This window comes from Elaeis guineensis, chromosome 10, assembly GCF_000442705.2.
Source record: "Elaeis guineensis isolate ETL-2024a chromosome 10, EG11, whole genome shotgun sequence".
Classification (NCBI taxonomy): domain Eukaryota; kingdom Viridiplantae; phylum Streptophyta; class Magnoliopsida; order Arecales; family Arecaceae; genus Elaeis; species Elaeis guineensis.
The window spans coordinates 7627597-7699685 of NC_026002.2; the positions used below are offsets into that span (position 1 = coordinate 7627597).

Consider the following 72089-nt stretch of genomic DNA (forward strand, 5'->3'; position numbering starts at 1 on the left):
GAAGGAGGCGCATTTCCGGGGGGTGAGGAAGCGGCCGTGGGGGAGGTTCGCGGCGGAGATTAGGGACCCATGGAAAAAGACGAGGAAATGGCTGGGGACCTTCGACACGGCGGAGGAGGCGGCCCGGGCCTACGACGAGGCCGCCCGCAACCTCCGCGGTCCCAAGGCCAAGACCAACTTCGGCTACTCCGCCGACGCCAGCGACATCCCGTCCTCCAGCGCCGTCACCGTCGCCGCCGCCGCCTACCCGGCGGCTAGCTGGGACCTCCAGCAGTGGCGATCGGCCTACCCAGGGCCGCCGGACGGGCGGGATCTGTTCCTGGGGCCCCCGGCGGCGGGCGGATCCGATTTCTCCGGGTACCGGTTCGAGGCGGTGGAGGTGGTGGTGAGGGGCGAGCAGGAGAAGAAGATGATGGCGGCGATGGCCAGGAAGGAGGAGGTGACCAAGAAGAAGCCGTTGAGCTTCGATCTCAACCTCCCCGCCCCGCTCTTCTAAGATAGATCCGGCGGTCCGGATGCCTCCTCCGGCTTTCGTTTTTCCGCTTCTGGTTTTGTTTATTTCTTTCGTCCTTTTTCCGCCCGACGGATTTATCTGCCTTCTTTGGCTTCGTGTACAGTTTAATTAAGCGCTATTTAGCGAGTTTTTATCTTATAAAAATTGCGAAATGTTCGTAAGACTGCGAGTTTGTACAGTACTGAATCGTTACAATCCGCTGTTTAAATCGTAGGTTCGGATGTACGTCGCCTTTTTATCTTCGTAATAATCTGAATGCCGACAGCTCCTTTCGAAATTAAAAAGGCCAAAATGCCACTGGAATCTTTTGATTACTACCATCGACAGGTGCCGGTTTAGCGTTTATGCGCCGTGCGCCCGTGCAGTCGGCGGAGGGCATTATCGTCATTACAGTCCGTCCCAGATCGGCGACAACTGTTCGTTGATGAGTTGACGGAGTCCCATCGTACCCGCTACTACAATTACCTAAATAACCTCGTAACTGAGTTTTGTTTCAGGATTATTTTAGGGCATTTTGGTCACAGGAAAATTTAGGGGCCCGGGACGGCGTCGTCGCCAGGGGAAAGCGAGAGGGATGAAATAATTTAATATTCTAAAATTAAAGCGGCCGCCGGATGCGCCGTATAAAGCCGAGGGCAGGTGGCAGCGGGGGTCGCAAACGGAGAAACGCTGGTGGGTTGCGGGTCCCACTCGGGTGGCCAACAGGACACGTGTCGGAAGATCCGTCATTAGGGCTGGGAGTCCTCGCTGCGTCACAGCGGATGTGCGGCGCCCACCAGCCGTCCGGCCCGGGTCAAAGCGGGCGTGCGTTGATGGGGCCCACCGCACCTCTCGCACGTGCGAGGCACCATGGCTGGCTGGGCTTCGGTGCGGGGGACTCGCCCCGCTGGAGCGTCTCTATCATGTCCACGTGATGCAATAAAAAGGCAAAGCGAGGGAGTAACTCGCCGGGGAATCCCCGACAGTGTGAGAGAGCGAATCTGGGCCGTGGAATTTAAGGTTGACGGGTGGGATGCGGTGGCAGGCGTACGATTACGAGAACGGACGGGGAACTCTGGAAGGAAAGGTGGTATCCTGGAACAAGGAAATCACGTGCAGGCTGGGGCGAAGCGGGGCCCAACGCTAATGGGATGATGGGAGCGGCGGACACCATCGATGCATGGTTGATGGTGCGGACGGCGTGGATGGGCATGCATGTGGATATGTCTCCGCTGCGCATCATCTGTGCGTTTTCGACAGCTGAGCGGTGCAAACAGCAGTCAGGTTTTTCCTCCAGCCGACACACGACACGGTTTTTTTTCTTTCCGTCGCCCTGACCCATATTATGGTAGCACAATTTGTGGATTATCGTAACTCCCATGTAACACTTATAAAAATAAAAATAAATAAAATTTGAAAAAAAAAAAGACACAAATATATCTAGCCTAGTAGCTGTTGGGGCGATTCAGCCGACTATCCGATTTCAACTTTCGATCAACTTGATAAGCACAAACTCCTGACTATCAATCAGCTTGCCGACCGACAGTCGGCTATCCTCAGCCATCAACAAACTCCAACTATAACAATCCGACTGATTTCAAACCGATGACCATCGACATATCAGAATTACCGATCGATGGTCATTCGAACTTCCATAACTGCCGACATACGATCGACATACGACATGATTACCGACATATAGTTGGCTTATCAAAAACTGCCAGCGCAAAAAATTCATAATGGCCAGAACATAATCAATAACGGGTATGACCACCCATCCCACGATCACATAATACCAAAATAAGTGGGACTCAAGTATCTAACCGTTACGGATGGTTACCAACTACTCGTCTATAAAAGGAAATAAATGAACAGCATTTGATAAGATCTCTTGAAAACTGAAACTCTACCTATTTAAATATTCATCTATTATTCACCACTCCTCACTGACTTAAGCATCGGAGGGTCCCCGCTGGACACAATTTCGATCAGTGTGGACTTCATTTTGCAGGTGCCCTTCACCAGTAACAGGTGCAATAGGGGATTGGCCGCAATAGATTAGCACGCCAGGAAGGGGAGAAAATACGAGCGATCATGGCAAAGACTAGAGCTTAAAATTCTACAGGATTCGCAAGGCAATCTTTCCACCAGGAAGATCCCTCTCCTCCTCCATTGGCAGAGCCCAGTTCTTCGCATCCTGTAGTCACTACGGATGCACAAATTGCCGCTCTAATGCAACAAATGAAGGTATTGACAGAGGCGGTGCACAACCTCCAATAACAATAGACACAGCAACAGTAGCAACCATCAGTAGAGGAGCCGATGGCTCACTCAGTGCCATCCAGACATAGTCGTTATCTTCCACGATGCTCACTCTCGTCATCTCCAAAATGATGACTGTCTCGATGCTCTCACCGAGTCGAGCAACTGCATTCTCGGCATTTCCATCATGTCGCTCATCCTTCACGGTGATCTCCCTCTCCTTCCCATGTACATAGTATCAAGAAGGAGAAGAGGCCGCGTGTACCTTTTGCTTCTCCATTCTTGAGTTCTTCAGGGGATTCTACCACTGAATTTTTTCAGCAACGGTGGCTTGACAACTACGAGCGTAAGTTCAAGGAGATCGACCGTCAACTTGTCCGATTTCAAGTGGAAGGTTAGAAGTCCTCCAACGACTACGACTTCCATACTGTCCAACCTCTCTCTCAGCGTATCCTGGATGAGCTGATTTCGTCTCGGTTCAAGATACCGTAGATAGAGTCATATGTGTTGGGAATAGTGTTCCAAAGTCAATCGTCAGCCTGTTGACGGTTGTGCTCCTTTTGTATTAGTACATGAATTATAAATAAATAAAAATTATTTTGGTATTTTTTTTCATCACAAATGTTTCATCTTCTAATGAACTCCTGTGTTGTGGTGAAGTCCTTAGGACTATTTAGACTCGACAAAGGAGGATTTGTCGCTTAGTCCTTGAACCTGTTCGCGATCAAATGATACGTTGTTATCAAGGACGACAACGTTTATCGAGCATAGGTCGTTGTGTGCCATATGGGTTGGTTATCCTCATAACCAAGGAGTGTGGAAACACTGGTATGGCATACAGGTGAGATGTAATGGTACATCTGCACTGAACGTGACCGACTCCGGAGCTATTTCTGCTGTCAAGATTTGCTCCGATGGAATATGGGTATAAATGTCCCTCCGACCTGAAAACACCACGATGACTTGCAAGCAACTCACTGCACTTAGGCACTGGACTATCTGAATTTCTAATTCAATGACGGAAGGCTGCTGGGTGTAGTCAAGTACTTGACTTGTCGGTGCGTGTGTCAAGATGAGATTGACCACTTCAGCTTAGGAGCTGTGTACAGTCGTGTTTCAATTTAGCAAAATCTTGGCCAGGATAGTCCTAGTGAGGAGTCACAGGACTAATTGAGTTGAGCACGATTCGGATGATCTCATCAGGGTTGACAGTTTAACCCTGAGTCATCCTAAACACAGGGGTCAAAAGGGATGAATTATACGGTAACCATATTCACGTAGGTTCTGAATGTTGCGATTGCGACTATTCGACCTATTCGATCGTCGGGTACTATTGCTAGATGGTCACTTCAATTAGTACAGAAATTGGTTCCTGTGCTACCGGCTTAGGTTCGAACCTGCGGGGTCACACACATTAGAGGTTCCTTTCTGATCTGATGGCTGATTATGAGTCTTATGTGTCTGGGACTCTATGATTGAGAATTAGGATTCTCTGATTATGAGTTTCACATATTTTGGGTACCGGGGTCAAAATTTTGAATTTCAAATTTTGAATTTGAAATTTGAACTCTTTGATCAGGGTTTCATATCGATGGTCTCTGATGCTTAATTGCCCATCGAATTTGGACTCAATATTTATGAGAGATTTAATTAATGATTTAATCACTAATTAACTCAATTTGATTGAGTAATTATTTTTAGATCAAGTCCAATTGAATTGGATTCAGTTTGGATTGACCCGATTAGGTTAAGTGTTGATCTAATCGCTAAAGTGGTTTAGTCCCTGATTTGATCAGGGGTAGGCTTAGTTAATTCTTGATTTGATTAGAATTTTATTGAGCCTAATTAAGCCTAATTATATTGAGTTTAATCTGGTCTAATTGTGCTTAACCTATTTTAATTAGGTTGGCTCAATTTGAATCAAACCACCTTGTTTTAAATTTTCTGCGCCACCCAACTTCCTTGCGCCCATTTGAATTCACGAGAAGAAATTTTCTCGTGAATTTTCTCCTACGCAAAGCTCTCTCACATTCATGTTTCTGTGCATCAATTATTTGGATTAACTTGGTTTGTTACCCATCCAAATTCAAAGGGGTTTTGAATTTGAATGGATAACCAAATAACCATACGCCAGCTTATCCTCTTTTGTGCGCCCCATATTCCACATGAGAAATAGTTTCTCGTGAAAGTCTCCACGCACAAAAAAAAAATGCCACGTCATCTCTTCTTTCTCGCACAAATGGATGAGGATAAGATTGGTTGACACTTGAATTCAAATTTGATTTGAATTTAAGTGAGCAACCACCTCTTCTTATCCACTCACACGCTTTCAACATCTCTTGCGATGTTTTATAAAATGAGAAAGGGAGGGGGCATGAGAAAAAAAAAGAAAGAAGAGATAAGGGGCATGGGGAGGTTCTGAAAAAATTTTGAAGTGTTCAAAATTTATCGAGAGGAGAGAAAAAGGAGAGAGAAGTGGGCGCAGAGTTTTTGGTGTGTATCCTAGGGTTTCTACCTAGGGTTCGGGAAGTAAGATTGGTGTGCCACGAGTGTCGTGAGTCCATCAAATTTCAGAGAGAGATCCATCAGCCTCTCAATCAATCGTGCAGACGATCCAGAGTGTCCGAGGAGTTGGCACACATCGATCGAAGGAGTTCGATCAACATCAACCATCAAAAGGGTGAAATCACGAACTAGCATTCGTGAGGAGCCGATCAGACGGGAGCTTCGTGTGGATGTTTCGCAGAGGCCAGACACTAGTGTGGCTACAACGTGATGATCAGAGCCCTCCAACGGTGATCAGATTGCGGTGATCGACTATCTGCAAAAGGTGATGTGTTCTGAACACAGTACAGTAAAAAGTTTACTGTTTCAAACTTGAATTTCAAATTTAAATGCATGCTGTTGTATCATATTTAGATCTTAGTGTAGGGTTAATTAGTATTAATTAATGAGATTAATTAATAATTCTACTATAAAATAGTAATTTTGAAAAAATTTTAAAATTATCATTTTGCCCCTACACTGAATTTTCGCTAAAAATGGTATCAGAGCATGGTTTTAGAATATGATATACATATGCATGCGTAGATTAAGGTGTAATCTATAAGTTTAAATTTGAAATTCAAATTTTAAAATTTAAAATTTGTTAGAAGTTTCAAATTTGAAATTCAAAATTTGAAATTTGAATTTTGAAATTTGAAATTTGAAATTTGTTTGAAATTTTAAATTTAAAATTTAAAATTCAAAATTTTAAATTTGAAATTCAAAATTCAAAATTTAAAATTCAAAGATTGGAAATTTGAAATTTGAAATTTGGTTGAAATTTCAAATTTGAAATTTAAAATTTGAAATTTGAAATTCAAAATTTAAATTTTAAAATTGATATATTTAGATATACTTGATCCAAGTAGCAAGTAATCTAATTGGGTTGGTTGCCATGGCCGTCCGGTCATAGGAGAAAAGTAGGGTTTAAAGGCTCTCTCTTCCCATTCGAAGGGGTCTCCTATGGCGGTAGGGGTGTCGATGTAATTATATCCCATATCGATGAACCAGCGAAAGTACTTAATTATAAAATTTATCATAAATGTGTTAGATTAGATCTAAAAAAAATTTATGATTTATTTTGAGTTATTTTCTGTTATGAAATAAGCAATAGGATTGCTGTTTATGAATTATGCTGATCCGTTTATGAAATGAGTCAACACATTTGGTGAACAGAAAATAAAATCTTTCAAAATTTAAAAATTATTTTTGAAATGCCAAACCCTGACCCATCAGCCCAAGTACTTAATTAAAAGAATTAAGTATTGTTTAGTAGGTCTAGAATTGTGAATTAAGACCTAAGACAATTGCATAAACTTGTGGGTCAAAGGATTAGATAAATTAAGTCCATAATTGGGTTAGACCTAAGGTTAGCTTAAAAAATGGACTAAATGGAGTAATTGGTCAAATCTAATCAAAAGTTGAATTAGATTAGGTCAAGGATACTCTAGACTGAACTTCAATAGTTGTAGTTGAATGGGTCCATGTCTTTAACTAGACCAAGATGGACTTAATTCATGGCGACGCGGTGGAGCCCTATTTACTAAGTTGATCAAAATTAAAACTAATGAACCGGTTGGTGTCTAAGGTAAGTTCGGCAGTTTTGATCAGTGGTTCTTAAGCGGGAGCTACTCGCATTGATTCGATCATTGACGAGTTAATGGCAAATCTCCACCACTGATCTCACTTACCTGGCCAATCTGGTAAGTTAGATTTTGATTAGATCACTTGGTGATTAGAGCTCACCCATGTCATTAGGTAAATCAGTGTGACTGATTTAGGTGCTCCTAATGCCAGCTTTAATTAAATCCTTTTTAATCTGACTTGGTGAAGTCAGTGGGAGGATTGAAATTGGCTGGATGATTTCTTCTCTACTATCCTTTAATAAAATTTTCAAAAATTATTAGGTTCCTAAAATGATTAAGTTATAATGATAACTAAGTCAATGCCTCCCATTAAGTGAGTGATAATGAGTCCATTAGTTCAATGATCATTGGAGGTCCAAAGGTCTGGTGCTCATTGGCTAATGGAATTATCATTCATAATATGATAATTTGGTTGAGTCTTTCTGATGGTGGTTAGGTTGGCCGGCCAAAATCGGGCCTGATCATTTATTGGTCTGATTCACCAAATTAAGTCATGTTAATGGTTGGACCTAACCAGATCTTTTCAGTGGAGGCCAAAGCCTACTGATTAGGTTCTGGGGCAAATCAATTACTAGAAGTTGTTTAGAGAAACAACTGGTTAAGAACCTACCCATAGATGCACATGGGTTGACCAACCAAAGTTGGGCTCGTGTGTAGTCTGTGTGGATTTTAATACCCATTAAGGAATTAAAGTAATTCTTCGAATTGGAGGTTGAGGCTACCAGTTCGTAAAAATATTGAAAAAATCTTTAGACTAAAGTCCAAGTCTTTAGTATTAATTTATGTACTAATAGAGGTCTGATTTTTCTTTATACAGCTATGGCCACTACCCTGTCGCTCCGATCATTATTAGATAATGACAAGCTCATGGGATCTAATTTCGATAGCTGGTATCAAAAATTGAAAATCGTCCTTGAGCATGAGCGGATCCTTTATATAGTAACGGATCCAGCACCTCAGAAGCCAGCTCCGAACGCTAGTAAGGCAATCCGAGACACTTACCAGAACTGGCTCAATGACCGCACCACCGTCCGATGTATTATGCTGGCAGCAATGAATGACGAGTTCAGCCACAGGTTTGAGAACGCCCAGCCACAAGAGATGCTTCAAATGTTGAACGACTCCTTTGGCACGCCTGACGACGTTGAAAGGCACAAAACTAGTTATGTCATTTTCAATGCTCGGATAAGACGATACAACAAGACAAAACTGATAATCAGCCAGATGAAATTCGAAGCCAGCTGAGCAGGATAAAGATAGTAATAATCAAGAAAATTTTGGACAAACTTCAGAATCGAAAATCGAAGATTGATCCGAAAGTCCTCGACATAAAAAGCAACCTGACTTGGAGGAGGAGAGTTCACCCGACCATCTGGATCAGAGACAGAGAGCTAATATTGCTCCGAAATATAGTATTGTTCTCAGAGCCATTCGACATTGGGCCCAGACAAAGAAGATACTTCCGTCTCCAGATCCAAAAGAGAATCGTCAGTCAGATTCTCCGACTGACTATCTCGAGAAGTTGAGGTCTTCGTCTTCTTACCCTTACTTGCCATTGAAAATGAAAGAACCTAGAAGAAGAGAAGAAAAAAAAAACTAGAAGAGAGAAATGAGAACTCGACTTGGAGAACTAGGAAATGATGCGAACGGGGAAAGCTCTCAGCACCTGAGGACAGAACCTTCTGTTGCAAAGAAAAAGAACGAATGCAGAAGTGAAAAGTCTAAATGAAAAGGACACTATATATATAGGATCCCTTAACAATTCGGATGAAGTTATTCAAGTCAAAGCTCCTTCAAAATTTGACACGTGGCTACATCAAAACCGACCACTAATCCGACGGTTCGACGCACCTACTCTTAGATCATGCCATCTCACCATTATCTGCGTGAATTGCACAGAGCCAACGACATCTGGACATGTGATCGAAATCGACTAGTTAGAATCGAATCATCCAGATTCGTCGAACATCAGACTATCTTCTCGAAGCAACACCTTAATGATGATTTCGTACTTATCGAAATGACAAAACGGCTAGAGACCTTTCGTATTTCAAAAAATCATTAATGTCTGCAGTCGAATCGGGGCTCGAGATAACACGTGGCAACTCCCTTTGTCCAATGTGACAGACCACGTGACAACATGCATGTCAGACTACCTTGGAGTCTTGGACTTGGGAGTGGAGGGCAACTGTTGGGGTGATTCAGCCGACTCCCCGATTTCGATTTTCAATCGACTTAATAAGCACAAACTCCCGACTATCAATCGGCTTGCCGACCGAAAGTCGGCTATCCTTAGCCATCAACAAACTCCAACTATAACAATCCGACTGTTTTCAGATTGATGACCATCGGCATATCAGAATTGCCGATCGATGGTCATTCGGACTTCCACAACCACCGACATATGATCAACATATGACATGATTACCGATATATAATCGGCTTATCAGAAACTGCTAGTGTAGAAAGCGCATAATGGTCAGAACATTATTAGTGACGGGTATAACCACCCATCCCATGATCATACAATACCGAAATAAGTGGGACCCACGTGTCTAACATTTACGGACGGTTACCAACTACTCGTCTATAAAAGAAAGTAAATGAACAGCATTTGGTAAGGTCTCTTGAGAGCTGAAACTCTGTCTTTTTGAATATTCATCTGTTGTTCACCACTTTCAACTGACTTAAGCATCGGAGGGTCCCTGCTGGATACAATTTTGATCAGTGTGGACTTCATTTTACAGATGCTCTTTACCGACAATAGACGCAACAAGGGATTGGCCATAACAAACTGTCATGGGCAAAATATTAATAAAATATAAAAATAAATATAATATAATATAATATAAAATTTTAAAAAAAAGTTTAAAGAATACAACAGTCCATTTGCTATATGGTCGATGCAATTTCCTCAGCTTTGCGCTTGTGCGCATGATTCTGACCCTTCTTTGCTTCATTTTTCTTAGACTGATTTGTTTATAATCATAAAATCAAAACCATCCTGGCTGACAGGCTATATCTCATAAAATATAAATTTTTTCTAATTTCAAGAATGCAGAATAACCGAAAGATGTATATCACCATAGATCAATAAATGAATCATATTAAATCAACTAAAAATTAATAGATTGGAAAAAAGAAGAAAAGAGAATTAAATTAAATAAAAAATAATGAGGGCTTCAAATGTTAAGGATAAAATGTAGAAGAAAGAATAAAATAAATTCATCAATAACCCTTTTACGATGAATCCATTTCATGCCCCTTAGCTTCTTTGCAACCCCAAGTTAGGGATGTCACCGACCTCTGGTTGATTTGGAGGCAACCACCATCTTACACATGCTGATTTTTCTTCGGCCGCTGAAAGGCTAAAAGTGACGAAAGAGAAGTTCTTCCTATAAAGAAGCCCGAGCACAATGCGTACCAACTCCAATCTCCACACAATAGGCAGGTTGAAGCTTTTTTTTTTTTTTTTTTTTTTTTTTTGTGTGTACCAACTCCAATCTCCACACAATAGGCAGGTTGAAGCTTTTTTTTTTTTTTTTTTTTTTGTGTGTGTGTGTGTTAGCATTCTTTTTAGGACATGATTAACAAAGGGAAAAGGGTGAGGCGATGCTTCTCAACGTCCCAAAGGTGTAGGTGTGGGTAGTCATCCAACGTAACAAAAAGGATAAAAATCGAAAAGTAGCAAAAAGCAGCATTTTTGGTGTACCAATGAAGATTGATTTTTAAAAATCACATAATAATTATATCTTATAATAAAATAAAAAATTAAATAGAAGAAAATAAGTACTTATCTTTATTAGTAAATAAAAAAATATAAGATATAGAGCATGCTCATTTTTTAATTAATTAGAATACCATTTTAATGACATTTATTTAGAAAAAAGGTTTCTTTGGAAATTCTAATGATTGCTCAGAGAAAAATGTTCATAGATGGAAATGCTTCAGATCCGGAATATAACATACATGCGCTTTGAAATTTAGAAGGATTTTTGCACATACATGTGCTTTTAGACTTTCTTACCTATTACATCTAATATTTTATCAATATTATATATAAAATTTTTCTTTATCACTATTTACAAGTTGATCAAAAAAATCAAATTTAAATTGCATATAATTCTTTTTTGAGAGCTTTACATTGTCCTAATGCAGCAAATCCCATGTTATGACAAGGGGTTGGTTTTTTTTTGGGTAATATGATAAGGGGTGTTTGGCAAGTTACATGTTGATGTGTATTACAAGTCCAATTTTAAGATGGACTAACACGCATATATATTTGGAGGCTTGCAACTGGATTGCAGGCAGCAAGTTAAGCTACAAGAGCCGTGCACCTTACGCTCGACCTATGATAGGTTGACCTCCTAAAATAAGCATCCAAAACCTAAGCCTGTCTCTACAATCCCAATGCCTTTACACTTCCCTCTCTATGCACCCGTTCAAGCACACACCTCCTTATCGTGCTCCAACTCTAGGCTCCCACCTCCCGTACACCTCCTCACTGATGCCAAAGACTTCACCATTATATCACATCCATACCAATGGTTATGATACAAAGATTAATCAATAACAGACTTTAAAAGGCCATCCAATATAAATTGGGTAATAGTAGATCTTCAAAAAGAATATCTTTTACAGGCTAAATTAAAGATTTTAGAAGGATGTTAAATTTTGATCGAATACTAAGGTACATTAAACTGAGAACATAATCAGTAGGGTAAGCTATTTGGTCCATATGTAGAAATATATGACTAGTAGACTAAGTTATGTCCAGTTAGCAAGCTGAAATATTTGGACAATAGGTTGAAATATACAGTTACTAGGTTAGTCACTATTAGAAATATCAACTTCAGACCAAGTATCAGAAAAGCAAATCGACATATCAAGAATATAGACTGATATACCAATAATACAGATCGATATGCCTATTCGCCTGAGTGTAGATTGATACGCCAAAGGTGTATAGACTAATAAGCTAAGAGTACAAGTTGATATGCCAAGTGTGTAAGCTGAAATGTCAAGGATACAAGCCGATACGCCAAATGTACAGGTAGATCTTCAAAAAGAATATCTTTTGCAGGCTGAATTAAAGATTTTGGAAGGATGTTAAATTTTGATCAAATACTAAGGTACATTAAACTGAGAACATAATCAGTAGGTTAAACTATTTGGTCCGTATGTAGAAATATATGGCTAGTAGACTAAGTTATGTCCAGTTAGCAAGCTGAAATATTTGGACAATAGGTTGAAATATACAGTTACTAGGTTAGTCACTATTAGAAATATCAACTTCAAACCAAGTATCAGAAAAGCAAATCGACATATCAAGAATATAGACCGATATACCAAGAATATAGATCGATATGCCTATTCGCCTGGGTGTAGATTGATACGCCAAAGATGTATAGACTAATAAGCTAAGAGTACAAGTTGATATGCCAAGTGTGTAAGCTGAAATGTCAAGGATACAGGCCGATACGCCAAATGTACAAGCCAAGTAACTAGGATGTATACTCAAAGAATAAGAGTTATTCGTTTAGGATGAGGTCTTAATGGAGCAGAATCTTAAGATGGTGGCTTGCCAATTATTACTATACTACTCATGACATATGAGAAGTAGTCATATTCTGTAACGTGGATGAAAATAGTGGTCTATATAGCAAGTATTAAAAAAATAAATGTCCAAAAAATATAGTGGTATCCATCTCTCCACTATTTATGATGTGATAGAAAGGTAATACTATCCATAAAGTATGATAGTAGTGGCCTATGTGGCACTACCATAACAAAGATAAATATCCAAAATGAGTAATGATTTACATCTTAATTTTCTTCACCCACGATGTGAGAAGAAAGAAAGCACTACTTTGGCAATAGTAGCCCATATGATATATAATAGTGAGGATAAATATCCAAAGCCAAGTAATAGCATCCATCCTATATTTTTATAAATATCAAGTTGTAGCCACGGGAGAGGACCTTTCTTAGAACAATGAAATAGCTCTTATATTATCTTTCTCTTTACTTTGCTCTAGTTTTTACAGTAGATTTGCAACAGAATTAAGTAGCATTTTGTGATCTCAAAAGTATTTGAAGGTTCAAGGCAACTGATATCAATCTTATCTTCTTTAAGTTCCAACTACAGATCGGTGGCATGCTATGCAAATTTTCTTACAATGCCATTTATTTGGTATCCCATTTTTAGCCAAAAAATAGGAAAAATGCTCACCACTAGCTATTAGGTGTCTAGAACATCTAGATTGGCCCACCTTGCTACCTCAACCACTCCCCAGGTTGCCACTGCCCCCTTCTCTCCTGCATCTTCCACATTAGACCCCCTCCCTTAATGCCACCTCTACTCGAATGCCTCCATATCCCTGGCTCCTTTGCACTCCCTTCTCTAAGTATCTCTCCTTCTCCATAAGGCATTTCCTTCCTATCATGCTTCTCTTGTCATCCTCATCGCAAGTGCTGAGGCCTTGCCGAGGATCGTGGACTTGCAAGATAATAGACTTTAGCAAACTGGAGTGGAGAACTAGTGGCGATGAGGCAGGAGCAAGTTTTGCCACAAAAGAGGATGGAGAGTCGGTGAATAATGTGTTGGAAGTGCAATGGAGGACCGCACTAGTGGTGAGTCGCAAGTAATGAGGGATTGAGGAAGACTTGAGGCGGCAAGGGTCATGGTCATCATCATTGGAGGAGAGAGAGCAATAGAGTGGCGGGAGGAGAGAACTCACTGGAGGATAGGGATGCAAAGGAGTCAAGCGAAGCAAGTAGCTAGAGGCTTAAACTCAGCTTAATTCAAAATACTCAAATCAAGATCAATCGTACTTTAATATTTAAATTCAAACTCGAATCAATAAAAAAAAATAATAGTTGAGATTGACTCGACTTGCTCAAATATCAACTGTGGCATGCTCCAACTCAAGTTGGAGCTCAAATTAGAGCCTTGGTTATAATTAAAAAAATAATTAAAAGTAATTAAGAGTTATGTCGGATTTAAAAATATAAGTATTATATATTAAAATATTAAATTAATAATATATATCATAAATGAATTATATGTATTTGACTAAGCTCATGAGCCTTTAGACCCATTATTTTACTGTCGGATCTCGACTTAAAAAATTGTTCGAGCTACTTGAGCTTAACTTGAGCTTGGTAATAGTTGAGTTGAGTTTGGATCCAAGTTGAGCTTGAGTAACTTGTCAACTATTTGGCTCATTTGCACCCTAGTGGAGGAGCTATGGAGCTCCTTAGAGCTATTAGAGGAAGGCCTTCTTGATCTCCTCTATTTTTGGTCCATGTTGAAGGTCATGTCAGTCGCCACCGCTACCAAAGAAGACCTCCTCCAAAACCCCTCTAACACATCTTCCTAGACTTCTCTTCCTCTACTTCCTCTCCACAACTATACCCCCTCTTCTCTCCTTCTTTCTTATTCCACCCTTTTTTATCTCAATCTCTCCTCTAAGCACAAGAATTGATCTTTCTTATAAGTTAATTATTGTAGCTTAAGTAGTAATGCAACTTGAACTATGGTACAACTTCAACTTCATGCACCAAACAACCTCTAAAGTCAAACAAAGATAGTAAATGACTATTATACCTTTAGTTTCTCCCTCTCAAATAAGGTCCATGAGCACTAAAACAAACCCTTCCCCTTCTCACACAAACTAAACCCCTTTCCAATATCTAGGTTTGCCATTGCCCTTCTTTCCTACAGCCCTCACCATCTTCATTGGTACCCCTACTACTTGCCAACAATGCCAACCGCTTTGATGCCACAACGGCCTATCAATGGCACGAATTACTCTTTCACTGGTGTTGCCCACAAGCAGTCCTAATAAGCTTACTCCATTCATTTAGCACCTTGAATCCGAATCTATGCTCCAATCTCATATACTTCTGGTTCCTCTTTGCTCCATTCTTGACATCAATCACAACCCTTCCATTGTTAGCGTGAAATTAGGTTTACATTCTCCTCTGATAAGCTCCAAGAGCTGGATTTTAGGCTCCAGAGAGTTGTCATGGAGGGAGAAAATAGTAGGATTACAAGCAAAGAGTCCTCAAAGTTATAAAGGAAGCCAAGCTCCTTCCATACACGTAAAATGACATTGATGAGTGGGGGGCATGGGGAGGTGGGAGAGACTGTCAATAGTTGTGATGGCTATGGTGAAGGACCATGAGTAGCAATCTAGATAGGATGGGGGTGAGGAAGAAGGGCTTGGGAGGAGGGGCCATACTAGTGGGACAAGATTTGGAAAATGGCATAGAGAAAAGCATATAGGGTGCTATAGTGCAGGCAGTGTTTGAGGGCAACGATAGAGAGAGAAGGGAGAGTGAGATGTTAGGGATGTTAGTATGAGGTTCTAAACAATGAGCACCTTAAGAATCTAGGATTCAATAGAGTGAAAACACAGAATGACCAAGTGTATAAAGTGAGCTGTCATACTCCTATTAAAAATCTACTGAGTGATCAAGTTGCTTTGTAACTTGAGTCTTGGTTGATATGGTTCTTTTTGGTAGAATAATTCATATATTTTTTGACACCTACTAGTTAGATTGCTCAAATTGGTTACACAAGCTATGAAGGACAAGGATAGTTTTGTCTCTTATAATAATCCCATCAAATATTTGAAGAAAAAAATCACTTATTAATTTATCAGAATAAATCTAATCCAAGCAATTTTTAAAACTGGCAACTTGCTTGCTTAGTGCATCCTTCTTTTATACATAATTTGCCATTTGAGATAAAGATAGTATAAATTCAGTCAATTGTTGTTTCACAAAAAAAAAAAAGCATAAAAATCTACTTAATTATTGATTTTGTAAGAAAATCCTATCGGTTCCCATTCCTAGCCATTATAATAGTGGGAGAAGTTGTGGGGAAAGGCATAGAGAAAAGCATAGGATGCTATAGTCGAGACAGGCTTCGAGGGCGCCAACAAAGAGAGAAGGGGGAGTGAGATGTTAGGGATTCAGTACGAGGTTCTAGACAAGAAGCACCTTAAGAATCTGATTACATTTAATTTCACAAAAAAAATTGCATAAAAATCCACTTAATGACTGATTCTGCAAGAAAAAAGTGTATTACTTTTCTTTTAATACAAAATGATATGCATTTAGAATTCTGATTACATTTATCCCTATATCTAAATATTTAGAGACATGGCAGCCTAAACAAATATATATATTGAATTTTCAAAATATGTGTACTAGATATTTAATAGATACATTAAGAAATCAGTAAACATGTGTAACGCCCATCTTGTACTTAGAAATTAATTTGTCCAAAGCCCCTAATATGTATCCTTCTAAAAATCTAATTTTTATAAAATTAATAACTGAGTGGATATTTTAAGAATAATGAAGAATATATAGACATCATAGATTCTGTCAAGGTAATCATAAGCAACAGCAAATGGGAGAATATCATCGCAAAAATGGGTGATAAACATGTCATTTAATATAGAAAATTGGCAAACTCCAAAATCAACATATAAAGGAAATACTAAGATCTTTATCTTCATCCTTATAACTTTTGATTACCATTTTTTTTTTTTTTTGGTTGGTAACAGATTAGCAATCTTTCACACATACAGAGGATTATAATAATCTCCAATCAATGCTGGCAGGCAAATGGGTTGTCTTTTTGCATCACTTTCATGGCCCCTCCACTCTCAGAATAAAGTCTCCATGCTCTTGCTCATCATCAACATTGTTATCATCATAACTTGACAACAACTCGGTGATGACTCGGTCCAACTCATTGGTGACTTAGGCTAACCCAGTCAAGTTAAAGTCATGCATAAACAAAATCTAAAAACATGTCTCAGTTGATTTTTTAACACCAACACAACCAAGTCATGAAAGACTCAATAAGACTTGTTACCAAAAAAAAAAAAAAAGACTCAATAAGACTCTGAACGAATTTTACTCATTTTTTAATACCAACCAAGTCATCTTGACTTTCGACTTGGTAGCTTTAGTTTTCTTTCACATGACTTGGTCTAGTCCCTGGTTGACCTGCCAAGTTGTCAACCATGAAACAGGAGTTTGTCACAACCTTTGTGAAGGATATTGTTTACAAATTTACATTACTTAGGTTTTTTTTGGAGCTCCCTGTTTATAGTTTCGCTTCTCAAACTCGGATTCCTATAAAATATTGTGGGACAATCACAAAAAAAAAAAAAAAAAAAGCTTCGAAATTATGGTGCTGAAGGTGCTTATAAACTGCCATTGTTCCAAAAATACTGAGTCAGCTTAAATTATATGGTTTTAATATATTTATTGGCTATAAAGAGGAATATCATATAGTTGACAAATTTTTCTGCATGTGTCATCAATGATCAAGCAACGGTTTTACTGCTCCCACTTCAATTTTTATGGAAAAGAAACTATACATATTTATGTGTCAACATTGGAATGATCCGATTTACCTCTGCCTCAAAATACAGTGGAATAAAAATTATATTGAGGCTTGGGGAATCTTCAGTATAGCGTTGTTTAAATGGTTTAAAATATCAGAACCAATAGGAAAAGCTTTACTGCTTGCAGTCCCTCAGCAACCAGTCGTCTCAGGCTTCCTTTCACAACACAGGAACAGAAATCTTGAATAGGAAGTCTAATATGATAGCCTTTTGTGGTGGCATGTAGTCATCCACAACAAACCCAGCTTTCCCTCTGAAGCTAACCTTCGCTTTTGGGTATTGTTGTTTCAATAATTTCAATTGGTTTCACCTAAAGATTACCAGTTTGTGTGGTTTCAATTAATTTTGAGTGAATTGAACAAAACTTATCATAAATGCTTTTTAAAAATTTTATGCAATACTTGTTGTCAGGTTAAGATTTTATTATTCATTATTAAGTCATAGACTATGAGGCATCAATTTTTATTATTTTTTCTTGACTTAGAATAGAAGATATCTTGCTAGATCCAACACATAACCATAATTACAACTTAATAGATCCAAGAAAATCTGAAACCGAGTTTCCAAATGTAGCTTTCGAATGATGGACTCAGGAATTGCCTCAACGATATAATAAAATAATCTATTCTAAATCATTTCCAAATCTGGCTTTCAAATGATCGATGGACTTAGGAATTGGGCGTGATTTCATTCAATGCAACCTCCTCATCTTCTTCTGTCTCTCTAGTTGTATTTCTTGTCTCATTTATGAATAATTGGATGGCTAACCATGGTTTTGTTAAAAGAGAAAAGTCCAAAAAAGAGTCCTCAGCGGATGAGAACAATTTTTTGCACTCTAGAGGCTTTTACCAATTAGATAGAAAGATGTCATCTCCCAGAAAAGATTATGTAGATGTTAATAAAGTTGGTTGAAACGAGTTTTTTTTTTTTTTTTTTTTTTTTTTAATATTTTTCCACATGACTATATCATTATATATTTACAAATAAATTCAAGAACATCCATATTTCATTTTTGATTGTTCATGTATATAGATAGATAGAAAAAAGAGAGAGAGGGATCGATGTAATTGTTTCTCCTATGTATCTCTTTTATTATTATTATATTATATTTTGTCATCGTCAAAGCGTTACATGGTTATCTCATGGGCAAGCACTTGGATCATGGCAACAACAACATCGCACCGTTCCAGGCTTGCCAGTTTTGAAGCAATGGGACTTCGCATACGTTGGTCCACAAGAGCGTTCGCAGCCACCTGGCTCGCAGTATGGCCCGCTAAAATCTTGGCAGAGGGGTTGCTCAGCATCAACAGCTGTAGAATGTACAAAAATAACAATACAAATTAAAAAGTCATAAATTCAGGGGAGAGAAAAAAAAAAAACATCACTGAGCCTTCTTCATGTATTTTGCAGGGAAACCATTAGAGCTAAGTGGATAACAATAGAGAAAAATTACTAGAAATAAACATGTTTATGATCCAACCTGTCATATAAATATAAATTAATAGGACCTAAATGGAAATTGGACCTGATTTTATTAATCAAGAAAAGATAGCCGACTTGATCAACCAAATGGAGTGACCGATTTGAATCCATCTCAAAATCCTAGACCCAAGTCCGAATCCAATTAAAAATGGATTAGCTAGATAAACATAACATGCAATTTTGTTTGGCGATAAGGAGAAGAATATACGAGCCCCAAGAAGAATTCTTAAATGGGATTGGAATTGTAAGCCATCCATCAACATTAACATACGTGAGCAATGTAACATCTTCATTTGGCTCCATCATTTCATGTGGAAACCAAATTGTGAATCACACATAGATAAATTATCTAGATTTGTGGAAGAAAAAAGAAATATTCTAGGTAAAAGAACATAAACTATTGACATCCATGATGATATATATATATGATGCTTAGATCACGACAAACCATTTGTGATGCCCCATAATGCTATACATATTGCTACATGGCTGCATTTGAATGCATACATCAACATGACATATAGAGAGAGAGAGGAAAGAAACAGAGGGAGAGAGAGAGACAGATACCGTTTTGAGAAGCAAGGAGAAGAGCCAAAAGACAGGCTGCAGGAAGATATTTGTTCAAGATTGAGAAAGCCATTTTGCTGTGCTTAGATCATTCATCAACAAAAACCTTAAAATGGATGGGAGGTGTAAGGATGGTAAGTTGCCCTACATGGTATCCAACCAAACTTTTATCCTAATACGTGGGTTTTAGGTGACTCAATTAGTCAGATTATCATCACTAAATCTTTTGTGATTGTGATTGCATCCACAAACTATATTTGAAATGAAGTTTATCATCAACAAATCAATTGCAATTATGGATAGGATCCACTAACTATAATTCGCATTAGGTACAGCCTCAGCAAATTTATTGTGATTATAGATTAGATCCACTAACTATACTATTCTTTAAAATTTTGTGTGCTCGTTTTGGTATAGAAAATGCTATGGCTCCATTCAGTAAAACTCGCCCGTGGTATTAAAAAATTCGGCAATAATTCTAAATAAATAGGAAAAACAAGGAAACAATCCCAATTAGATTGATCAAAAGGGTTGATATATAGAAGATGGATGATATCTTTCTTTAAATATCCATCAATCATTTTTTACTTGCATGTCACCACAAATCAAGTGTAATCATGGAAAGTTTTCTCTCTTTCTCTCTCTCTTTCGTAGCCTTCTTCCATTCATTCTCCAAAATCCAACCCAGAGAATTCCCAATATATTTCTTAGTTCTTTTGAGAATGTTGGTGCAGAATTTTGCCGACATCGGAAAAGCTGGAGTAGTGAGGATCGCGGCCGCCGTCGGGATCTACAAGGAAAGTTTAAATCGGAGTTGGGAGTGCTCCGGCAAAATCCTCTGACGCTCAAGTCAGTACTCTGCCTCAACAAAAATGGAGCACTCGAATAGAATTTTAGCAGAGTTTTGAGATAGAGTTTAGAGCTTAGAGAAGAACGTATCTGGAGGTTCCTTTTATAGACGGGAGAGCGTAACTGATTGATAGCGACGTCCGTAACTACCTGGTAGTGGGCCGTTCGGGGCCACGCGGGGTTTGTTATGGAGAGTGGAGTGGTGTCTGTTATCGCGACTTGCCATAGAGTGGTGGGGCCATGTGGAATCTGTTATAGAGAGTGAAGTGATATCCGTTGTCGTGACTTGCCGGAGAATTCGGACTGGACGGCTGAAGCTCGGCTGGGACGTCTGGTGGAGCGGAACGGCTCTCTGTCTCAGCAATCTAAGAGAAGCTCGGATGTTTTCGAGATTGCTGACGAGTCCACAGTTGTGGAGTGCCTGAGGCGCTGATGCTGTAGGCGGAAGTCATCTGCTGTAGAAGCTCGGATGAAAACTTTCTGTTGGAGAAGTCCGGTAGGAGTCCAGTTGCTAAAAAATTCTATCTGAAATTTGCCAGATGTGGAAGCTCGTCTGAAGATTATCCACCGGAGAGGTCCAGTTTCATGAGGAATCTGGCAGAGGGTCGACTGACAATGAAGTTCGGATGGCGCTGTGGAGGTTCGTCCGCTGGAGGAGTCTTGAGGACACTGTAGAAGGTCGAACGTTGGAAGAGTCCGGGATTCAATTCCGTTGTAGAAGTTCGGACGGAGTCCGGCTCTTGTAGGAGTCTGAAAGGAGGCCGCTTACTATAGAAGCTCGGACGAAAATCGGTTGCCATGAAAGTTCGGATGGAGACTTCTTATTGTAGAAGTCTCGCTGCTGGAGAAGCTCGATCATTGACGAAGTCCGAAAAAAGTTTGGAGTAGAGATCCGACTGGTGGAGCCCATCCGTTGTAGAAGTTCGGATGGAGTCTGGCTCTTATAGGAGCTTGGATGAAGTCCGCTTGCAATAGAAGTTCGGAGTAGAGTCGATCGTGGCTGGAAGAAGTCCGGAAGAGATTCGGAGAATAGTCGATCACTGTAGAAAATCGACTGATAGTGAAGCTCAGAGAGCGTTTGGAGCAGTCCGGTAGATGAATGGAGGATCTCATTATTGGAGAAGTCCGGATGGTATTATGGAAGCTCGAACAGTCAGGGGAGTTTAGAAAGACGTCGCACAAGGTCGGAAGCCGGAAGAGCCCTGGGAGGGTCGGCCTTTTACGAACTTCGACTGGGATTATTTTATACCTAACACCACTCCCCCTACTTTCGAGTTTGGATTTCGAATGAAAGAAGTACAGAGAAATTTTCACAATCGAAGTTGCCTCCCTCGATTTTCATACTCAGTTGTTTCCAGATATTTTGGCGTTTGGTGCACTGGTGCTGGAGTCTTTTCAAATCGAGGTGATCCGAAAAAAAATTTTCGAAATTCTCGCTGGAGCGTTACTCTAGGTACGGTGCAATAATGATTCTGTCAATTGTCAGCCACCTTCAGCCACCTGCCACGATGAGTGGGCCACGCGGTGGTTATAGATCGGCCAAAGGAGATCTGCAATCATTATTGCACTGGGTCCTGTTGTCTATTTAAACCCGCCCCCCTCCTTCAAGGGTTTCACCTTGCTTGAGAATTCTGTCGGAGCCCTTCTTCTTCCCCGAGAACTTCATCTTCCTCCAGTGTGTCCCTCTCAATTTTAGGTGCTTTTCGGGTCGATCCTCATCACCCTTGCTGTCTTCCTGCATCTTTTGGACCAGCTTAGGTTAGTTCTGGAACCCCTCTCTTTCTTGTTCTTCTTTCATTTTTTATCCTTCGCGTTATGCCCGTTCGGTTTCTCTGCGAGCGCTTTGTTTCTTATTTTTCTCAATTTTTTCGAGATTTTTTAGGATTTTTTCTTGATTCAAAACGTCCTCCAACACTTCCTCTTCTAGCAGTTCTAGGAGTTCATCCGTTCCAGCCCCTCAAAATCTTAGTCCTGTAAATGAATCTCATTTGATCTTTGTACAAGACACCATCCCCAGCTCTCTGACTCTGGAGGAACTCTCACTGATTAGGATTCAGTACGGGATTCCTTCGAAGTATGAGCTGGAGCTTCCCGGGCCAACTGGCAGGACTAGCATCCCTTCTCCCGGCTGCTTCTGTTTATACCAAGAAGCTTTCCACGTCGGGCTTCAACTTCCACTTCCTTCTTTTTTCGTGGCTCTATTTCTAAGCTGTGTCAATCTTCTTTCATTGCAGATATGGACGCAGATGCGGCTCGGATGTTAGCCAAGAGTCTCAAGGCCCACAAGAGGAAAGGCGCCGCAACTTCTGGGTCGATGAAGAAGGCAAGGGTAGAAGAGACAGACCCGACCGTGCTTCGCCTTGATCGTCCAGAGCCCACGCTTGTGGTACATCTTCGACCGTGAGTACTTTTCGATCCCACGGATGAGCTCGAGATTTCGGCTCGGAGCCCTCGGTTTCCTTGGCGCCATGGAGAGCGAAGGAAGAGAGGAGGGGAAGAAACCCTAGAAATGGAGGAAGGACGGAGGTCGGAGAAGTAAAATCCTTTAAGGGGGGACTAGAAGAAAAAGTTGAGAACTTAAAGCAATCCTTGATGATGGCTGGAACCGAGAGTTCGAAGTCGGAAGAAGCCGAGCTCCCTTAGGGCTTTTTTTTTTTTACCCTCTGTTCCATGTATTCTTTTCTTTTCTTGTCGTTTCTTCTTTTTTTTTGGCCTTCAAAAGCTTTTCTTTACTAACAAAATAAAATAAAATTTTTTCATTATCTTGTATACTATTGCTCTGAGTTGTCGCTTATCGAACTTCTCCTATCCTTTGTCTTGTTTGATGTCGACGTTGTTTGAAGGTTCCTAATCATCGCTGTGTTAACTCGCCCTTTTTGTTCATGATTGAAGGTCTTTTCGAGGCCATTTGAGTTTGACGCTCTCTCCCGATGTTCGAGCTTGGGGTCCAAACTTCTCGTTACTTTGAGAAAGTCTATTCTCTCCTGCCAGTGTTGGGCTTCCCCTTAGAGACTGAAGATTTTTGACAAGGGTTTTCTTCCTCATTGAGATGAGGTTCCTTGAGTCTTGGATGTAGTTCATTTTTTTTTTCTTATCTCTGGTGTAGCTCATCGCTTTTTCTTTTTTTTTTCCTCTCCCTTTCTTTATGTTTGGGCGAGGGTTTTTCCTCTGCTCCTAACAGGATTGTAGGGGTGTAGAAGAGCTGCTGAGGGGCTTTTCTCCTAATCCGATCTCAAATGATCAGATCTTCATTTGTGTCAGGATGAGATTCTCCCCCTATTTCCGACACGATCAATTTCAGCTCATGTTAGGATGAGGTTCTCCTCCTGTTCCTATCATGGCTGTGGGGGCGCATAAGGACCGTTGCAAGGGCCTCTCCCCCATCCGATCTCTAAATAATTGAGCCTTCGACCTTGCTCATGTTAGGACGAGATTCTCCTCCTGTTCCTATCATGGCTGTGGGGGGCGCATAAGGGCCGTTGCAAGGGCCTCTCCCTCCATCCGGTCTCTAAATAATCGGACCTTCGACTTTACTCATGTTAGGACGAGGTTCTCCTCCTATTCCTAACATGACTGTGGGGGTGCATAAGGGCCGTTGCAAGGGTCTCTCTCCGCATCCGATCTCTAAATAATCGGACCTTCGACTTTGCTCATGTTAGGATGAGGTTCTTCTCCTATTCCTAACATGGCTGTGGGGGCGCATTAGGACCGTTGCAAGGGCCTCTCCCCCCATCCGATCTCTAAATAATTGGACCTTCGACTTTGCTCATGTTAGGACGAGGTTCTCCTCCTGTTCCTAACATGGCTATGGGGGCACATTAGGGCCATTGCAAGGGCTTCTCCCCCCATCCGGTCTCTAAATAACCGGGTCTTCGACTTATATATATATATATATATATATATGTATGTATATATATATATATATATGTATGTATATATATATATATATGTATGTATATATATATATATGTATGTATATATATATATATATGTATGTATATATATATATATATGTATGTATATATATATGTATGTATATATATATATATATACATATATATACATATGTATACATATATACATATGTATATATATATATACATATACATATATATATACATATATATATATATATATATATATAGATGTATATATATGTATATATATATGTGTGTGTGTGTGTGTGTGTGTGTATACATACATAGATTACTTCTTTTGATTGTTTACTGGGCTCGATTTTCTAAACTTTCTGGTTTATGTTTACTGTGTCATGAGGTACAAAAGCAAGAAGACTTCTTAAATTCCAACTTTGTTTTGTTGACTTTAATAAATTTCAGAACATGCTCTAATGTGCACAGATGTTGTATCATCCACAGTATATGCAGTATCATCCACAGTATATGCAGTCTCATTTTTAATCATGTACAAGTATTCTCCTTGTATGATATTTTAAATTGGGACAGTTATATCATTATATAAAATTTATATTTTTTTTTTTACTTTTCTTCTTTTGTGTGAACTTCTGAAATTTTAACGCTTCTCAAAAACCGCTTGTTTCCTTCTGTTATCCAATACAATTAATTATTAGAAGCTACAGTTGGAGGAAAAAAAAGAAAAAGACTTTTCTTGATTGTCATCCAACATTAATATTTACTGATGGTAGATTTCAAATAAATTAAACCCATATCCCGATCTGATCCGAACCGGATCCATATTTCATAGATTGAGGTCGAATTATATATGGATCCGATTCAATCCGTATGATCCAATGGATCAATAAATTCAACTATGGACTCGACCCGGTCTAATTTTTTATCGGAATGGATATGGATCCAGTATCAAAATCCGATCAAGAGATCGAATCAAGTCGGGATCACTCAAGATCCGATCCGACCCAACTCAATTGCAGACCTAACCAAATTAGACCATCCATTTCAAAAATGACAATAAATATTTATTGGATACATCGATGAAAAATATCTACCTCCGAACAATAATAATCCCCTCAATCAGATCTTGAGATTCTACAGCATAAAACAATAATAATCCCCTCAATTAGACCTTGAGATTCTACAGCATAAAACCCTCAGTTCACTGAAGAACGACAGTGGGCACAGGCCTAACTAGAACCATAGAGTCTCGTCCCAACAAGCACACACAAATCGAGGATACATAATTGCATGATTATTCTATATGTCGATTGAAAAGAAGGCTTATCAGCACCTCAGACGACGTTCCAGAAGGGCACCTTCATTGGAGATCGAGACTAAGCAAAGCATGAAAGAGTTGATGCTTTTTTAAGTCTTAACCTGATGGTGCCAATGCTTACGTCATGTGAAATCAAGTTTCGATTAGCTGCTGAAAAGTATAGTCTCCGTCCAATAATCCGTCACTTCTTCGTATACAAGTACCATATAAAGTTAAATATCCCAAGTCTATCTGCATTTTGTCTGGATATATATTTGTGGGTTCCCAGGCGCACATTCGAAGTCATACCCACACCCACAACCACAATCGTGAAGAAAGTGGATGAAATAAAGAGATGAAGATACTGAATATATAACCTTTACCATATTCTCGAAGAATGCTGAAAATACGACGCTTTAACTTATCGAAAGGAAATTGATGCTTTAACATCTAGCACAGATAAAATAACCATAAATACCCTGCTTGCGATCACCACTGTCTCATATTGGTGACGATAAGGAGTGATGGATGAAGATGTGTTCCAATGATTAAAAATGATAATTTGGAAACGTACATACATCGACGTACAAACACAAAATGTAATTAACCAAAGGCCTACACACCTCAGCACTTGGCACAGGCTAACCATCTATGAGAGCTCAAGGGCCCAATTGCAAGTGACACTTTGCAGTTATTGGAGATTTGAAAGAATGAGCACAATCAAGAGGCTGGAGCTCTGTGGCGATAAACTAGCACCATGACAAGGTCCTTGCCCGAAGAGCCCGTCAGTGTCTGGATTTTGTGTGATGATCCAGCTTGGAACCACAGATCAACTAAGTTTTGCAGGGTCATTATTGGGCTCACTGCTTGGCCCCGGCACATGATCTCCACCTATTACGACGATCAGCCAATCAGACAGGAACATCACAGGGAGCACAATTAGGCAGAATTACATAGATGTACTAATTGGGAATTTAAAGCAGCTAAAATCTGATGCGCGGAATATAGTATACTATGTTGTTCACAAAAGCTAAGAGTATCAAACTTCATGGATCTCTTGACAAACATTACACTAATATCACACAAAATGATGCAAGGTTTGTGCAGACAAGTTTTACATATTGGTTAGCACGTTGCATATTTAGTTTTTCAATTGAGACTAGGTGAAAAATACACGTGATACAAAGATGAAAACTAAGTTTATAATTATAAATGAGATACAAGTGAAATCTGAAGGTGCAACTATATAATATTAAGTGATGAAGAACAATTGTGACCGAAAAAGTATTAAATAAAAGGGTTTCTTGGAAGCATGATTGCAGAGTACAGTTTGGAATGATTGAGGACCATTTTTTGGGGTTGTCAGGTACTTAGAGTTGAATCTGAGGAAATTGTAGGGAGGTATGATTCCGAGTTTTAAAATTGAATTTTCATAAGGTTAGACTGAAGCCAGATTCCTGGTTAGCTAACAATGAAGAAGGAACATAGAGTTAAATCAGATTCTTTTATCTGATTTCAGATATTTTTAAACAAAAAATAATAATGAATGAAGAAAAGAACAAAAGGAAGAGAACAACCAATCAAAGAATAAGGTAAAGGGAGAAACAAGATCATAGGTTACTATATGACAAGGTTATGGTAACTGCCAAAAATAATGAATAAAAAAAGAGAACAACTGTTAAAAATAAACAAAAAAGGAAGACTGAAGGTTAATAGAGAAAATGGAAGGACAACTAAAATTGAGGAGGGCAAGAGGATGACTAGAAGGGGCCAAATGCAAGAACATTTTCATCATGCATGCATGCCTTCTATATTTAAGCAAGCATTTCATGTGTAAATGAAAGCAAAGCAACCCTAAATTCAAAGAACTCAATGATCATTTAAGAACACAACAATGAGCAACTAATATTTATAATATAAGTACCAGCAATCAGACTAAGCATCACCTGCTGCCTTAGGAAGAAAATTGAGAACTCACCTCATATTCATTTGCAATATCAAGCTTCTTGGCAAGATACTTTTGAACAAAAGAAACAGGAAGGCTACCATCTCTACAAAAGAAAACGATAAGGGGAGAGTTATGCATTACAAAAGTCATTGACATGTCTTCATATAACTGCACTAAATAGGTATGAACCAGGTATCTCAGGTTAAAATATGATTATGAAATCAAACAAAAGTCCTAGCAAACAGTAAAAAATGATATTAAAAAATAAATAAACAACATCATTGCCTACAAATGGACAATGGCATCTTCCAGAATAGCATATAGGATCTCCATGGCTGCAGAATCTTGCTTCCATGAACACATTTGTCCAGACAATCTTCCTGCTCGTGCATGATGCGATGCCTAAGAAATTGTGAAAGATGAGTTTCAGAGGCAGCACATGTCTGATTCGACGATCACGAAGAAATTTCCATGAACGCCAGAATGAGCAAATGGAAGTGCCTGATGCAGGAGCATAATGAGACAGCAGAAAATATCATGATAACGTCAAATGCATCCAAGAAGTTCCCACTTGAGTCCATTTTGCTATCCAGAACATGAGTGTAAAGTCTAAAATAATTTAGAGGGATGTTTTAGTAACATCATTTTTGTCACTAAATGTAGGTTTTAGGAAAAAAAAACCTAAAATATAATCCATCCAACAACAAGGTTTCATCAGGATTCAGGAAGGCTCTTTTGTCTTTTTAGAGGCAGAGATGTCAGGCATACCAAGTACCATTGATGTCTCTATGTGTAGAAATATCTGGAAGGAAATATCACCTGTTGGATCTGAATCAAGCAGACATATTTTTCATTTATTTTTCTCTCTTATCCTTCCTATTGATGACTGTGTCACAGAAGGTGGTTAGGCTTCCTTTCTTGTATCCATCATCACAACATAAAACCCGTTGAGGGTAGTGGATTCCTATAAACTCTGGGTGCACTTTACTGCAGAGGTCATCTTTCCAACAAAACTATAGGTGTCATATAACAACATAAATTTAAGCCTAAACAAATAAAAGGAGATGCAGAAAATAATTGAATACATTTTGCCTCATTTTAATGTGTCATGGACCAAAATAAGTCGTTGCTTCTTCTGCAAAACACAGCTCCTGATGTGCGTGAAACCATTTGAATTTCATCCCAATTTATGGTTATGCTTGGTAAACATGATTTGTACTTAATGCTCACGGATACAAAGTACTGCTAGTTATTTAGCAGGCTACAAATTGACAATTAGTTTACAAAACTGAGCCCTGCTTGGTCACAAATTATTTAATTCTAAAGATCTCTTCAAAGTCTTACACAACTTTATTTTCCATTTATACAATTTTTTTTCATTTTTATTAATTATCATCTTTATAAAATTATCATGCCAAACCAAAATAATTCGAAATACACAAAATGCTGATACATATAAATTAGGGTTTTTATATATTAACAAGGATAAAAAAGCTACTTATGAGACCAATCTTTAGCATCAGTTTTAGATCATTAATAAACAATATCTATGTAGAGGCTCAATAATGGATGCTACTTAAATCTATGTTGTGACAGGTGATGAGTCTTAGGTGCCAGTGAACATTAAATGGACAAATCAAAGTTCCACAAATACAGTTAAGGAAAAGAAAGCCCAATTCATAATATACAACCTTGTAAATTTGTTTGGTAATTAAATATCAAATTAGGATTCATTTATTTGTAATAATAATATAAACTACTACGATATATATGACAGATTGGGCTCAAAAGAAGGTGAAATGAAATTAATAAATAAGCCAAAACATGGTACTTTATGCTAAATTGAAGGTCCAAGTAACATACTATGTAATGCAGTTCTAGTGAAAATAGGAATTCAAATGAGAACCCGATTATGGATGAACAAGAAAAACAAAAAGGGTCCACTTTCATTACTAGGATCTATTATACAAAAGTATGATGATACAAATTGAAACCTATGTAATGGAGTGAGAGCTTGATAGGTGAAGTGGATAATACGTCTTGCAATATGCAACAAACATATATCTTAGCAACTATAATGAAAAACCTATAAAATAGTAGTAAAGCCCCCAATGTTGTATGGCACAGAATGGAGGGCAATTAAGATAGTAAGTAGTAACATTATGAAAGTTGAGATTGGTGTGTGGCATAGAGTTACTCCAATCTTCATTAGATGATTCAAGAAGAAAAGAAGACCTACGCTAACAGAAGAGTGGTGAAAAATGGACTTGCGATAACATCAAAAGTAGCAATAACTAGAATAATTGGTAATGAAAATTCATAAAGCCAAACCTGAATAGTTACGACAGTTGCTGATGGTTTTGTTATAACAATTATACAAAACAGATTTCTGAAGTTGATTTACTCTCATTACATTTACATTATCACACTAAAAGATCGAGATTACATGATCCTGAAAGTACCTAGCATGCTAACAAAATGGGAAGCTCTTCTGAGGCATTGAGTTTCTTAATACAAGGATTAACAATGAGTAATGTTACTGACTTTAATATAAGGAAAATAATGTGGGCAGTCAAAGAGCAACTTTAATGCGGTGTATGTAATGGGTGGTAAGGAAGAAATGCCAGAAATTGCTGAATGATCGATAAATTCCAGCTTTGGGGAACAATTTAGCTAGGGGCAAAGATTTGAAATTCCAAAGGCAGGTGGAGAATTTGTCAACATTTTTGAAAGAACTCAAAAAATAGAAAAATTTCAAAAAAATTTAAGTTTCAAAAACAAGCAGGAAAGGCTAAAACAACAAGCACAGGTAACAGGCAGCAAAAAAAAAAAAAAAAAGATACATACATTAATTTGTAATCCATAGCTGCTTCTTGCATAAGTTTTAAATAGTTCATGAATAAATTGTAAAATTTGTGATTGATTGGGCAATGATTGGTTAATCAGTTAATGCAAGAATATTCAAAGAAATGAAAAAGTCATTAAGGCAAGGAGAAATCGAGAATAACTCGAATTTTATAACTTTGGAGAACATTGTTAATTTTTTACTATGCAATATAGAGCAGTTTTACATAAAGAATACACAGTGTTGACCACTTGCAATGGCTTAGACATTTCAAATGTCAGAAAGAATAGACCTAAGCAAAAAGGATTCTTGAATCTAGTTTGTGGGGTTAAAAAAGCGGTAGGATAGAAGATCGCTTGGGTGCTTGTTACCAAAAGAGATTTTATATAGATCCTCATGTTCAAGAATATAGCATTAGGTAGGCAGATCTCAAAGTACTATCTCGAAAGATGTAATTAGGTTTGTTAATTAGAGCCAGGCTAGAATCAGGTCAATCGAATTTAGACTCAAATCTGATCATGTCAAAACTCTATAATAGAGGTCCTACATCAATGATTCAAGCTGTTGGATGTGATCTACTATCTCAAAACTGCTGGCACGCAAAAAATCATATGATTTGAAAACTCTAATCTATGCATCAAGTAATCAAAAATTAGACTACCTAAATAAAATTGAATTAGATGTATTTTGATCATTGATGCATGACTAGGATTTCAAATCATATAATTTTTAGTGTACAAGTAATTTTAAAATAGTAGATCACATCCAACAGCTTGGATCATCGATGTAGGACTCTCATTGTCCAGTTTTGACCTGACGGATCTGAGCCCAAATTCGGTTGACCTTATCCAAATCTACCCCTTGTTAATTACATTATCTTCTATAACTAGATATGCCACCGCACAGTAAATAAACAAGTCAATGGGAAAGTCTACAGCAGTCAGGCAACAGATAATTATCTGACTATCAAAAGAAAAAATAATCAGTAAAAATAATAGTCAAGGACCCAAAAGTGTTATTGCACGCATATGCTCTTGACTGCATAACTAGAGAGTGTACTCACTTAATCCTCAAGTATCTCGCACGTAACTGATGCAGCGGGGCACTTCCTTCCCTAACCATTTTGAACATGTCAGAAAAATACTAGAGATACAGGGTCATAAAATACAATCTCCATAGAGCTCATTACCATTAAAAAAGTAACAGTATCTCACTGGTCAGCTGCAGCAACTAATGAAAACCAAAACTGTTGTATTTTCCTTTCACGTTTACAACCTACAGCATCGAGCTGTGCTTGAGCTGATGTTCCCCTCTCCCTCCTCCTCCGGCTGACTCCATGTAATCTTCTAGCTTTGGCCAACAATGGAGAAATGGGAATTCCATTCTTGTCATTTTGAACTTTGGATTTATGTGGGTGCTCCCTTAAGTTGGTTCTGGAATTAGGCACTTCACTGTCAAGGCCACTGACTTGATCTGCTTTAACAACAGGACTTTGCTGGCTTGAACAAAGAGCTTTCGTTCTTTTTGCAGCTTCAAACAGACAATCTAAAGGCTCCCATAGTTCAGTCTTATCCACATATTCTTTATCATTCTGTTTATCTTTATTAGATGCAAGAACGGATGGTACAGCATCAGAATCATTCTGTACCAAAAATGGGTCAGTGTACAGAATCATAGCAAAGAGCGAAATAGCTACTAATTAAAACCAAGGCATCCAGAAGGCCTAGTATGCAAATAAAGAGTATCTACAGATTTACAAATTGCTTGTTGCAACAAACTCATGATTTGTTTTTGTTTACCTGCCTTCTGTTTTTAATTGTCTTGAGTGTCTCAAATGAATTTGAATTCTTGGCTTGGACTCCACCATCATCCTCCTTTCTAACGGATTCATTAATAGTGGGACTGAGACCACTTAAGGCAGCAGCCCTTCTAGAAGCTTTAGTTCTCCTTCCTGTTAAGCCAGTCTGACTTGCTACTCGAGGAGTGTTCACTACCAATGAAGAAAGTGATCTCTCCTTTATTCTGACAGGCAATAGAACAGAAGGCACTTCAAGATTATTAACTTTTCCTTCCTAAATGGAAATATTTTTGCCCTTATATCCTGTAGATTGTGATCAGGCCTGCATATGATCAAGTAGTAAATCCTGAGCTTAAACTTATATATCAGCACAAATTTAGACAACATAGATGAAGTTCTGTAAATTGCACCACACAGCAGTGCTGAACAAAATACTGTCACCACAAATTTTGAATGCATAGCCTAGTGATGCTTGAATACATCATACATGTTAAGTGGTTAATGATAACAACAAGGGTTCATTCCATCCCACATTTCTCTGAGGAAAAAAAAAAAGATTTTTTCCTTTTAAGAAAACAAACATGAGAATAGAATGATCAAATGGCTTCACTGTTTACCAGTGCAATAAACAAGCCGAAAAAGGACACTTGCCTATTTTGGACATAAGAATAAAACCAGAGAAAGGTTCTCTAAGAAGCAACATACTATTTACAAAGGAGAAACTATGCAGAACTTAAATTAGTAATTTTTAGGTCTGGAAAAAAAACCATAGCACCTAATCAGTACATATTTGATTCCTACAGGTCAACATTTCCAAGCCATGGCAACTGAACAAGATTATTTTGTGTTATTCTATACCTAGAAAACCAAAAAACAGAAAAATTAAAAAAATGAATTTTTACAAAGCAGATTTGGATCCAAGTGGTTTGTAGTACCAAAGTCCCTTTTTCAATCATAATGTCATGCACCATATTGAACTCATCTGAAACATGTTCCACAAACTATTATTATCAACCATGGGTCTTCACCAGCAACAAACGATGCTGATTAAAAGTTTATCCAAAAGATGTTTGGAACTACCATGCAAAATTTATAAATATAGTACTAAAAGTTGGAACAATTTTGTTTCAAATAAGGCAACTAGGAATTGCCCTAATTCAAATAAAATTTGTCTGCTTTTATTTTAGCAACCTAGTCACTAAAAGCCATGAAAATGACCTAGATTTTTTTCACCAGCATTCTCCCTCCCTGACATAATTAAAATTTCTACATTCTCATAATTAAAATTCATGATTGTTGACTATTAGTAGACTGACAGGATTATACCCTCCCTTCGACCAAAAGAAAGAAGATAGATATCAGCACCATAACAATTGTAAGTTTTACAGCAATACCTATTATTTAATAAAATATAAAACTTATATCGGTACTTTGTCCAGATTGTCCAAATGTAGAAATTTCTTTTTTTCGTTTTTTTCAGATAGGGGAGAGAAGTCTAAAAGGAGGATGTACCTGGTCCTGTCCAAGATAACAGACCACAAACTCAGGATTTTTACTTTGGAATCCCTGGTGGGCCAATACTCAATACTCAAACCCCAGACCCCTTGCTTCCAAGCAAGGGGACCTGACCACTGAGCTAATCCAAAGCTATGCAACCTTGCATTGGTTGCATCATTGGACCATCTAAGATTTCTTACATGTTGAGATATTCCAAGCACAATTGTAAAAACTAGAAGGAAAATAATGACAATAATAGCAACTGCCCAAATGATGATGCTTACATTTTTTAGCTTATATGTCTCATTTAAAATACAAAGATATTATTATTTTCATGTACCCATCATTTGACTTTCCCCTTAGATATGAGTGTGATGGTGTCTTCTATCAGTCAATTGATTTTCCATTTTCTCTCTATTTATATTACCTAACCATCAGAAAAATTAACAAGCAAATTCAAGTTTCAATGCATTAAATTTACCCAGTAACCTATATAGCACATAGTCAAACTCTCGCCCAACCTGCAGAAATAACACCAAACATTAAATAAATAGATAAATAAATAATCCTAACATAAAAAAGGGCTGCCTAGTGCATGAGGCTCCCACCTTGCAGGATCTAGGGAGGTTCAAATGTAAGCAGCCTTACTCCCACATAAGGAAAGGCTGTTTCCATGTTTCGAATCTATGACCTTCAGGCTATAATGAAACAAACTTACCATTGTGCCAAGGCTCATTCTCAATCCAAACATAAATTCCCTAAGGCTTATTCATTCACTCACATTCCAGCTTTCGCACATATAAATAATCTTAGTTTACAAAAAGTGATATAAAGCATGCTCAAACTGTACTGAAGACTATACATCTTGCCCATAACTCAAATATTTGTATTATCCCTCCATAATAGAGTTCTTTGTCACAATTTAAATGTATCTCATTAGATTATTAGACTGATAGTTATGGATCCTCTACCAAAACTGATAGGAAAGGCAAATCTCGACTATATGTAGACCTTTTGTTGCTCGTCTCTAACCCTCAAAACTTTGCTAAATCATAATTTTTTCGTATCTTTTCAAAAGTTTGATTATAAAATAGGTAAAATAATATTTTTCCCTCGATAGGCTTAGCAAATTAGGATTGACACTCATGCACCTCTATTCAATGTTCAACCTATGCAAATAAGCTCTTTCAGCCACAAAATGCACCAGGGAAAAACTCCAGCCATCCACATTAATATGATACATTGTAGGGTGACAGTAAAGCACTCAAAGTATTGATTATGAATGCCATAAATGACAATATGGCATATATAGTTTAGTATATGTACATATTAAAAACTCAAAGTCAAGTTTACAAAAAAAGAATGAGAGCACTTGTAATTAAAAAAAAAAGCTATGGTTTTAAAAAAATGCTATGCTCTTGTATTCCACTCAAGCAAAAAATTAGCGATCTTGTTTTCTAGAAAAGGAAAGCAAACTAGTCAAAAGCCGTTTTTCTTGCTTATGCAATTTATAAATTACAGTTCTCAAAAAATATATCTAAGATAATAAATATATTGCTTGAGAAATCATAAAATATTACAAAGTGAAATAGTTGCAACATATGACTTTATGAATCTGAGGACTTTCATTCCTGCAGCATCTAATCTACTACTGGAAAATATTTGATGAAGGAGAAAAGCCAGTAATCATTATTAATGGTCATTCTAACATTTCATAGATAGAATCTTCTACTTAGGTTAACACACCCACTTCGAAATCTTCTTGGACTCTTGAACACATACTGACTTCCTAAGCTCTTCCTTCATAAAAGTTGTTATTCTAAAATATCTGCTTCCAAGAACCCCCACCCGGACTCTCTTCCTACAATAACCCACCTCAGATAACTTGTGCCTGGTCCACTTGACCCGGCCCAGTGACAAATCATGCCACAAAAGGGTTGTACTATTTTTAAAGCACAAAAAAAAAGGGGAAGCAAAAAAAGAAAGGAAGGAAACAGTCTTCTTCTCCAAAATAAAAGATTTTGAAGATGGATTCTAGGGCTTCTCCCTATAAGAATAGACCTCCTCTCCTCCACGATCATCCACTGCCGAGATCCCTCTCTCTGTAGCCGTCTTTCTCTCTCTATTTTTCCTCTTATTTCCAAACGACCCTCATCATGTTCGTTGAAAATCGTTGCCAAAAATCCACTGAAGACAACGTATATCTCTGAATCATCTTCCTCCCAATCTCTTTTAGTTCCTAAAGTTTGGATTTAGCCAAGTATTGCCAAAGTTTTTTCTTTAAAAAAAATCAGATTTTAAATCCCCTATTTTTTTCTTCTATGTTTCCCTTGATTCCGATGAAATTCATCACCATTGATCGTTGGACCGTGGACCCTCAGCTGCATTGCCATGGACCGCATCCTTGCCCACCATCTCCCGATGAGACTCCTCTGGTTTCGGAAAGAAGTGGATTCAACAGAATCCCCTGTTCGCCCAAACAAAGGAAGAAAAGAAGAAGAGAGAGAAAAGTAAAGAAAAGGAAAAGAAAAAAAAAGATTCGCTCTTCTCTTTCTCTCTCCTTCCCTCTCTCCTCTCTCGTCTCTCTTTCTCTCTCTACTTTCTCTCTACAACTTTCTCTCTCTAGATTGTTTCTCACTCTATTGGTAGATCTAGTAAAGGACTTTCTCTAAATGATTTTGATGGATCTCGATGAAAGAATCTTGACCTATAACCACTAAACAGCATGCCGACACCCATTCTGGCCAGACCGTATACTACTAGATTTGATCATCTATGATTCTATTAAACCATATATACACTAGTTCAGTCTTGATTTGACGCAATCACCTTGATCGACCGATCATGATGCAGGACAATGTCACCTGATCACTTTGTTCCACTCTCTTAGTTTTTCTTTTTTCTCCACTATGATTTGTGAATCCAACGAAGAGTCCTGAGCCCTGTTGCTTTGAATCCGAGTTAATCCTGTTAGTCAGGTAGCATGTCTGCAACACTCGAGCCTTTGTTAAGTATCGTGAGATCTAATCTTTATTGATTTCTATTGAATCTTTGTATGGTATTATGACCTTACCACAACTAAAAAATATGGTCATAGCTCATAGCTGACGAGATAAAATTGGATTTGCGAAAGAAATTTGTACTTTGAAAAAAAATGAATTTGGCATGAATAATGTTTTGATAATGCTGCATAGTAAGATTTGGTTTCGAACTGATGAATTCTATATACTTATTTTTTATAAATATTATTTATTTTATTGCTTGATTAATCTAGTTGAAGTGTTCATTACTTACTGGACTATCTAGCTCATTATCAAATTTCTTATTTTTTTATAGAGTCAGAAAATTAGATTGATATGGGGTTTCAATATGGGAGTGCGACTAGAGATGGAATGTAGCATATTTTTATTTGATTAGGGTTTATCAAAATTGATGCAAGACTTTATCGTATTGTTGGTTTTGTGAAACATTTAGTTTTTATTTCGTTGATATAGAGTTTTGATTTGGTAATTTAATTGAAGTTTGAACATTAATTATTTAAATTTTATTCCATGCTTATTTATGATATGATGATAAGAAGCCTTGCATGCTTGTGAGAAGAGTTTTCTATGAGTATGCGGCAGTTGTCATGAGCCCTGGCTTGCAATCTTAGATCAAGAGCATGATATTGTCTCCTTTACAAGCATTATATCTTGTTTGGAATTCAAAATTTTTAATGGTATTAGATTCTCCATTTCTCCTTCCCACCCCCTATCATAGGGGTGCAAGCCAGTTGAGCTGAGCTAAGTATCAAGCTACTCGGGCTCACTAAGTCCATACCGGAGTTTCTCAAGACCACGAAAATCTTAAGTTATTCAACCTCAGTTCACAAAAGCTCTAAACCGAGCTTTTATTGAGACAAGGCAAGCTTTCCTATACTTTTGCAAGCAACTCATGTTGAGGTAAACAAGACAAGCTCTTAGAACTGTTTGAGCTTGGCCCGTTTTCCAACTGAGCTGAGCCAGAATAAGAGGATTTTGAGCTGCTTTTGAGAGCAGCTCATATTGTTTACAGCTCTTCTTTGCCTCATTCATAGAAGTTGAAAAATTATACAAAGCAACCTCAGAGCAACAGCAATAAGATTACAAATGAAGTTTGACCTCTAAAGCACATGATCCAATGCTCATATAATCAGATAATTAAGATATCCAGAACTTAATGGGAAGCAATTACATTAAATATACTCTGCAGAGCATGACGTCAACAGTAATCATTTAGTTCATTACATAATGCAAAAGAAGAAAGGGAAAATAGCAAAAGAATGTTACTGCACCAGTTAATATTAAAAGGACAAAATACTTGCAAGTACACCATCAAGCCAATAGATGAAAGATTTACCTAAGCTTTTCCGCCGGTGTACAACCCAAATCAATATTACATGTTGGGCAGCAATCTAGCTCCTCATCAGCAAGTTTGTCAAAAATACACTTTCTGCAAACTGCTTGAAGGACAGAAATGCAAAGAGCTGTATAATAACTGTTGGTCTTATGTGATCACCAATCAAAAGCACTGTATTCTTGTAATATAAAAGTTATATTAACTTGTTCTGGGCAGCTTACCAATAGCCAAATTGTCAAGCACACGTGCACGCATGCACGCGCGCACACAGATACACACACAAATATATATATATATATATAACATATGTATGCATATATGCATGCGTGCATGTATATTTGTGCGTGTGTAATTCACATGTACGTACATACATACATATATTTCAAGTACATTTTTCTGTTAATATGTAATACAAAAAATTCTTAAGGATGGCATGAAAAAGGAAACGGAAAACAGAGAGAGAAAGAAAGAGGGGATATAACTTTTGGCAATTTATACCAGGAATGAACAGAGAAAAACAAAGAAATTACAAAACCAAATGTGATACTTGGTCTAACATTCCATAGAAGAATTTCAAGAATTTCTTGAGATGGAACAGAAATAGAAATTCATTGGCCATTAACAAAACTCAATGAGAAGATAAAACTGAAGTTTAAATATTGATATTGGCATCTGATTTCATGTAAACTAATAAATTTTAACACAAAAAGTGAATTGTAACAAAATGCATGGTAAGACAGCTTTGTAAACGAATAAATAATTCAAGATCTGCAAATGTTCCAAAATCACTTAGAAAATCAGCACGTACTGAATCTCAACTAAAATTCATCAGGAAAGACACCAGTAGAGAGGTTGTTTATAAAATTAAATGAGTAAATAAAAGGTTTAAATAGGGTTCACATATGGATAGTCCACCAAGTATCAGTCTTTAGATAAACAGTAAAACACCTAAATCAGAAGTCATGTTATGTGGCTAGAATATTTCCAAATAAGAACAAAACTAATATATGCCACCACTACAGCGCCTGCTCCCAATTGCATTAATATTTAGGATGGCAAAGGGTCCTAAGCTTAAGATATCATAAAACATAATTAAATCACTGGTCTATATTCGTTACAGGAAAATGAAGGCTGGTTAATTCAAATCCAGTATTAAGCTGAAAATTATCCACCGCATATATGGAACTTCTTTTTCCCTTTGCTACAGAAAACTCACGATAAATCTCAAAACCCATGAAAGACACCACCTTTCTCTAAACCCAGCTTCCCGCTGAGTTCCTGCCTCAATGCGGCAACTTGATAGAACAAATACAACACGAGTGAAGAATAGAAACAGCAGCTTATACATGTAAATGCATAGTCTTATGCAGAAGGGATACGGAATGATAATATAATCAAAAAAAATATTTTTTATCCAATTCTGAACGAAAAAACGAAGCCCTGAATCCAATAAAAACGAAGAAAATCCAGATCATAGAACCCACGGATAAGAGAAACCGAGACCGACGAACCGAACCACGGGAATACCACGTCCTGAAACCCTAAAAACACGGGCCAACAAGATCAAGAAAAGAAAAAAAATATCGGGAAAAAGAAACGGGCCCCAGATCAGAGAAGCAGGGAAGAGGGGCGCGGGGCATACAAGTATGGAGGCACTCGGATATGGTGGTTGCCTCCCGGAGAAGCTTGTGGCACAGGGGGCACGTCAGGCGCACTTCCAGAAAGTCCCGCTTGACCTTCACGAACGCCGGCTGTGGCGGCGAGGACCTCGCCTCGGCAGCAGCGCCCGCCATCTCCTGCGCCCGTCGCCGGCGCTGCCGCTCAGTTCGGCCCGCCAGAGACCGCGATCTGCTGGCGTGCCGGAGCACGCTTTGATCGCGAGGCAGCAGAAAGGCGAAATTGCGAAGATCCTCGACAAGCAGAGGTGGAAAGGTAGGATTTTAGAGGTGGAAGGGAAGGTACAACGTTGCGAAGAGTGGCGGCGGAGGGGGAGGAAGGGATTTTGGGGTGGGATTAGGAGAGGGGATTGGTCGGAGGATGCGGAGGGAGGGGGGAAGCGTAGAGGAGGAGCCGCGGTGAGGTCGATTCGACGAGGACGAGGACGAGGAAGAGAGGGAGAATAAAGGGAGAGCGAGGGTTGGTTTTTTTTTCTTTTTTTTTTAATTATTATTATTATTATTATTTCGTGTTCTCGCGAGTTGCGACGAATTAAAACAACGTGGCGTCGGGGAGGGAGAACCCGCGGCTGGGGGAAACAAAGTGGTGGTGTGCGCACTAGTCGTATCTTCCGCGCGAAAGAACGATCTACCTTCCTTCGCGCGAATCGACCGTTGGATCATCCCCTGCACGCCCGAACCCGTCGTTCATCAGCCTGAGCAAAACTTTTGATATTTTCTGCTTAGAAACCAGATATCTATGTTTAATTCATGGGGTTGTGCATCTCAAATTTCTAGCTTTCCCCCTTCATTTCTCTCTAAAAATATGACAAAAGAAAAACATTTTATATATTTTGTATTTTTAAAAATATAAAGCTTCGTCAAAGCAAAAGACACTCTCCATTCTGAAGATGGCATTTTGAGTATCATCCACTCCTAACTAGCACTCATCTGTCTCGCGCAACAACCTCCAACTGTCGCAAAACAGGAAAGGCCAAAGAATCAAAGAAGAAGCCGAAAATTATCAATGATGATAATACCATCTAGTGATTTAACCACACAAGCTATTAAAAAATTTCGAGTTTGTTTATCAACTTAACTCTAAAACATTAATGGATTAATCAAACTCAAGTTTAAAGAATTTGGGTGCAAGACAACCTTGCATCTCCGAGTGGATGGACAACTCTATCGGCATCTCACTTTCTCTCCCCTTAGAATATGCAATTAAATAGCAGTCATGATTGATTTTTGGAGAACATGTGTGGCGAACTTGGTGGAGATGATTCTCAGCTGAGGAGATTGTGCATCATGCATGATTTGTGGGATGGCGTATAAAAAGATATTGGAGCATCGAAACCAAGCAGATGTCATGTGTTCGTTACATGCTGCCATAATTTCTGGATGGTTGTGTCGGATTAGCCAGCACAAATGCCCATGTGCATGTATGTCCATGCACAAGCGATGGGTCACTCGCACACATGATGCATAAGGCTCAAAAATGAAGAAAATATGACATGGTCATTCTATAGGCTCTGGAAGGATTGTGCAGGATTTGCCAGCACAAGCGGCCAAATTGCAGCTGTATGTCGAATGGCTTGGCTAAGAACGAGCCTCTTCCTCTTCTGCAGGATTGTCAAGCGACTGAAGATGTTATGACCAACTCATGTTCCACATGAAATTAAAGAACGCACCTTGCATACTTACATCAGCCGAGGTAGAACAAGAGTAACCTTCCTCGAGCTCGGCTAAATTAAGATCAAAACACGAACACATTAATAATATATTTGTTACATATCACTTTACTCATAATATATAAAAATATCTATATTTGTTTACTGCAAACTAATATAATTTTAATAATAATAAATAGATTGTATTTCACCAATAATGTTAAAAACATAACCAGAAAAATTAATTCAAAATATACAGGTGAAAGCTCTAAGAACCTCAAACTCATGCTAGATCAGAAGCAACTCAAGTTGGACTGAAATCAAATCAGCTAGCTCAAGCTATGAACCTGTAACATCCCAGCCCAATTGGGCCCAAAATCAAGCTCAAAACCCAAAACCCATACAAAAAAAAAAAAAAAGAGAAGCAGAACCGGAAGAAGACTCCGATGGGAGTCTTCTTCTCCGGTGAATCCCGAATGGAAGGAGAATCCTAGGACCATCGAAGCCCTAGGGACCTCTATAAATAAGCCTCTCCCTCTCTCAAGACCCTCCATCGGTAATTTTCGAGTCCGATTCCTCTCCTTTTCTCCATAGAAACCGTAGCAACCTCTTCCCATGCTCGCCGGAAAATAGAGCCGACGACGCTGCTGAAGCATGAGGTAAACCCTTCTCCTCCTTCCTCTTTTCCTTCTCCTCCTTTCCACGGCGCTGTGCATCCCCCGCCATCAGATTGCCGAAAATCCACAAAAGATAGATGCCCTGTTTCTTGTTTTGCACGAGGTCTTTTTCTTCTCTTTTCAATCACCGACACCGCCGGTTGCGGCGTCCCATCCCGAGACTGGACCTCATCTCTCTATCCTCTTCCCTAAAGTCTTGACCGCCGTGATCGGCCAATGACCGAAAAATAAAAGAAAGGTGGATCCCTGTTTTTCAAATTCTTTAAATTTCCTGCCGGCCGAACCTCATCGCCGGCCATCCTTGGCTCCACCACCGTCTCCACCTGCTGCCGGACATTCGGCCATGCTGCCATCCCTCATCGGAGCCAAGCTGGAGCCCCCTCATCCATCCTCTGTTCGGCCCAGGGAGGCCGTGGGAAGAAGAAGGAAAAAGAAAAAGAAAAAGAAAAAGAAAAGGAAAAAGAGAAAAAGAAGAAAGAAGAAAGAAAAAAAAAGATAAAAATAAAGGAAACAAAAATAGAAAAAAAAAAAAGAAAGAAGAGAGAGAAATTTTCTCTCTCCTCTCCCTCCTTTCTCTCTTTTTCCTCTCTCCTCTCTCTACCTTCTCTCTATATTTTCTCTCTCTAGATTCTCTCTCTATTTTTTCTCTCTAGATCTTTCTCTCTTTTTGTGGATTTTATCTCTCTAGAATCTTTCTACTCTCTCTCTGACTGATCACAGACTCTAGGATAAACTTGAGATGAAAATAAGATGATCCGAGATTGCTCCAAAATTCGTGCAGTAGATCTGATCTCAGTCCGATCCGATTCGAAATTTATAACATTTGATTCATATTAAGTCATCCTGATAGGACCTCTGATGATCTCGACCATGATTGCCTCATCGAAAGGATACGAAGATTCTCTCTCCACTTTCTCTTTCTACTTTCTCTCTCTAAAATTTCCTCTCTCTTCATGGATTTTCTCTCTCTAGAAGTCTTATGGATCAGTGGAGGATCCTGATACATAGACAAGTCCTAATTTTGGTTAATCCTAAAGAGATCCTCAATCTGTGTTATTAGGATCGATTATCGGTAATTTCTCTATATATGATTCTTATATTTGATTAGGGTTATGAAGAGATGATCGTCTGCATATGATATCGAGTGGAATATTTTGTTAAAGACATTCATAAATCAAAGAAGAACATTGATTTCTATGCTTGGATCAGTCACCGGTAAAGGTAAGAATCCCTGTACATGATCATCATTATATATGTTATTTTACCATTGGTTTTATCTTATTGATTTTGCATCGTTAAATTTGAGTTCGATGAATTTGAGACACTGTTATTTATTTATGTGATTTTGAGCATGAGTATGTTATATCAATACAAATGTATCAGCGATTGATGGTATGATTATATGGGTATGACATATTTATTACACTGCAAAATTTGAATTGATTAATGAAGTCAAATATTATAATTTCATGAAAATAAAAAAAAAGAAAATTTGGTTTGGACTGCCTTGTCATGTGGAATAGCCTGCCAAGAGCTTATGCCTGGGACAGCCCCACAGACTTATGTATGGAAGAATTTGATCCAAGAAAAATTATGAATGATTTGATCCGAGAAAGATCATGAATATTTCGATCCGAGGAAGATCACAGAAATCGATCCGAATAAAAGATCGTCGCATGATCCTGTAGTCCAAAGCCAAAGCCAAAAAGAAAGGATTAAAGACGATGTGATAATGGAAGAAAATAGAAAGATAAGACATGAAACAATCGTTGAATAAAATTGTTTCACTTATTAACATATGATAATGCATCTCTTTTGATAAAACAGATAATCTATAAATGTTTGCAGTATTCTGGACAGTGAACATCGACTTTTATGTGTTATTGCTTATCTTTATTTTTAGATTATATTATTATATTGGTGTGATATGAGAATTCTTACTGGGCTGTAAAGCTCACACCCCTTCATCTTTCTTTTCTTCTCAGAGTTACAGGACGTTCATGATTGGTTATGGCTTAGATTTATGAGTGAGCAGATGGATAAATAGTGTCATAGTACCTGATCAGAGGATTGAAGAAATTTAAATTGTAATTATGCAAGTTTTATGGATTATTATTGAAATTAATTTTTATGGATGTTAAGATTTTAATGATTTATTTTGGCCTTGCATATTCTTTAGGACTTGCTCTAAGAAGTGTGCAGCCATCACTTATCCGATCCGGATGTTAGATTCGGAGCGTGACAGAACCATTATAAAACAAGTTGAGATTGAGCTATGCTTGGCTCGCTCGAGGTCAGCCTGAAATCAAACAATTGGACCCGGCTGAAATCATCACAAGAATAGGTGAAAAACATTAAACACCTTCTTGCCAAAAAAAAAAGAACATTAAACACTTACATTTGGGAACAAAATCTAGCAGTGCTAATATTATCATGCTCTTTTCCTCTCCAAGCCAAAAATGTGTCTAAAACACTATCATGAACTTCCTAGAAGCCAACTCCATTTGTTGTAGGAAGAAGCTTAAGTCAAGGAGAAGGTTCATTTCCACAGCAGAAATGGTCAACAACATTTCGTTCATTACACAATGGATGATTTCCAGCTATGATATCGAGACACCGAAGAGCAAAATTCCACCAAAAAAAGACAACCAAACTGGCAGGCCGGACAAATCTTCTGTTAGATCTTGTAAGAATACATATTTGAAATGGCCAAAATCCTCTCACTTCATATTTGAACTTCATAATTTATAGTCTGAACTTTGTTCATATCCACGCATCATTGATAAAAATCTGTTCCCGACATCATTCTTTATGATAGAACCAATTTATTCCTTATCTTGCTCCTTGAGACTGACAACCAAGTTGCTTTCCACCAAAAACAAATGGATTCCACCTGATCCTGTTAGCTTGAACAGAGTTACTGTAAAACTAGGCTAGATGCGCAAGTCGCATGATTATCGCTATACAATATGTTTAATTGAAGATTGCAGGAGCGGAAAGCCTGAAGCAAGACTTTTTGTGTCTAGAATAGCATTTTCTTCAAGTAAATTGATAAGGCACATGGGAAAACATCTCCAGGTTATTTGCTTGTTTTGCTAATTATTTGACTCAAAATGGACAGTCACTTGAATCAAAGCTTGTCTTCTTCCATCTACATCTGCCTATAAAGCGGGACAACCTACAGCAGCATGGCAAAAGCTTCTAGCTCCTACAAAATATCCAATTGTCATGTATCATCAAGCATCTGAAATGAATGAGAGCCCTGGGACCTGCTTGTCCAATAGTCATGCACTATCAAGCACCTAAAAATAAAAGAGAGGTCCAGCCTCGCCTGTCCATCTGCCTTCCCACCCTCATCATTTCTGCACTGTAACAGACAAAACATTATTTTTCAAAAATGAATGTTCGACATCGCATACAGAGTATGAGTCTGTCATTCACCTACCGATTTCACCCCCTCTTCTAAATGAAGATCCCATATTCAAAATCAGGAAGGTGTTTCCCCAAGTATTTGATATGGATAATTCTTGCATCATCTCTTTAAAATGATTGGTTGTGATCCCTCCATTCTTGAAAAAAAAGAAAAAAAATCATACTTGTAGGGTGCTAGATCATCGGCAATCTAATAAGCGACAGTAGAAATGACTATGAAATTTAAGCTCTAATATAGCCAATCTGTGTCAAAAATTTACTCTCTAACATTGCAATGCCTACTAATCTTCCAAAAAACTTGCAAGTGTAATTTTTTTTTAGATCATATACTTTTCAATGTTTTAAGGGGGGAAAAAATGAAGAAATGCAAAATGTTGGAATAACTTAACCGTGTTACTAAAGTTGGCCCATTGTTTCGGCTGAAACTCTGGAACTGACACTAGCTTTGGATCAGTTCCAGCTATAACATATTTTTCAGATCTGGAGTTTGGAATGAAACTTCAAATTATGGACTATGGCACCTATGTGATAATTTAACAGTATCAAATGTGTCGTTTGTTAGAAGCCCTCAACTCATCCACCAGTGTTTTCAAGCATATTCAAATGTCAAGTATTTAGCATTTCTGTTTCTGTGGTTCACCAAAAATGAAGAGCACTTATGTTATTGTTTATTTGGTTGGCACACTTTTTTGTTTAGACTCTGGAGAACTTAAGTTGCTGTTTGAAGATCACTTTATAGTTGAGATCAACCTATATCCGATTGTCCTAGTTCTTATTAAGGAACATGCCTGCATGTCCAAGTTGTCTATAATGGTTAATTTCTCAATTATAATGCAAGGACTTTGGCCATGCTAAGAATATGACCATTCCATTGATACCTCAATGCAATTAGAGTTGTTTTTGATCTCTCCAGTACACATCTATGCTGGGGAACTTGAGGTTATATCATCAGGAGATATTTCATTTTGCCACTAGATGGCTATGTTTTCTTCGATATACTACATGATAAAATCAAGTTTCTTTTTCGTACTTGTAGAATGGAAATCTAGCTGAGATTAAACCTACAGTTAAGACTCATATTTTTGGAAGCAGAAAAAGAACACATATTTGTGTAACACAGTGCATGAATATTTTTGCTGAATGGGCATAAAAAATGCCAAAAATAGCTAAACAACCATCTGCTCCCTTTCATAATTTTTTCTGCATTTTTCATCATGTTTCTAATCCAGACATAAAACAAACATCATGGATCAGACCCTAATCATTCCTTTCATACGTTCGATAAGGAAACCTCCCGCATAGCTCACCTTCACTGAAAACTTAGATCTGAAGATAAATTCCAGCCATACATAGGTTTAGTCCTGGCATGCTCAAGCCCCATGAACCGTGAACTTTTCCCTTCCCCCGAGCACTTCTACATCACATATCTTTTACCCAAACAAAAAATTGACATATATCATATAACAACCCAAAAATCCTAAGAGATCAAACCAAAAAATTGGATCCAGGTCTAATTGTCACCCGTTCAGATTAGGTTGCTTTTGATAAACATTCAGCCCAACTTGTAATTCCAAACTCAACATGAAGATTAAACATGTTAACATTAAAGGATTGAATATAATTATTATTGCTATGGCCATTATCCATAATTCTCAATTTTAAACAACCATTTTTTGAGTTATCAATTTCAACACAACCTATCCAAAATTTCTAAATGGCTCAAGTATGGGCATGAAATCCAGAACTTGCTATCTGGTCAGCTCAACATCCCCACTTCTCCCACTTTTTCTTTCAACCAATCAAACAATTCAATTCTCTTAGAGTTCAAATATTTTTACCTCAGAAAGCACCAAGAAAGATTGCCTACAAACAGCATTTCCCCATCTATAGTAGTCAACATGTATGGATATACATCACAACTTATGAAACTTCTTGAGGTGAGCTCTTTGTGAGTTGGTGCAGTATCTTCTGAAAGAAAATGCTAGGAAAATTTAGAAGGCTGACCAAGGGAAAGAGAGCCTTAAATTGTTAATGACAGAGTTAAAACTCATGCTACCATGAGCTACTGCTCTTAGATTACTGTCTCCTGACACAACCATCAAATTAAAGAACTTCCTGACTAACTGGGATAAAACTGGAGGCATATCTCCTGCACTTTGAACAGAATTTAGTGTACTACATTTTCAGGATCAAAGACACAACTTTCATAGTGCCTTCGAGTTGCAGGACCATTCAAAAACTTCATCTGCAGGATAAGTGCAACATTACTAATGTTACACACTACTAATTTGATGGAGCCCCTGACGACTGGGTGTACCATAGGGCCAGTTGGTAATCCATGGTATCTGGCATCAAATTGTGGACCCTGAACAGAAAATTAACAGAACAATGGCACAGATCAACAAAATCTTTCTTTTACTCCATTCCAGAATAGGTTATCTGGAAGAAATAACATCAAACTCCGGAATTTTGTCATTTTCTTGAAGTTGATTGCAATGGCTATCAGAACTAAAGTACCTATATCTCTACCATGATGTTCCTAAAAAACACATATAATTTATTGAAAAAAGTGCTTCTAAGAAACTTGGAAAGCAAAGTAATTATCCGCTAAGTACCTTGTACTTCTAGCAGTCATTGTGGTATCACTATGTAACTTGATGAAGTATTAGCTAATATAATATGATGGACCAGCGAACCACTTAGAGACGATCCTCTGATAATCAAGTTGCATTATTACTAGAAGCAGACTATGGCATCTTTTGTTTGGTTCCACCATCTCACTAATCAGCAGCAAGCCACTGCTGTCGAGAAAAGAACAAGGGAAACAAAATTAAAATGAAAATAAAGCAACAAAAGTTGCAGAATGTAAAAGAATGATACAACAAGAATATTATTCACTTCTCTGCATTAGAGGCTTGCCAAACTGATGGTCTCGTCTCCATTTTGCAGCCTGAATTATAAATTCTTATTCCTAGCATGAAATTCATCAAAAGTACATGACAGATCCGTCTGTATAATGACATGGAAAATGGAAAAGCTATGACAGAGATATTTCTTCACTGCTTCTTATCTCACACTTCCAGAAATAACTATAAACCATTCAAATGAACCACAGGCATCAATAATTTATGAATAACATTTTTAAGAATGCATAGTTCACCCTTCTCAGAATCACATCATGTAACTATCCAAATTAGCAGTCTAATTCCCAATTTTTTGCACTAATGGATGCTGATAACCAAAAATATAAGTATTCATTTCTCTCTATCCACCGAACATTTGTATTTTTCTTAAAATAATTTCAAATGGTCAGTGAACATGCAGATAAAATGAAAGAGACATCCAGTTGATCCAAAATCTTAGACATGAATGCTCCAAGGATATGCCATATGACCATATGAGCAAAAAGACTCTGCAATTCAAAATTATGAGCTCCATCAACACAAGTTGACATCTACCCTCTATAGACCATGAACTATCAATTACCTGCAACTCAGATAAATGCTAGCATAAATAGAGTGCTGCAAAAGAGCTACACAGAATCCAATAAGCAAACCATGCAAGAATAAGTAGCAAAATCAATTTCAGCTGAAATCTTTCAGCCTTCTCTTTAACATGTCCATTGACTTCTTCCGAGCATTTTGCTTTGCACCGCGGTTCGAGAGGCTCCCGAATAGTCTATCTGGTGAATCCTTGAATTTCTCACAAATAGTGGCCACCTTTTTGTAGTCCAAAGCACCATAGTTTTTCTGCCTTATTACAGGATTCATGAAGTTCTCTGGCTGATTGCTTAGTAGAAGGTTAACCAACTGCCTGGCTTCTACCAAACAATCTCTAAAACTGGTTGCTTTCTTCAACTCGCTCAATCCTGTGCTTTCAAACCTCTCATCTGCAAATGATTCTAGCATCTTGAGGTCATTGTCGATGCCCATCACAGCACTAATAGTGAATCTTTTCACATTCTCACTAAGGAAAGCTGACACAATAGAGTCAGAGATGTGACCCAGTGTACCAACTCCAATCTTGTACATGGACTCTAAAGACAAAATCTGCAGAGCGGAGGACACTATGCTATCAAGGTAGACAAGGACCTCATTGATATAATCATTTGCATGTTCCGGTGCATCATCAGCTGTCCAATTGACATTGCTCATGAGTGCCATAAACTCATCCAACTTGGAGTTCACCAAGTTCAACAGTGCATTATAGGCAACAATCTGTGAGGCCTTTAGAACAGTCTTAGCAGTCAAACCAGAATGAGGCCTTTCAACCATACGTACAGGGATGCCACAGAGTTGGGCAGCCTGCAAGAGAAAAAAATCACAAGCACGCTCAAGAACAGCTATATTGGCTGCAATTTGCATTGCCTGTGAAGCGACTAAGTTCCCACTGTGGATCATGTTCAGCAAAGCACCATTCAACACATCAATCAAGAGCTTGTCTAGATACTTTTTTACAACATCATAGAAGTTCATGCGACCTCCATATGATAAGTAGCTGACTGAGTCCTCGATGAAGGAGCGCACAATACGACAAACATCGGGAACAGATGAAGAGAAGCTTGCCACATATGGGAAAGCTGGCATTATATCTGAAGACTGAATATGGAATGACAAGACATTCATGTCATACTCATATTCCTTTTTCATGACCATCTGTTCAAAAGTGTCATTAGCAAGGATGTCAGCTATTTGCTTCCGGCATTCGTTGAGGAGAAGCTCATGGTATTTGTCCCTGCTGTTATCCAGAACCTCCATCAGAGGTGTTACCCTGTATCCATACCGTGTAAGGGTTGCCCCCAAAAGAGTGACAAAGTCTTTGATAAGTAGAAGGTGGCTTGCAGCATCCATGTGAGAGAATTGATCCTCTAGAACAGATGTCATCTTGGCAACAGCTGTATCCCATATTGTCTCAACCTGACTCTCTGACAACAATCCCCCTGCTGTCCGTAGAACCCGATCCTCTACAATGAAATACCCAGCAATCTGTGTGAAGAAGGGTTGATGGGATTCAAGAAAGGCCTGTGCCACTGAAATCTGCAAATCCAAATTCAGCTGCATCAGCCGATTCTTGCAGTAGTAATCACGGAACTTCTCCTCAATGCCAAGACAAGTGTGGATGTGATGTGCTCGGTATACAGGTGTAAGATCAAATTCTAGCACTGAATCTTCATCAATATGCTTGACATCTAAGGTGTACACACAATCACCAACCCCCGAACGGCTCTGCTCTTCAGCTTCTCTTTGGCGAGAACGCATGTCCTCCTCTCTTTTACGGGCCGAGGCAGCCTGTCCTATAGCCAACTGCCCTATCTCCTTTGCCATGCCCCTAATATACACGAGCCAGTCATTGAATTCACAACAAACTTTCTTCTCAATATACAACTTTATTGCTGGTATGTGCTTCTCAATAACCTTTCGGAAAGCCTTGACCGGAATATTTTGCAAGGTCCCCTTCTCAATCAAGCCCAAAGTCTTCAGTGCAGGGTAAAACCGGCCCTCTGATATGTGCCAGTTGCACGTCAGGCATAGATTTGAGACCTGCACACAGATCTTCAATGTCTGCAAGGCCTCGGTAACATTTTTCTTGATTGAATAGAGCTCAAGGAGCTCCTCAAGCTTCAACAAAAGAGCACTTGCCACTTCTTGAAGCCGAAAATTCTCGCTGGATAGCATGCTTTTTAACTCATCAGCATCAACCAACACACCACGTAGCTCATCAACAGCAAGAATGAATTCCTCATAGTGAAGCTTGCAGAGCTCCTCTATCTCAACTTCCTTCTTCTTGGCAATGGTTCTGAGTTGGTGCGTGAGAGCCTCCGGCTTCCCCAATTCAAAAGCATGGCGAACAATGGGACCCAAATCCTCGCCATTTGTGATTGCAGTAACCAGGCCTATGTCAATTCCTTTATCCCCATTTTCTGCCAAAGTTTTCTTCTTGGGTATGGCACTCATTGTCCAGATTAAACTACAAAAGAAAGCATACACAGATCATTTAAATGAAACAAATGCCTAGTAATTTTTCTATAAAAAAAAAAAAAAAACACCCAGAAAGAGAAAAATTTTGAAAATTTTACCTAAAAGGTGATACTTAAAGGAGATTTCCTAGTCACTATCATAATTGGATTATCGTGATACAAACAACAGAAGAAAAAAACAATGGGCCCATGAAATTGTTCATACAACTAAGCATTCTATGTCAGCATTAACACAGAAAACTCTTTTCTTGACAAGATTTTTCACAATGATGCAAACTTCTTTCTTCCTCCAAGTAAATCGATATATCAGAAGAAGAAAAACTACGAAAATAAGATCTACGGCACCAAGAAATTGTGTTTTTCATTTCTCAAAATTATGTTGCTTCATGCATAATTTTAGAATATTAACTTCATTTATTACCAAACAAAAGACACTAACCACCCAACCATCCTCCATAAAAAAAAAAAAATATATATATATATATAGCAAAAAAATCAAAAAGGAAAAGCCACCACTGATTGAGCTCAGCTATAAGTTGAAGGCAAATGAAATGAATCCGCAGCAAAACACAAACTGTTTTAAGAACAAACACATTCAGAACACTCAAAGAATCCAAAGATCAAGAAACAAGCATAAAAAAATTTTAAACAAAAAAACATCTACTCACAGACGAACGCGGCGAGCTCCAGTGACTTGGCGAAGAAGAGGAAGAGAGGGAATCTTGCTTTTATTCTTAAGGGCGAAGGGAAATTGAGAAAAAGGAGCCCCTTATAACCCCTGGTCTGGTCTCCTCTCTCTCTGCTTTATTTCTTTTTATTTAAAAAATTAATATATTCTGCACCCTCTCTGCTGCCGTCTCGTTGGTTCCTCCGATTTTAACGAGGCCCGTTAATGGGTCCTTTTGGACTGCTTCCTCTCCCGTGTCCGCTTCTACAAGCACCCACGAGAAAACCCAATAACAAACCCAACGAAATGCAAATGAGAGTTTGGATTCTTCACCGTACACGATTTGCAATACTATAACACCCTGGCCAGCTTCTATATCATCTAACACCGTATATTTTATATGCCCTACATCATTTAGGACCAGAAAATATGGCGACCACCCAAGATTGTACAACTCTCTTCACTATAAACAATGCATCATGGATCATGGGTTATGCAAATGGATCGGGTGGAGGACTGGTCATGATCGATCAGATGAATCTGATCAGGCGATGAACTCAAGCTTGAACAAGAATAGCATGCTATGAATGTCAAGATCGATCGAGTGTCAGGATCAACCCGATAAACGTGGCTAGACTTGGTGCTATCATCGATGAACTCAAGCTTGAACAAGAGTAGCATGGTACGGGTTATCTAATTTAATCACTGATATGGGTAGAAAATTTTTTTTTCAGTTAAAATTGATGCACAAGGAAGCTGAACTTGTTCTAACCTTGATGCTAGCTGACCCGAGCTAAAAAATTTTCAAAATCCACGTGAACAAGGAAAGACTAACAACCTGATTCTTCTTCTTTTTTATGGTATTTCAACATCTGCTTATAAATAGAGGCCTACATGAGATTCTCACGCTCATTCCTTTCCATCTATTTCTGATTTGAGAGCCAGAGAATTTTTATTCAGAGATGAGACTTGTTCTATACGTTCAGCCGTCGTTCTCTTACAGTTGTTGTCTAAATCCAGCTAAGTCAATCCGAACCAAAAAGTTGTAGGAACAATCACAAAAAGAGAGTTGCTCATCCAACCTATGAAATCTGCTCACCAATTGCAAATTTGGATAGATTTTTTATGTTAGAGATATGTCCAACAAACCGACTCTATGGATCACTTTTGTAAGTTAGAGTATATCCATTGATTAGATTGACTCATGATTCCAACCATACGCCAACTCGTAGGATGCATGCACCCCAAAAGCCACATCCTTTTTGTTTTTTGATACAGACGGACGGTCATATCAATCTAGTACGAGAGCAGTCCAAAAAAAACCACATCCTTTCGATCATAGTAAGAATCCTAGTACCACGCAGGGCATTATATACTTTTTATCCATTGCGTATATAAGGTGTAAAAATAATTATTTATTTAAAAATAATAAGCTATTACTATTTAAATATGAAAATGATTAACAAAATTATTTTATACATCTTTGGCGATGAAAATATTAATTGTTTACATAAGATATTAAACCAGATGAATGTAATTAAAATACAATGAACGAGAATAAGTTTAACTTATTTAATAAAAATTTTTATACATGATTAAGTATTTGTGTATGCACTTGTAAAGTAAAGCTTCACATAAATAATCATCTTTTGTTTATTTTGCTCACATTTACTATTCTTCTCTTTGAACCAAAAATTTACAGTAGATTATTCGAGCAATAAAAACGTACCATAATGATAAAATAATGATAAAAATTAATTATTATTAGTGCACATAGAATTAATACAAAGATATGGATTAAAAAATTATTATATTCATGTATAACAAGGCCCCATATTAGCTTATGAGCTCATGTATTAAATCCAAACATTTGTACTATGTTAATGAAGCTTTGTGACGTATAGTTGATCTAACCTTGCTACAACCACTCCTAACGTTAATAAATAAATCCCATACATCAATGCCTTCCTTTATAACAAAAAAAAAAAAAAAAGAATGCACATCCTGCAGTTGGTTGTGTCCATCAAAATAATAAATTACTTTGTTATTGGATTTGGAGACTATAAATCATATTGTTCATGGTAGCTTGAAAGTGTACCATACATGCTAAACGCAAAAAATTTTGGCATCAAGAAGAGGGACTGCGAAATGCCAGTCTCCATTCATTCTTTAATTAATGACCTAGAAAATAAAAGTAGGAAACTAAAATAAAGTGTATATTTACCGGATTTCCTACAAAGTCATGATGGAAATATATCCATCTATTTAAAGCCATTGCTTTTGGAATATCAATATAGGCTTCTCAATAGTCAATAAATCATGCTGAAGTGTCCAATTTTAGTAACTACCCAATTTAGTAGCTTTCCATTGGCAACTGGGACATATGAAATATAAGATATAGCCACTTATTCACATTTTCACTATTTATCTGACAAAAAATATTTTTTTATTAACAATAATTTTTATAATAAAAATATTTAAAATAATATATTTTTATTTTGAAATTGACTAAATTCTTTGTGCATCATAGGCGTGTAGAAAATTTAACGTGGAGTGCACCACCTCATCCGATTGATCTACATAGTCATCAATTTTCAATGCGTATTTAATGTCTACATATCGATTTTTTATTTAAAAATTTTATATGACGAAAATATCTTTACTTTTAAAAATATTATGATATTCTATGTCCATATTATGACATTCTGCATCCATGATATGCACAGGATGTTATAATTTTTTTTAAAATATAGAATATTTTCGTCATTCAAAATTTTCAAACGAAAAAGTCATCTTATAAGCATTAAATGTACTTTGAAAAGTTGTTGGATAAAAATACTCCTATCATGATATCTTAAGTCATATTATGACATCCTAGGCTATATTACGTCACAGGATATTATAATTTTTTTCAAAAAATTAGGTATTTTCGTCATATAAAATTTTTAAACAAAAAATCGATCTGCAGACATTAAATACGCGTTGAAAAATGATGACACGTAGACAAGTGAATAAGACAATGCACTCCACGTCGGATTTCCTACACCGCCCGCGTGCACAAAGAATTTCTCTTTGAGATCGATGACATAGTCCCTGGCTGTAATCCTACGACATTCTTGCTCACATCCAATTCAAATAGGATGGGATGCTCAATCAGATTCTTGCTTATCCGCTGCGGACTTCACTCGGATGCAAGATCAACAACTTGACGGATAATATATTTATTTTTATTTTTAACGACTGTTTTCTATTATAACAGCTTATATATGTTTAATATTATATGGTAAAACAAAAGCTTAACATCGCTTGCACTCTAACAAGAAACTTCCGTTATATCGATAAGATAAGCAACTACACGGTGAAAAAAATAGTTTCCCCCATCCCCACCCGAACCAAAGTCCACGCTACAATAAGGAAAAGCGAAGGAATATTCTTTTCCTACTTTTGGTATGATTGCTTCGTTTACTAGGAAGAGAATATATATTACCCATAGATTATCCACATCTTCAGCATTTATTTTTATAATTATATTCTTCCTCTCAAAAAATATATAAAGTTTAGCTAATCTATTGTATCAAAAGATTTCCCATTTTAATGGTTAATATACGCATGTATACTGGTTAACAATAAATTCATTAATCCATGAAGAAATTAATAAACATTTTCATAATAAAATCATAAATGAATAATAACAGATACCCAAAACTATTGCAAACGAAAGCAGTTGCAAATGACTAGCTAGCTAGGACATTTATACTTCATTTAATGATTATAACATTTATATTGAAAGTAATCAATTAATAATTAATCACTGGTGCAGTAAAATTTTACTAATAGTTTAAACCACCTTGTTTCACAAGCAAAGTCGAGGGCGACTCTTTGCTGCTCAACAAATAGCCTTGATATAATAGCTAATTGATTCGTTATTGCTTCCAACAAATCTCGCTAGTGTCTCTCTCATCCATATGAAATCCAACCAAGCTGTGCCAAGGACTAGCTAAGGGGTGCACTGGCCCTATTTATGGGACCTACTCTTCAAAGCCATGATCTCTAAGGAGGCTAGAGCCAATTTGCTCATCGAGAATCTCTGCTCCTGGCTAGGCATGAGGATTCCATTCAAATGGCCCAATTAGGGATGGTGTTGAGCGATATTATTGTGGATCATATTCCGTAAAGCCAAACAGCTGAGCATCCCGATGGCGGCGACGTAGTAGCTATCCAAGTCCCTTCAGTGTGCCAGAGAATTATTGGCATCCAAACTCTTCTCTCTCCTAGGATGGGATGGAGAAGGAGAGCAGACCTAAAATAATGCATGGAGAGCAGAAAGGATAAATTACAGATCCTAAAACTTTGATCTTCCAGTACTTTAGCTACTAGCTAGGTGCTATCTTCTCATGGAAGAGAATGATAACTATGGCACTATGCTAGGATCTATGAACTAAAATGTAAGTTAAGATAAAGAAAAATAAGTGACAATAAAAGAGAAATGCTGGTCCTTTGATTGGCGAAGGGCTTGTTTTTTGAATTACAACTTAGCATTTAGAAATTTCCTTACGACTCATCAGAAACTTCCTCATTTTCTATTACCATCACCTCTTTTGTTTTCTCTTGATGGCTACTATAATCAGAATTGGTCATATATCCCACTTCCCATACCTCAGTCCTTCGAATTGATAGTAAAAGATGTTAATTTTGCTTGCAGTGTGATGCGGATTCTATTGTCAACTGCAAATTTTTTTAAATATTAGGAAGATTTGCCTAGTTTTATTGGTTTTTTTAACTTGATGCTTCAAGAGGTAGCTAGCTACCTCACTATTTTTTGATGAAGGATAGCTCCCTTGATATTGTAGTCCATCAAATTAAAAATAAGAGGGTAGTACTCTTTGGTTATCTATGTATATTGTAATAATATAGAACCTTATCCAAAAAAACTAGCGAAAAGATATTATTTAAATTTTTTGATCCTATATAAATATTCAAAATCTTTCCAGCAAATAACCGATGTAGTATTAAATATATGCCCACACGGATACTCACATACTCTCCATATTTATCTCTCATTTAAGCCCTAACATCCTCATGAGGTTAAGGATCCTAACTCACGCATCCATTCATAAATATCACGATCGGCCCATAGTTAGTCCCAATAAATCCGTGCTATAATATCCTCAATCCGCAGAGACGATGGACTAGATCAATTTTGATACTATTAATAACAATATAAGATCTCACCTAAAAAGATAGCCAAAATGTATTATTTGAATTTCTTGATTCTGTATGAATATCCAAAATTTTTCCAGCGAAAGTCAATGTGAGATTAAATACATATCTGCACGGATCCTCACATATACTTCTTTTTAAAAAGAGAGAGATAAAAGCAATGCAAGTACACTAAGAGAAAAATATGTTCGACACTTCAAATAAATAAATAAGGCAATATATCAACACACTATAAATAAAATTATAGCCATTCATTAAATACATGATTTTTTTTCTATTTTTCTAATAGAAATGGGCAAAAAGGCAAGTAAGTTACACAATAAGAAACAGCCCATTCCCCACTAAATCACCAATCAATACATCTTGTGCATTACAACATTAGAAACTTCTCATGCATCTGATATGTCCAATCCCAATTCCACTGCTACTAGCTTCGAAGTCAATTCTCTCTTACATACTGCACTAATTTTCATGATTAATTTATATCAAACCTTTTTCTAGAAAATTTCCATGGACAAGAAATGGACATTCCCTAGCAGCGCTTGTGCTTCATTGCACGTCTCACATTTCCCTCAATTTTGTTCCTATTCAATTTTTCCTTACTTGTCATCCATGTATCTAAACCTCTAGTGTTTGAGCACCAACGATAACAGCAATTCCTATTCTGCTAAACATACACTGCGATCTGCATCACATGAAATATTTTATCACCATTAATTGATGGACAACATCCATCAACCGCTGTCTACTTTTCTGCTAAAATTCCTTTAATTAAGAGGCTGATTACTTAGAGAACATGGACTAATACGAGAGATACTCCAATGGCCAGGAGCCAAACTTTTATTACGGGTCTCAATCTGCACTTTCTCTTCTACCCCTCGCTCATGGTTCAACATCAAACACAGAACATCTTATCTTCGCACTTTTAATGCCATCCAGTATCTTAGATTCTCTCGTTTCTCACATGTCTACCACTGGATTCCTTGTAACATCTTTTTGCACCCCCATTGCCTACAAAATCTCAAGACTTCTCTTTCTGAAATTATATTTCATCTAGTTAACCTCTTTCATCATATGTATAAACCATCTTAGAAACACTAATGAACTCTCAAAACATCATTGAAATATATCAATTTATAAGCCACTTACAAGCATTAATTTATTTGGCACATGCAGCATACAACCTTAAATTGAAAATATTCTAAGTATTCTAACTCTTTTAACTTCCATATTGCCGATACATACCAAGATTAATGTGCATTACATTGTCCTTTTCGCACCCATGTATACCTTATTAATAATGCTATATATATTTCATAAATATACATGGAGTAGTCTAACAACTAGAGCATTTTTTCTGATTTCTTCTGATCTTAGACATGCAATGCAAGTTCTAACATGGGCTTATAAGAATGTTTTCATATAAATATTATATCAAACAGCTATCTAGCATTCTGCAAAACTTTACATGGAAAGAATGCAATTTACAGTCCTGACTTTAGAATACCACTGAGCTGCGTAACCCTGTAGCAGTTAAGAGTCTTAGTTAAAAATGAAAACTTCATAACTTAATCAGTGGCTTGAATATTTTCTATACAGATGGGATACAAAAGCAACCACTTACAGCGCACGATAAGCTTGTCTTTTATTTTGTCTTACAGCAGCAATAAAACAAATACAAACATTTCGCAACACCTGACTGTGATCAGGTAGTTGTAGAATATCTGAATTAATACACCTTACACATTGGCTGCTTCAACCTGCATCATGAAATGAATTGACAAGGAAAATCAAAAATCAATGTGTGTATGAACGAATAATAAATAACAATTGTAAAGTTGTTTTATAGATTTGGGTCCATGAAAACTGGAAGCTGGAGCTTTTGGTCCCTGGGCAGTGCTTGAGAAGAGTGCTAAGTCTTGTCCCCGGGTTTGGATCCGTTAATCCAATGGAAATTTGGAACTATAACATTATTAGTCGCAAGTAGCATAATTATGAAAAAGGCAACACCCAAAGGTGACGGATCCTGAATCTGGCATAAATGATGGATTGGTCCAGCAAGGGGTCAGAGGGTCATTGCGAAGGATGGTGATTAAATCCAGGCACGAGATACCGAGTTTCCATCTTGTTGATTGTTTGGAGAAGAGGATTGACATTTTAGCTCCTTCAACTGCGTGTACCTCTATAATGATCAGGATCCAACAAGACCCTTATGACGAGCATAAGCAACAATCAAGATGAAGAGAATGGCACACGCTAGTCCTGAGATGATGACCACCTGTTAAGCAAACCAAAAGCAACGGAAGCCAGATATTGACATAGATTACACCATCAAACATGCCATACTTTTTCGCTGGTCATGAGACACTTACCCACTTGAATATGTAACCATGGTCATTGTTCCATGAGTATGGGATACTCATTCCAAATATCCCAGCAAATAGTGAATAAAGTGAAAGGCAAACGGTGCTCGAACTTAAAAACAACTCTAACTGTCACAATATAAGAGAAAAAACATTAACATTAGAACAATTAGATTGCAGTTAGGGAAACAATCTATTATAAGAAATGAAAACCAGCAAATTGACTAGAGTGTAAACAAAGAAGTCAGATGGGGAAAACATGATAGTAAATCAGTATAAGAATTGACTACCACTGGTATAATGCAGATCCTCTACTGTTTATTGCAAATCTATACTAAATGGGAATAAAGAAAGCTTCAAAACATCACCTGAATCAACTGATTTCGATGGTTGTCAAGCTGCAAGCACAAGAATTTATAATGGACTCAGAACATGTGTTTTTATCCTTCACAAATCCCAGTGACTGTTGATCTCATCTCATGCATGCTTGGGATAAGATAGTACCTGGATATTGATGTAGTCCTCAGTGTCATCGATATATTCACGCAGCTGAAAAGAAAATGAGAAAATCACCAGAAGTTTCAAAATCAAAGATAAAAAACCCACACAGCTTATTCCCTCGTCAAATAACTTATGGAGAGAGCTGTGGGTAAGGCAAGATGATTATGATCAGTTTGCGCACCATAATGCTGTATCTTAAAATCAAAAAGAGATGAAGAACTGTACAAACTTGGCCCGGAAAAGCAAGGGAAAAGAGGTAGATTAAGATCAAGATCACTGAAATTGACTTCAACTATGTGGATAGATCCCTGAAACTGACTTTGATTAGATGGACCATACTTGCCGGTTGCAGTCATGATCTTGTTCATTTCTTCTACCCATATGTTCCTGACAGTCCGTTATTTGAAAGTTGAAAGTGAGGGATACAAAAGGTGCCGACATGCTAAAATGATGCAAGTATGGGCATTTCCTTGTTAAACACTTTTGACAGAATTTTGACACAAGATCACATAAGACTGCTCTTGTGGCTTCTTCACATCAGATGATTATGAATACTGAAAAAAGAGAATGAAACAGCATGGACAAAGGGAGAAAGAACAAACATGAACGCATAAAAAGAATGTCACAAAAAATTTCATGATGGTTTCTCCTATCAGCCCCAACTTCAAATGAAACAAAAATGCACACTTCACAGGTTCTTAGAAAGCTCTATCTCTGGTGTGCCCATATACCAAGTAATTTCAACTCTCCTCCAAGAAAGGCCTGTTGCGGCCAATCTCTTGGAGCGCCTGATGAGCGCCTGACGTCGGTGAAGAGCTACCTGCAAAAGAAAGTCCACTGACCAGAATTGTATCTAGCGGGGACCCTCCGATGCCTAAGTCAGTAGAGAGTGGGTGAACAGATTATTGAATATAAAAAGTGGCAGAGTATTCTAGAAGTGTCTTATCATTGCCTGTTTCCTTGCCTCTCCTTCATAGGCGACTCGGATGTAACCATCGAGCATGTGGAGTCCACTTATTATGGCATGAAAGGATAGTTAACCCTCATTATCGGGTGTTACCATGGAGTTAGTAACTGCCCATAACAGTCGTGGTGTGCAGTAATTTTCCACGATTACAGTGTTATAATTGTAGATTAGACAGTCGGCCATGAAGATACTGCTTCGATCGTGACGATCAGTCAACCATGATGATCAGTCGGCCATGCTATGATCAGTCGGCCATCGGCCATGACAGTCGGCAGTCGACTATGACAGTCGGCCGTTGATCAGTTGGTAATGATGACTCTGCTTCGGCCATGATGGTAATTGGCCATGAAGATGCTGCATCGGCCAAATGATTAATTTTGAAGAAGTCTTCAATTGGTCGAAACTATTAGGGATCAATAGCCGAAGTGGGGTCGACTAAAATCCAATGCGGGGTCGGCAACTGACAGGAGAGATTCGTGGGTGAGATAAGCCATTCTTTCTGTATGCCAGTTGGAGATTGCTTGATGGTTTATGGCCGAGAGTTGATTGAAAATCGATGTTGTGTCAATAGCCATCTGAGTGCCTGCTAGTGTTGGTGATAATCAATACAATGTTGTCAGTTCCACACCCCACCAGATATAAATGCTTTGCTCAATCCTATGCATCTTGAATGGTGTGATGAGGGGTATCCATCATAGCAAGTTAAAATTCCATCCATTCTACAAAGCTTGCATTCATCATTACTTCCATCAGAAGTAGCATCTAGCATCCGAATATGGTTCTGCTTTTACTTTAGAGTTTGAAAGTCGTATGCTTGGTTCGACAGACGTGGAATCGGGAGAGCCAATCTTGAATCGGACAGCCGACATAGAATCGAGGGAGTAAATCTGAATGTCCCAACAGTTGCCCCCTACTCCCAAGTCCAAGGTAACTTGACGCGTTGGACGATGGGAGTCGGCGAATCTTCTGCCATGATTTCGAGTCCCAATTCTGTGGCCATTTCAGTTGATAATGAAGAATTTTTTTTTTGTTATTGGATCTTAATCCAATTTTGTAGCCTTCAGTTCGTAGTGAAAGAAATTTTTCTTCGTGTTATCTCTTTGAATGTGATCATCATTCGTCATAGATAACTGTTGAATATTTTCTGACTGATTGAAGTCGAGTTGACATATTCTTCCAACTGATCATAGTCGAATTGGCATATTATTCTGTCCGACCATAATCGAGTCGGCATATTATTTTATCCAACCATATCCGAGTCGGCATATTATTCCATCTGACCATAGTTGAGTCGGTATATTATTCCATCCGACCATAGCTGAGTCGGTATATTATTCCATCCGACCATAACCGAGTCGGTATATTGTTCCATCCGATCTTAGTCAAGTCGACATATAGAGTCGTTCGACATAAGTCAGTATGTAGAGATGATCGATCGGAGTCGGCATATAGAATCATCCAATCGAAATCAACTTGTAGAGTCGACCAATCGAAATCGGATCGGTACGTAGATTAGCTGATGGGTCATCGATCAAACATCATGTTTGTAAATAGCTGTAGATAGCCAAATTATCTTGAACCGAAGCTTGTATTTGTCAAGTTATCTTGAGCCGGAGCTCATTTATCGTCGAATCGCATAGTCGTCGGATGAGCAGTTGACTCATCATTTTTCTTTCGAAATGTGAATTCCTTAGTCAATCAGATAAAAGCCGACTAACTAATCTTACTGAAGAATATCCATCGATTATCGGCATTCCATGTTCAAGGAACAGTCATTCCATCGTAGAAAAATATTATCGTACATTGTTTCATTGAATTGGAGCATTATCGTAAATCGTTCCATTGTAAGAAAATATAATCATCCTTTGGAGGAACTTTCTGAATCGTAGATCATGATCAATTCGTCATTCACAAGAGCTTTATGACTCGTAGATCACGATCGATCGATTTATCATTTGAAAAAGTTTTCCGAATCATAGATCACAATCGATTCATCGTTTGAAGAAACTTTTCGAATCATAGATTACGATTGATTCATCATTCGAAGAAGCTTTTCAAAGGGTAGACCACGATCTATTCGTCATTTGGAGAAGCTTTCTGCCCCTCGAAGTCTTGTCGCTCAGTCGTTTCGTAGCTTTTCAATTTGGTGATCTAGCTTCTGAGCTTTCGTTTGTAGTTGTTTATGCATTGAAAATTTTTTTGGAGAGAGCTCCCAGGAGTAGAACCTTAGATGAGGGGAAAAAAGAACGTCATCGTTTTTCTTATCAACTTTATGGGAGGAAAATAGGCAGCGATTAGCATGTTGAGAGTGATGGGCTGAGCGGTGTGGCCCATCCCACTAATGAGACTACCGTCAAGGTTATGCCACCATCAATTGTTGGCTGTATTTGCTATTGCTGGAGGCTGATTGCCTCTGTCGGTATCTTTACCTGCTGCACTAAGGTAGCGAATTATTGAGCATCCGCAGTGATGATCAGACGTGAGAAACTGGGCTCTATCGGTGAAGGTGGGAGATCTTCCTAACGGGAAGGTTATCGGGCAAAGCCGATGGAGACGTTTATGGGCTCTTGTTTTAGCCATAATGATTGGATTTTCTCTCTCTTTCTGGCATGTCAATCTGTTGTGGCCAATCTCCTGGAGTGCCTAACGTCGTGAAGAGCTATCTACAAAAAAAAATTCATTAATCGAAATTATGTCCGATGGAGATCCTCCGATGTCTAAATCAGTGGGGAGTGGATAATAGATTATTGAATATAGAAAGTAACATAATTTTTTTTCCAAAAATGTCTTACCATTGCCTGTTCCATTACCTCCCCTTTATACGACTCGGGGGTAACCGTCGAGCACGTGGAGTCCTGCTTATTATGGCATGAAAGAGCAATTAACCCCCATTATCGGGCTGTTATCATGGAGTTAGTGGGCAGTTTAAGCCCACTAACAATCATGGTGTGTAGTAGTTTCTCACGATTGCAGTGTTATAACTGTAGATTAGGCAGTTGGCCATGAAGATGTTGCTTCGATCATGACGGTCAATTGGCCAGTCGGCTATGATGGTCAGTCGGCGTCGGCCATGGCAGTCGGCAGTCGATCATGGCAGTCAACTGTTTGACAGTTAGTCGTTGATCAGTCGGTCATGATGACTCTGTTTCAGCCATGATGATCAATCGATCATGAAGATGATGCATCGGCTAGATGATTAATTTTGAAGAAGTCTCGAATTAGTCGAAACTGTTAGGGATCAATAGCTGAAGTGGGATCGGCTAAAATCTTGTTCATTTCATCCTTTAAGTTTTGATTTTCTTGATCAAGGTGATTTTTCAATGAAGATTTCAGTTGTTCACTAAGGACTGATTTCCAATTTCAGCTCTTTGTTTTTCTTCCTGTTTTTAATTCATCATTGATCATAGAATGCTTCATGCATTCTTCAAAGTAAATCACTAGTGGATCAGAAGTTACCTCATTTCATGTGCCATCAGGCACAGGTTGGCTTGTTCTGTGAGGTTCCTCATCGAAGCTTGAGTCATCACTCGCATCCAGGTCGCATCATTGCTTCTTTTGATTCTTTGGATTTCTTCAATGTGGACATTCGAATCTGAAATGTCCTGTCTTCTTGCATCGTAGCATATAGGGTTGATCTTTTTTTTTTGCTTTGATCTTTGTGAATTTTTTTATCCCTGTTTTTAGTATCGATAGCTGTCTGAAGATGCTGATAGCCGATAGGATGTTAGTGTATGATGGTATGATTTTGATATATTTTAACACTCTTTCCATTGTTATTGTCAGACTAAGTGACAGATTCATTTTTCTCCTTTTATCAAGGTTTGTACTTTGTAGTTACGATTAGAAAAGTGCCTGATGGTGTTGGTGATAATCAATACAATGTTGTCGGTTCCACACCTCATCAGATATAAATGCTTTGCTCAACCCTATGCATCTTGAATGGTGTGCTGAGGGGTATCCATTATACTATTATAGCAACTCAAAGTCCTATCCATTCTACAAAGCTTGCATTCATCATTACTTCCATCGAAAGTAGCATCTGGCAGTCGTATGCTTGGTCCGATAGATGTAAAATCGGGAGAGTCGATCTTGAATCTAGCAGCCGACATAGAATTGGGGGAGTAAATCCGAATGTCCCAACAAGGTCAAACAAGTCTCCTTTACCCCCTCATATGTGATGACATTCTCTGAGAATATGGACCATATGGATACATAGAAAAATCACTAGAAGACAAATATCAATAGTTTCCTTTTCACCCTGATATATCAAAGAAAATGACAATAAGACTAATATCATAAGGATCTCAGATCAAAACCACTTACTAAGGTGACTATCATTGCTTAAAAGTGATCAACAAAATTTAGCAATGAATGCATCATATAAAGACTTCTAGAACAATCAATCAAGCAACAAGCACATCCCAAGAATTGGAGGGGGGATTGAGAATGAGATTCCATGGTTACCTTCAGGGTTATTTATCAATCCAGTGATATTTAACAAACAGCCTTCCACTCCTACCCATATATTCTGTGGATAAAAATTCTTCAAACTAACTAGGAGTTCCCATGTCAATTAATTGTAATTAGGTCCATTCGTACTCCATACCAAACAAAAATCACATGACCATAGTTTTAACTGATACTCATAAACTGATAAAAATTGATACCAAACCATTTCACCCAAAACAAATATCCAACCAAGATTCAGCCAAAATGGATCTATGAGACAATATTTAATGTATATATGGCATTTTTTATTTTCTTTTTGCTGCTTATTTATATGTGAATTATAGAGTTTATTTTACACTCAGATATTACAAATATCAAGAAAATTAGAGATATGTGGTTACTGATTGCTAGAAATTCAAGAGAAGGACAAATTTCTTCTTGGTTTTATACTTTTTTTGGGTTCATGTGAGAGATTTTTGAGGGAAAGAGAAGAAAACTCCATGGAGTAGATTGCACTAAACGGTAGACTATAAGATCAGAGCCTGATTCCCCATTCAACTTCAGAAATCTAAGCAATATGAAGCATATTTCTTATTTCTTTTCCTCTACATTTGGAGACTTTATGCAAATCATGTAGATCTATAATCAAACTATCAAAACTTAAGTGAAAGACTGGCAAGTTTCACAAAAAAAGTGTATTTCTAACTTTTTCCTCATTTCTAATATGATTTACAATTATACCACATATGCTTGTATATTTTCATTGACAATTTGACTGTGTTATATTGTCACTAAACTGGTGACCGCTTAAAATTATGTGAAGCATGTAAATCCAACATTTTTAGATTTTAATTTTCTTATGACTAATTTATAATTTCAGTTAATAAATAAAACCTATATTTCCAACAAAATTCCCAACAAACTCATATAGTACAACATAATCCAAAGTCCTAATATGGGTGCTCACAACAAGTTTAAAATCCTATGGGATAGGGGTGCCCTAGTTTCTCCATGAAACAAAATACCCCAATATTCTACCCTGTCCGAAAGTGGTCTCATGTATGCATCCCAATAGATATCTTTCCATCTCTCTCCTCTTCTTCTTTTCTTTCTTTCTTTATTTTTCTACTTGCTTTCCTTCCTTTTTCTTCTACCTTCTTTTCTTTCCTTCTTTTTTCTTTTTTTTCTTATCCCTTTCTTTATTCTTTTTTTCCTTTTTATTCTTTTTTCTCTTTTCTTCCTTTCTTTATCTTCTTCTCCCTTCCTTTCTTTCTTTCCTTTATCTTCTTCTTTTTTTCCTTTCACTTTTTGTTTTTCTCATCTTTCCTTTTTCTTTATTTCCTCTTTCTTCTTCTCTCTCTACAATATGGGTTAAGGAGTCCCAACGCTATCCGCATTCGGTTTTCTTACAGGAATAGGACAGGATGATTGGGACACCCTCTGTCTTGTCGAGACTTAAAACCTTGCCCTTGAGTATGTGTTCCTATTCTAGCTTGCTGTCCTTTTTTAAAGAACAGTTATTTAACTTCTAGGTAAAAATATGTAACTGAAATAAAGGCTGTCAAATTGCTGAAACTATGAAATAGAAACCAAGGTTTAGAACATTGAACCTCTACAGAACTCTGAAACTCCATCATGCTAAGTGTACCTAGGGAACCATCTTTAAATTAACTCTAGTAATTGTGTGGGAACCAAGAAGCAAAAATCATATATATAAAGTTTATGGTAAACTTCATTATTGCTTCCAAGGAGTGTAATCTAATATTTCTTGTTGAGAGCTCTTCCAATGACCAACGCTTTCCTTCCTCTATGACATAAAAGTTCTCCAGGTGCCCTATGTAATGATTTGTGAACCATGCTATCCTCCGATCATCGCAAGTTTTGGTACCTTGATAGTTCACCCCCAACACATTCAACTAAGCCTTATCACATTCCTAAGAATTTTCCTCTGCATTTGTTACGGCTTCTCATAGTAAAACGGTATGAGAAATCACCATTCATAACTTCTAACATACAATCAGTTGCAAAGCTTAATCACATGCTATTCTATGTAACCTATCCAATCTAGAAGTAGCCATTATCTGAAACAGAAATGGAATTGATTTGTTTTAAGAAGAATTGATAAAATTTCATCAAAAGACGCATCAAGGAACATGAATTTTTTTTCTGCGGGCAACCTGGCTCCTCTGAAAATAAAAATAGTAAAAAAATGATCCTCAGAAAATAAAAAGGCCTAGATCCAATGTGCCAACGTTACCATTCAAGTTAAACATAAGTGACACACACTGAATCACCTTGGGCACACCACCAAATCATGATACATAATTATTCCATAGCTTAAATTATAACTTACCTCATGAACTTCAGTCTACTAGTGTTGCTTGCTTTTCTGGATGCAAGAGGGTTTGGACAAGGATACTAGCCACCAGACAAAATGTGCAAACATGCCAACAATTCGACTAAAAAGGATAGAGAGGTGGCAGTGGGTCCTACTGCAAACCTTCAAGGACTTTTGCTATCCAGATGCTAGCCACTCAGAGGGTGATAACTAAGCAACTAAGCTAAGAGATATGAAGGATAACAGTAATTGAAAAAATAAAAGCTATACAACTATGGAAATGTAGTAATGATTTGAGACAAAAGGCCCTTCTCCATGGTTACTACTTAGGACTTATACATTACTTGCTTAACTGCTGGACAGATATCTGATTGCTAACTTGCCATCTGTATATCAGTTTGCACCACTACAAGCATTTCCTGATAGTTACCACTCCTGGTTTAATTTCTAGGTACTACTTCCACCTTCACATTCTAACCTTTGGTAACTGTCCACCAACCATTCAATTCTATGACACCCAATGCCTTGCCCCAAGCGGACAATGAATCATTCAGATCATGTTCTAAGGACCTTGCGCCATGCCAACAGTCATTCATACTCTGTTCCAAGTATCTCGCTCTAAGCTGATAGCCTTCACCACTTAATCTAACATTTCTATGCTTAGCCTACACTCCAATAGTCATTTTCACCTTAGTACTCGGCCTGCTATCCAGCACTTTGGTTTTAATTGGTGACCTATATGCTCAGCAAGGTTTGCCATACTATACGAACGGGATAGTATAGGACATACCATACTATACCAATTTGGTACCGGTATGTGGTATGAGAGGTGTACCGATAGTCGCTATGCCAAACCAGCCCTGTACCAACACAATAATGGGTTGGCACTGGTATAGGACCTGGTATCAAGATGGTGAACCTTAGTGCTTGGTCTACTAAGTTAAACCCTGGTGCTCAGCCTATCCCTTTTACCTTGCCACATGATCTACTTCTGTTACTAGTGGCGAGGTCCTCTTTCATCATTACTCAACTTCCATCTGGTACCACTACTTGGCTGTTACTTGATCGGCATTTGGGCTTTCACTATTGGTTAGGATGTAGTATAAACAACCATATAAAAAGGCGATCATCCAATTCAAGTAAACAATTCAATGGTTGGAAAGAACTTGAAAAGATTTAATGTACCTGATTATGGAATGCTCATATTAGCACCATTAGAGCATGGAAAAATAATTGGTCCATAGTAATAAGCCACCATCATAGATAAGCTTATCATTCAATAGTTTCAAAAAACATAACGAAGTAATCATGTAACTATGGTTTCTTCCTGCTTGTTTTTTTTTTTAGTTGTCCAATATCTCTTGGGTTTTGTTCTCATGAATGTACATTAGCCAAACAATCATATTGTTGAATCCCCTTTTCTTTTTTGAAGTTTGGAGGGTCTTGGACATGTTTAGCATGAAAGGAACAACAGCATTCAAGAAAAAAAAAATGCATATTATTTACACCAACAAATTCTATGCGAAGATGTTCGACCATGCAGAGCACAAATATTGGTGAACCTATATAAAAATCCATACACATCTACATACACACACACACACATACATACATACATGTGTGTGCGCGCGCGCGCACGTACATACGGGCTTTGAAGGAACTATTCATAGGTCTGAAGGAATTGAGGACAGATAGTTTCAGACTAAGGAACAGTTAAATAACAATCACATTTCAACTAATCACTTACTGTGGTCAATTTGTTCAATGTGCCATCAATTTGCATGTAGTATACCTGCATGGTTAGAGAAGTAATATTTAGAATTTGATCTTAAGACAGGTAGGATTTTCTATTGATGTTTGCATCTTCTCATTTTTATTTCAGGACAGGCATGATTTAAAAAAAACTGTCTTTATGACCTCTAGTAACATTTCCAGCTCCTCAACATCATTTTCGTTTCCCTGATTTGTTACTGCACTGGCCCTGCTTGCTCTAGATATCTTTGAGCCTATTGTCGGTGAACCAGGGAACCAGCTGGCTGCACCAGAACCACTGACACGGCAGGATGATCCAGCCAATTTTCTTGACAGGTAAAGATCTGCCATATCATCATCATCATCCAGTAATTGTTCAAGCTCATCTCTTACCTGGAAAAGGCAGCAAACTTGGTGATAAAGCAACAGATAGAAGCAAAGAGGAAAATGAAAATCGGACAATTTTAGCAAGGAAAAGATATATAAGCGCATCATAATAAGCTTCATTCAGCCATTGGATACTATAATCAAATCAATATTATGCATGAAGAATTCTTCATGAGATCCATTTTCAAGGAAATGAGCAAAGATCAAGTTGCTAAACCCACACATTCATATAGTTTAAAATTTTAAAATCATTTTTATGGTGCCATTCAACAGAATATACTTGCATATGTACATAAATATATGTGTGCATACATATATATATTTGCATGTGGGAGCAGAACTTAAACACTCTTTCAAGGATTTTGTAGTCAGCCAGATGGATCCTGTTCTCATACTTTCTGTTAATATTGATCGCTGAGTGGAAAGAATATCTTAAACCAGCAACTTAATTGCCACTAGCCCACTAAAGGGCAGACCAAGGAAGGACAATCGAATAGATTTATTTAGAAGCTCAATTCAATAGTTTGGAGCTTCTCCATCTTGAAATTTTAATCTCAAAGAGCTTATTTAACATTAATTTCTAGTCTGAAACTCCTCTAGAATTATAGAGGTCAATGATGGTTAGGCAGAACTGAGACCCAACAAAATTGCTCATCTTCAATGCATGGATCTAGAGACTCTTTCCATCCTATTCTGTATGATCTGTAATGCATGCACTTTGAAGGGAAGTTGCTACTTTGAATAAAATTTTAGTCTTTGCATTTTGGATGTTTTTGCACCTTCTTGCTAGCATCTCTTGGATAGATTCTTTAGTGAGGAAAACATGTTTCCCAGCAAAAACAATTGCAGTTCAAGAATAGATATAATTGATAATCACGGGTGATACATTATCTAGTGGAAATTTTGATCCAAGGGATTAGAGCTAGAGATGCATGTTGCTCTATTAGCATTCCCCAGTAGATAAAGGATTTATTTAAGGGTGACAAAGGGATTGGTGTATTACACAATGCTGCTAGGAAATGACAGATGGAAAGATTGCTGCATGGTTCTAGTAATAATATGGATATGCACTGATAAACTGATCCAAATCCTGTCATCTAGAGACATCAACAAAGTTGTAGCATGCAGATATTCTATGCAACCACAAATAGATGTAGCCAAAAACTGCATCTCCATCTATGATCTATGGTAGAATATCAAGGGGCAGTTGCAAGTTACCAGTCAAAATCAGAAGAAATGACTGAAGCGGAATACTACACCTTTTGAACCCGGGCAGTCAATCTGGTCATTGCACTCTTCAACTTTCGCACTCTATCCATGTTACGGCTGCTAATCTGCACATTGTGGTTGCAAATGGTAATCAATTCCCCATGAGAAGAAATACCTTTTAATTGGAAAAGTGAACAATACATAATAAATGAATGAAAATCAGGAAAATGAGGCAAGGAGAAGAAAAATTTAGTCTCCAAATTAGACTATTATTTCCTTCTTTGTTATAACGCAACCCTCATACATATGATTGACCACAACATTATGTTGAAAGTGTCTTATATTTATTGAACAATTGAAATATATAAATAAGAATATACAGTTTAATATACCATAAAAACTTGCAGACACTATGTTCAGTAAATGCACTGTATAAATCTTTTATTGCCATGATAAGTTGATAACTATTGGTTGCTAATGCAAACCAATTGAACATGGTGATATATTCTGCTTAACATATCATACAATACACTCTTTGGACTAAATTCATTAAATGATAAGAGCATACAGTTATATATCTCAGGAGGTTCCAGATATCCTATCAGGAAAGTATGCTGCATAGACCAGTGTTACCTGGATATGCTTCTCGATAAACAAAACTAGAAATATCAGGAAGTGGTTTATGAATCAGACACTTTATAAATGTAGTGGATAGTGAACGTTAAAATTCAGGGAGGAGAACTCTTGTAACAACAATTCATACAGCCCTTGAATGATTCCCATAATGATGATGTTGAAGTGGCCCTTCTTATCCAAGAACTTGGTTAAGGATGAAGGTATTATCATAACTTTCTGCCAAACGATATAATCTTGTAAAGTTAAGATAATTTAGAAGTT

At 37.7% G+C, this 72089-nt stretch overlaps 4 protein-coding genes across 4 annotated transcripts in view; 1 reads left to right on the forward strand and 3 right to left on the reverse strand.

Annotated features, from left to right (window-relative positions):
• The window catches only part of LOC105053432 (uncharacterized), a 964-nt gene extending 289 nt beyond the window's left edge, over window positions 1-675 (forward strand). Inside the window, exon 1 of the mRNA XM_010934576.4 lies at window positions 1-675. This exon is cut by the window's left edge and continues 289 nt beyond it. Within this exon, the coding sequence (XP_010932878.1) occupies window positions 1-496 (496 nt within the window). The 3' untranslated portion in view covers window positions 497-675.
• Window positions 676-25985: 25310 nt separating this feature from the next.
• Window positions 25986-40090, reverse strand: LOC105053431 (E3 ubiquitin protein ligase DRIP2). Its single transcript, XM_010934574.4, is given in 8 exon segments — window positions 25986-26354; window positions 27442-27514; window positions 31320-31370; window positions 31471-31898; window positions 32056-32324; window positions 32327-32376; window positions 37929-38028; window positions 39571-40090. Coding segments are annotated over 8 exon segments (1293 nt in total). The 5' UTR covers window positions 39722-40090; the 3' UTR covers window positions 25986-26183.
• Window positions 40091-48844: 8754 nt separating this feature from the next.
• LOC105053429 (exocyst complex component SEC15A) lies at window positions 48845-52205 on the reverse strand. Its single transcript, XM_019853071.3, has 2 exons — window positions 52008-52205; window positions 48845-51329 (listed from the first exon to the last, which is right to left on the reverse strand). Exon 2 carries the CDS (start codon window positions 51314-51316, stop codon window positions 48947-48949), a length of 2370 nt encoding a protein of 789 aa, XP_019708630.1. The 5' UTR covers window positions 51317-51329; window positions 52008-52205; the 3' UTR covers window positions 48845-48946.
• A 6567-nt stretch (window positions 52206-58772) lies between these two features.
• LOC105053427 (magnesium transporter MRS2-I) overlaps window positions 58773-72089 on the reverse strand; it is a 19211-nt gene continuing 5894 nt past the window's right edge. Inside the window, exons 5-12 of the mRNA XM_010934572.4 lie at window positions 71243-71317; window positions 69762-69989; window positions 69592-69636; window positions 60094-60138; window positions 59958-59987; window positions 59599-59718; window positions 59407-59504; window positions 58773-58986 (exon numbers count right to left, since the gene is read on the reverse strand). Of these exons, the coding sequence (XP_010932874.1) occupies window positions 59418-59504; window positions 59599-59718; window positions 59958-59987; window positions 60094-60138; window positions 69592-69636; window positions 69762-69989; window positions 71243-71317 (630 nt within the window). The 3' untranslated portion in view covers window positions 58773-58986; window positions 59407-59417. The remainder of the gene's footprint in view (window positions 58987-59406; window positions 59505-59598; window positions 59719-59957; window positions 59988-60093; window positions 60139-69591; window positions 69637-69761; window positions 69990-71242; window positions 71318-72089) is intronic.

Excerpts from the sequence above, each read along its gene's own strand:
- LOC105053429 (XM_019853071.3), bottom strand. The coding sequence starts at position 51,316 with ATGAGTGCCATACCCAAGAAGAAAACTTTGGCAGAAAATGGGGATAAA.